This window comes from Pinus tabuliformis, chromosome 4_2, assembly GCF_031772625.1.
Source record: "Pinus tabuliformis cultivar Carrire ecotype Pingquan chromosome 4_2, CPIR1, whole genome shotgun sequence".
Taxonomy (NCBI): Eukaryota; Viridiplantae; Streptophyta; class Pinopsida; order Pinales; family Pinaceae; genus Pinus; species Pinus tabuliformis.
Window position 1 is genome coordinate 1,122,811,606 of NC_142304.1, and position 72,089 is coordinate 1,122,883,694.

A 72,089-nucleotide genomic window follows, 5' to 3' on the forward strand; every position below is an offset into this window, starting at 1 on the left:
CTCCACCTCTTAGAAGTTATCAACCAGGACAATCTCTAGTGGATTTATTATCCCTGTAAGGTTCAACCACTACTCAGTATTATTATATAGAAATCGGTTCGGTTTCCTCATCTAGACTATCATTTAAGATTATTTTATGATTATCAATAGGAAAGTGTAACATACCCCCTACCATCCCTAGTCCTTACTAATTGTAGAAGGAGACAATTAATTTGATGACCTGAGCTCCAAAGTCTAATCATGGAAATGGGTCTAATTTTTTCAATCTTTTTCAACTTTCTCAAAACTTATAATGGATAATGTTATTACGTTGGTCTCACCAAAAATTTCCAATGATAGAAAAATTGTCTCAATCTGACTCTTGGATCAAAAGATATGGCCATTCAAAGTGTGGCTTATCAGGTCTCACCATGTCATATGGCCTGGCATGTGGTGCCCACGTGTTTATCCATGCCATTGCCTATATGGTAGCTTCAAACCCAATCATTCTAGGTCACATCATATTAGCTTCTAGCCTATTCATGTCTGGGGTCACGACCTTCACTAACCATAGAGCATATTTATTATAAAACATGTGATGTGTGGTCCCCTTTAACTAATCGCATGGGTAATGGTCCCTCCATGGATCACTTCTCCTGTACAACTTCACCTCCGAGCAGGCCCGTCAATGACACATCACCTTGAGACTATGCCTTCATTCAATTTGCAAGGGTGACATCACCCATCATAAGTGCAAAGGTGATGTGGAAGTACACCTCCTACATCTTACATTGCCTTCCCCTTATAGGTGTGCATGTGGGCTCCACCACTACTACCTCATTCTAGGAATAAAATCATCGCGGGATTGCACCCAACACCATGAGAAATTACCAGGGTCAATGTTTTTAGGTAACATTAGTATATTTTATTGTCATGGTGACATCACCCTCCACGTGGAACCACTTTAGGCATGCCACATGTCACTCGTCTAGAGGCCACATAGCCCCACAAAAACCCCAAATATGATTGACACATGTCCTGCTCCCAAGTTTCCACGTCCCATTGTGGCCATGTCACTAGCCACCTAGGTCATGGGTCCCACTAGGTCCTTAACTGAGTGGTGAAACCAAATTTCATGTTATAAAATAGTTCAAGCTCCTTCACCTCGTCATAAACTCCAAGCATAATGAAAACATAGCGCCATTACATATCAACGATAAAATATCAATAGGGTTTGTCATAGTCTCCCTTCAAAACAATATATAGAATCTCTAGGGTCCATCCTCTGGTGGGTAGAGTATACATATTTCAAAGATTTAGATTTAATAGGTGTTTCCCTACCAATAGGCCTCACATTGCCACATTATTCCAATAACAACAAGGTTGAACATCCCTCCTCTTGAAACTTCGTGGGTGATCCGTCTAGGGTCTAGGGGTGACAATTATTTCCATTGGTTGAAGGTTATGTCTTCTCTCTAATGCCGGAACTTTATTCTACCTAGCCTTTGATCACTGCATTGGTTCTTTTGGTTAACATGGCTTAAACCTTTCCTCCCCAAAGTCCATTCCCCTAGGCTTAAGCATTTCAAACCCCATGCTTTGTTATATATATATATATATATATATATATATATATATATATATATATCCTTAGCTTCCCTTACACACAAAGACTAGTTCTTTGAATAGAAAAAATAAGGCTTGGGATGCAACCCAATCCAATGTTGAGACTTCGTTAATATAGGGATTTTCATTCTCCCTTCACAATTGGCTCAAACAAGGAATCCTAATATAATTCCCATAACTCCAATAACATTCGTAGAATAAGGACTTTAGCCTCCTTCATTTTCCTAAAGCATTTAAACCGCTTCATTATATTTACACAACATTACCATAAGTTTATCTACAAGTATCTATCTTAGCATCCAATGTGCATCACTACACAATTGATCGTATTAGGCTTAAACACAAAGATGCAAGTATTATATCCTTCTAGATCACACAGAAATATAGTGAAATATTCATGGCCATAATCTATATATCATGGTACCATTACCATTTTGAAACCCATCATAATATCACAATCCATTTGCAAAGTAAGTTACATTTTACACATTCAAAGGCATGTATATTTATACAACAAAATAAACACAAGAAGCACTTGCACATGTTAATAAAGAAAACACTTATCTAGTGTTATGAACTCTGCAACTAAGGCTGGGACTTTGACTCTTCACCCAACTATAGATACACTACAACTAAGCCTTTCTTGTAGTATTCATCAACAAGCGAGATTCCAGTGCTTGAGGAAGAGTGCCGGGGGGTAAATCAATACCACGACCGAAATAGAGTTTCCATAGGCTAAACGTCATTTATCCACTCTTGGCCCCCCAATGGCTCCCCTACATTTTGACTAAGAATGTAGGGGCCCCATTATAAATTTTGAAAGTTTCCCTTCTAAGTGTACATGATTGATCGATGGTTTCATCTATCATTATTATTTAGCTTTTGTGCTTCCTGCTTCTTCAAGGTTTGATCATGTTTTTTTTTCCTATCTTTGGAGTTGTCACTTTGGTTGCTTGACATTGGGTCATTTGGCACATTGATTTTGAGTGACCTAATGTCTTCACATCTCGGCCACATGAAATTTGCTTCAAAACAATATCAATGATTTGATTCGAGCATCTCTTCTTCTAGTCTATCCTTGTGAACTTTATTTTGTTTGGCTCTTGTGGAAGGATAACCTCACTCGTTTTGCTTGGCTCCCACGTGAAATTTTCGTAATCCATGTTCTTTCAATATATATATATATATATATATATATATATATATATATATATAGATATAGATATAGATATAGATATAGATATAGATAATTTTGCAACGAAAGTATTATAAACTTTATATATATTTATATATAATATAATGTATCATATCTATAATATCCACAGTTGGATCTCGGAGGTATGGAAGCCTATTATTTCTGATGAAATTAATATCTACCCTGTGCTAGGGGATTTTTTATAGTAGATTTTGAAAACCTTGAAAGCAGACAATGCATTCTAAATTTCGGCCCCTAGTTTTGGGAAAAATCAGGCCTATTCATGAAGCCATGGAACCCATCATTCGATCCCTCAACAATAGCCATAACCTCAGCACCAGTTTGGATAAGATTGCAAAACCTACCCTTGCATCTTTGGAATTTCTCCTCGCTAAAATCCATTGGAAATGCATTTGGGAAATTTTACTGCAGGTGCCCAGAAACAAAAGAATATGTCAGAACCACCTATGCACGCATCTGTGTGGAAATAGACTTCAGTGTCGGATTCCCAACTGAAATAAAACTAACAAGTAAAGACTATGTGTGGAAGCAAAAACTCGATTATGAGAGTGTCCTTTTCAGATGTCGATCTTGCTTTGAGACACGCGATCTAGCAAAAAATTGCCCAAAAGCCTCCCAGAAAAATTCTACTAGAAAGAATCACCACAGATCTACATGGTTGGAAAGAACACAAAAATAACACTACACTGTCATCAAGGAAGAATACTCTCGAGAAAACTCTGAATCACAAGAAATCAGGCAAGAAAGAAAAAACTCTCAAGATAAATAGGGGGAAAGCCCCACCCAATAGCAAAAAAGTGAACTTGACAACCCCTCAAGCATCAACAGTTATGAGGATTCAAATACCGCACAACATAAATCTTCATTTAACGGCAAAGCAGATCTCCTAGACCAAACTTCTTCTCCGATTAACTTCAAAAGGATGACCACAACAGATCGCGAAGCTAAGACACCAATGTCCCAAGAACCAGAAGAGATGAATGAGATGCAAGATAAAGGAAGTTGGAAGACCGTAGAGGAAACAAAAAAAAGAAAGCTACAACGCCAATCTCACCAAGAAAAACGAGAAGCCAGACAATTAAAAACTAAGAAAATTATAGGTCTGATAGACCAATTTGGTCTCAGTGGACGTTAACCACCACCATCATCATCATGAATAATCTCTTTTGTAAAAATAATTATTGTTTGAATATATATTACATAATCGTAAAAATGAATAAACCACATTCACTAATTAGAAACATCAACTAAATAATAGAAATGTGATTAATCCAAAAAACATACTTACTACATTATAAATTACAAAAACCTAAAATCTAACAAAATCCAAAAATCTTTTCAATCCATGATACTATAACAACTGTAATATATTGTAAATAGTGTATATATATATCGTTCAAAAGAATATCATGAAGGTATCTTGTCGATTTGATCGTAAAACAAAGTGAAGATTATACATGTGCATCATAAATTAATTTGATCTTCCAACAAACGGAAGATCAAATTAATTTGAAGCTTGCTCACCGCCGCGGTGACTTGTATTATATGCCGTCATCGACTACAGCTCTACTTTGCGCACAGGAGAAGCAGTTTGTTAACGCCAAAGATCGCGGAGATAATAACTCTAATATCACTTCTATATCTCGTGGTTACGAGATTGAGTTTCGATTCGATTCCATAATCTGCCAAACTTCAAATTCTTACGCGCGGAGATAATAACTCCAATATCACGGAGATTACGAGATTGAGTTTCGATTCGATTCCATTACCAAATTTTTGTTGGATTTCGTCACTTAAAATTTGTTGAGGATCATGATTTTTTTAAACAAAAATTTGTAGTTTTTTTAAGGGGAGGTAAACCCCAGGAAGAAGTATTATATTACCAAGGGTCTGATATTTACAATTGTTATGTCAATAAACAGCAAGGCATCATGCAACTCGTGGGTTGAATCTGGCTGGGGAGGTTAATAACATGCGATCTCAACCATGTGAGATATTCCCAAATACATAGTTAAAAATTACATTTTTGAAATGAGAATTCACCAGAAACAGATTACATTTTTGAAATAAAAATTCACCAGAAACAATTAGTTCATGTCGCGAAACACATATAAAAATTCACCAGAAACAATTAGTTCATGTCCCGAAACACATAGAAGCGAAACACATAGAAGCATTAATTATTAGTATTTTTTATTTTAATTCGATTTGTTTTTCATACATGTTTGTTTAGATTTTGTTGATAATTTTGGGTATTTTTTGACCGGGGCTTTATTGTAAACGACAATGGATTTGGTTTTGATTTGCAGCTCGGAGGGATCACAGTGTGATCAGGGAGATCTCAATATTTTGAACCAGATCTTTAACCACTGAACTCGTCAATAATTTGACCCATTAGTCATTGTTAGATTATTTGACATTTTAATTAGTTTTATATAAACATATTATATTTTTGTTTATTCAATATTTAATATTTTATTTTCAGCAGAGTATTGGTTTATTTAGTGTTCAACAATTGGTGTAGATAATTCATGTCATGAAACACGTGGGGAGTATTGGTTTATCCAATGTCTAATAGTCTTTCTCTCAAGGCAAGCCTAGTGGGTATCATGACCTGCACTTGATACCGTTTGTTGGGAATCACAATTGTGATTAGACCAAAACCCACAAGTGTTAGTTAACTCACCTCACAAGTGTTAATCGACTCACATCGCTAAAGATAAAGATCCATGACATATAGTTAATCCATGTTACCAAACACAAAATCCATGAGATGTAGTTAATCCATATTACCAAACACATAAGGAGTGTTAGTTTATCCGATGTCTAACACTAATATGTAATAATAATAAAAAATATAATTTCCAACATTAATTCAAAATATTTTTATGTTAATATAATTTTATAATTAATTAAAATTTATGAGGTAATTTAATGGGTGATTGTTATGTTATAACTTCTACATGAATTTTGTGAATTGTATTGCAATACTCTCGTGATTATTAATATTTAATAATTAAATAAAATAAAAGGATATAATTTCCAAAAAATTAAGGGATGTGAAATAAATTAGGCTTGAATGTGAAATGTTATTAAATATTTTATTTAATTAATAAGTTTTATTTGATTATTTTTATATTAATTTGTAATTATATTTATTTTAATATATATTTAAAAAATTTAAATATATTTATAATTTTTATTAATTAATATAAATAGCTAAAAAGTATAGTTTTATTTTAATATAAAAATAAAATTATTTATATTTTACATATTTTAAATTAAAAGTATATTTTACTAAACTAATGTAAAAAAAATATATTCAAATTAGACCAAAAAAAAATTATACACATTTCCATGAGAAATAAAAACCTTAAATTTGTAAATTGATAATTGTCTTGTAGTCATACATATGTAACTTTGATCGTCGACATATCCCTATGGTGCGATGGTTCTTAGGTCTTCAGTGGTTCACATTTGAACAAACTTCGCATCTAAATAGAGACTTTTGTTGTTGTCCCTGCGGTGTTGTGGATATTTTCTTTGCGATGGTCTACGTGCGTATATAACATACATAATGTGTATAGAAACTTCGTGCATACATTTGCATACGCATCATAATATTCATTATACTTTAATATGTGTTGAACAAACTATCTGAAACTTGATATCAGACGAGGCTCCTTTACCGAAAAAGAAGAGCGAAATATTAATCGGTTGCACACAACTTTAGGAAACATATCTCTATGGATTCGAATATATACAGATCTCTGTGCGTTCACATATATATAGTTCTATGCGGTTCAAATATATATAGTTCTTTGTGGGTTCGCATATTAATTCTCTGCGGTTCAAATATATACAGTTTTTGCGGGTTCGCATATATACAGATCTACAATTGAGTGAGGTCGATTCCTAAATTTGTGCCAAAAGTGAAGTGCAGAAACAGAAGAACCTGTATTCTACGGCATATCAGTGCTCTGCAATCCAATCCTATTTGCGGGCTACGGTTTGTCCAGGGCATGTATGGTTTGCGGTCCAGTTTGCTGATATCAGGTGCACACATTCCTTATCTTTTTTCTAATATATATCTGCTCATATATTTGTATGAATAATTCACCACAACTACCAAAGATTACCAAAGGTAGACCTAGCACAGTTACTCTACAGAGCCTTTATGAGTATATAGAGTCTTTAGAAAAACTTAAAGAAGAAATAGAAGTCAAGCTACAAAAAAAGTTAGAAGCTATGCTGGAAAATAAATTCACATCTCTTGAAGACAAGATCCAAAAACAAATAGAAAATAAAATAGAACTATTGGAGAATAAAATGGAGGCGATGGAGACTGGTTACATGTTATAGAAAAAAACCCAAGATATGAACCAAACATCCGAGCAAGGAGATGTTGATACTTTAGAGTCTTAAAATGAAGGACATTATTAAAGAATTATAAGAAAAAATTAATAGCCCCTTGACCTTAAATAGTATGGTAGGTAAATTAGATACCAAACCAATTAAAGATGAAATGAAAAAATTGATATAATTAGACCATGAGCTTAACAAAAGGGCTTTGAACTTTATAATCTTCGGTTTGAAAGAGGAGGTAGACGAGGATACTTTAGCCATAGCCCAAACATAATTACATAATAGACTACAAATTGAAACAAGGTGTCTCACAAAAGTAATAAGGAGTAATAAGGTTGGGCAAATTAACTGAGAATAAAGGAAGGTTGATCCGAATAAAGGTGAACTCTACTGACCATAAGTATGACATACTTAGTAAAACCTCAAGTCTAAAAGAAACGAAAATATTTATAAAATAAGATCTCATTCCGAAAGATCAAACGTAATTAAGAAAGGAGGTTCAAAAGGCAAAAGAAGCTAGGAAGGAAGGAAAATGATCAATAATCAAAAATAGAAAAGTCGTTATTCAATATAGAAACCAAAAAGATAGTAATAATAGAAATTCAACATGCTCCAGATTCTTTCTTGGAATTTTCGGGGCTTTCCATGGAACAAAGACCCCAAGCTAAGTTGGATCTCAGATGGTGTTGATATTATTTTGCTTGTTGAAACTTGGGAGCATGAAGAATCGAAGGTCCCTAACATAGATGGCTTTGCACTATGGTCTACCTAGAACAAGCGATCCTCCTATATAGGCATTGGGGTTATAGCTTGTTACATTAAGAAGAACATTTCCCCCCATGCTAAGATTTATAAAGATGACCCTTACAACCAATATAGTTGGATAGAGATTACTGACATTAATGATGAAAGACCTACATAGCAATTTGTTATTTTCCCCCATCAATTCTAACTTCTATAAGAAAAAGAATCTAGATAAAAATAGTCCTTACAATGGTTTAGATAATGATATTTCTAGCCTAAGGAATGTAGGTAATATCCTTTTAATGGGTGAATTTACTGCGCAAACTTCAAGCAATCAAGCTATTCTTCTAAGAAATCATTCCAACTCTAATCCTCTTTGGTTAAACAAAGACCTTACTCTGGCTAGCCGATACAAAAGGAGCTCTAAAGACCTCAGGGAGAATTTGTTTGGGTCGGAGCTAGTCAAGCTTTGTAGTGCCCATGATCTCAAAATTTGCAACGGTCTAAAGAAGTGGCCCAATTCTATCCAGATGACCTACATCCATGGGCTTGGTAGTAGTGTGGTAGACTATGTTATTTCCAATCTCCCTTTATAGAACGAAATAATAAATTTTGACATCTTAAACGACCACGAGCCTGACTCTGATCAAAAACCTTTACTTATAACTCTCAATTTTGTCATGCATAGAGATCCCATAGAAGATAATCTTTATAGTCAAAAGAAATTAATCTTTGATAGAAATAAAAACGATCTCTTTATAAATAAACTAAAAGCTAATTTTCTTCCTTTATCTAGTATAGACAACATAGAAGACCTCTATCATAATTTTACTACAACCCTCTCATATTCTATTAACAAGTTCTCAATTGATGTTTCAAGTAATAAAAGAAATAGAAAAACCAACCCATGGTATGACAAAGATTGTAAAAGTGCGAGGAGAGCAAATTAAGGAAGTTGTTGATGAATCTTTTAAAATTGGAAAGATAAAAATATACAAAGCCCTAACTAAAAGAATAAAAAGGTAGTATATTCGTAAAAGACAAGAGAATCTCTTACAACTCTCTGAGGTAGCTTCTAAGAAATTTTAGAGGTATATTATAACTAGGAAAACTAAAGAAAATAATAAAATTACTTTACACGACTGGTGCTCCTATCTTAAAAAGCTTTATGAATCTTCAAATGTCACGGATAACTTTGAAACCCTGCTCACAACGAAAGAAGCTTTCTCATTAGAAGACACTGATTTTGGAGTTAAATGCCTAGTAAATGGGAAAGCTAAGGATATTGAAGGTTACCAAGTGGAAATCTTAAAAATTGGAGGTCTTGGCCTCAACCCCCACATCCACAAGCTTTTCAATCAAGCGGTCAAGCAAGGGTTCCCTAAACCATGGACTCATATCCTTATTGTCCCTAGTTTTAAAAGAGGGGATACAAATAACCCTTATAATTATCGGACAATTATGATCAACCCTCTCTTAGCCAAGTTATATGGTATTATTTTGGAAAAGAAGTTAAGCATATGGCTTGAAAGTGAAGGTAAGTGGGCTAAAGGCCAAGTAGGTTTTAGAACATAGCACTCAGCAACAAACCACCTCATTATGTTTAGGATCATTGTGGAGGAATGCCGCAATGATAAATCCAATCTCTTTTATTGCTTTGTGGATTTTACAAAGGCTTTCGATATGGTTTATAGAAACAACCTATGGAATAGATTAGAAGAGCTAAAAGTTCCTTTTGAGTTGAGAGTTGCCGCTATAAGGTTATACGAAAATGTAATTTCCAAGTTAAAGAGCAATGAGGGGTGGTCGAAAGATATTAAGTGTAATATCAGAGTTAAACAAGGTTGTCCCCTCTCCCTTACCCTATTTTCCATTTACATTGACAAGCTAGAAGGTTGTTTAGAGGAAGCATGTTGTGCTGACATGATCTTTGATGGGATAATCATCATCCTTCTTCTCTATGCTGATGATATTGTTCTTCTTGCAAGGTGCCCATCTAATCTTGATAAGCAACTTAGACTTCTTAAGGATTTCTTCTCTACCATGAGTATGCCTGTTAACATTGGCAAAACAAAATTTATGGTTATCAAATCCAAGAAGGACACTTACGCTAATTTTATTTATGACAATAGTAACTTGGAGGAAGTGTTGTCTTACAAGTACCTAGGAATTGATATTCATCACAAGCTCAACTGGAACTATAGCATTGAGAAAATGATTAATGGGGGATGGAAAGCTTATTTTGGTCTTGAAAATAATAGTAAAACGACAAATCTCGTAATGTGGGATAGAAAGAAGTTCCTTGTTGAAACTTTAGTCACTCATGTTATCTTATATGGATGTGCGGTTTGGGCTTGCAACATCTCTAGAGAATCTTGGAGAAAGATTGAGAAAATCCATAAGCGTTTTATAATGTATAACCTCAAAATTAAAAGTAATACACCCTATCCTATTCTCCTTATAGAAGTGGGCCTTTCCCCTATCAAGAGCCTAGCTATGACTAGGCTTCTACTGTACAAGCACAAACTCAATAACATAGGAGACCATAGACTTCCTAAGCTAGCTTTAAATTCTAGCCAAAACCACCTAAGGCTCAAACGAAGTTGGTAGAAAGAAACCAGAGCCTGGTTAAACCATTGGGAGATTGACGAGAATGTTGCAGTACAAAACATTAAAAATAATAAAAATATTTTTACTTCTAAGTTCAAAGAAAAAATGTGGTGTGAGAAAGATTTAGCAACTAAAAGAAGATGAAGATATTTTAAGGAGGTCATCAACTGATCTGAAATCACTCATGAATGATCTGAGTTAATTAATGAAGGTATTATAGACCTATGTGCTAGGATGTGTCTATGTTATTTTAAGCAATGGATCGATAAGATTGCGAAATAAACAGACACTTGAAACAGTAAGAGAAACACAACAAGAAACTATAAAAACACAACAAATTTAATAAGGAGTTCACCCAATCCTCCTGGACTACATCTCCTGGTCCAACCTTCACTGGTGGCCTTTTCTATTGTATCTTAAAGCAGAGATTTTACAATAAGGAGCTCAATTTGAGTCTCACTTAACAGATGATGATCAGTAGGGTGGTACTTGGATTCCCCAAGCCTCTAGAGTACACAGACTCCCCCTTACTGGATCTCGACCTCAACTAGTCTCAATGGTATGAGCCTAATTTGGTACTCCATACCGGACAAGTATACACAGAGGAGTTGCTTGAACCTCCCAAGCCCTCTCTGGAGTTTACAGACTCTCAGACTCTCTTTGTCTTTGTCTGCTCGATGCTGCCTTTGCTCTGCAGGTTAGCTCGGATTCTCTGTTCTCTGCAATTTGCTTCTTTCTCTACTTTTGTTCCCCCTCTGTTATTTGTTTGTTCATGGCTAAAAGCCAATCTGCTCCCTAACTGTTCATTTCCTCTTCCCGCCTCTCTTGATCTCCTTCCTCTGTTCGCTGGAATTCCCCTGCTCTACGTTGTCATCGCTGTGTAACACTGCACAGAGAAGTGGCCACTTGTCGCCTTATGGATTGAGTGTCAGTTTTCTTTTGAACGGTCGTTATTTCTATTACTCCAGGATTTTCCCTCGAAATTGATCCTTCTACCGGCTCATCAGTCATGCTGGACCTCAAATATTTATGTGCCTAAGTCTATTTTCCCATCGAATCTGGTCATCCATTAGGTTAATTCTCCATCGTTGATCTGGAGCCTCCAGATCCTACGGTCTCCATCTATATCGCGCAAGTAAGTTGCTCGACCATTACTCAGGCAATGTAAGCGGTTTTCTCTCTCATCCGCTAGACACGTGTCGCCCAGTGTATGGCATCGCACTGAACTCGACCAAAACCGCTTATCGCTTGAAGTGCATGCGATATCCTGCCGGTTTTGGGCAGGGGACCCACCTTCTGACGTTTTTTGCATGGTTTCCCTGTTTTCCTCGTGACAGTGCTCGGGGATTTCCTTCTATGAGGGATTTGTCCTGCGATACGTGATTAGCGCTGCACTAATCGCGTATCAGAAACTGCCTCTGTTTCTGGATCTGGGCTTCCAATTTCCAATTTGTGTCCATGCGCGGTCTCCATGGGCCAACGGTCAGCATGCTTTGACCGAGGGTCCCCGTTGTTCCGTGCTGGCCACAATTTCCATTATCCAAAGGTCATTTCTGATAAGTTTGTTATTCATAAGATTTGATCTAACATAATTTTGAAACAGTCACGAGAAATGTTTAAGGATCCAATTCGGATCACGGACTTCCCACTGAAAAAGCTTTTGGACCACCAAAAGTTGGTTTTCAAGCATTGACTAAGTGAGGATATAAGTGTCTCACTTGTCCAATCTCTATCCATTTTTCACTGCTTGGCTTTGAACCCTTGAGTCCAATCCTGAGATACTCAACATCTCCCCTATGTGTCATCCTCAAATTTCTGTCCAGAACTGTGTTTCCCTGCAATTCATTGATATATTCAGGTAACAGATCATCAATAGAAGGCAATTGACTTTGCTCTTCGGGATCTTCAATTAATGAAGGTTCAAATAGTCTCAAGCTGTCTGCATTAACGACCGAGTAGATGTGCATGTAAGCTGGTAAATCAAGGCAAAAAACATTCTCACCAATTTTCTCAAGTATCTTGAAAGGTCCATACCTTATTGGCTTTAGATTTTTACCTTCACCTTGCATTCTATGTTTGTTGATATACAGCTAGACTTGATCACGAACTTGGAAAATATGCTCCATTCGATGCTTGTCATGCCTTGCCTTGTATTTGTCTTGGCTCTTTGCCAGCTGTTCTTGTACTACTTAGTGAATCTCTTGGATTTGTTTAATGAACTTAGTTGCCTTGTCCACATCACTGTGTCCATCAACTGCTATGTTTTTACCAAAGAAAAAATCCAAGGGAGTCCTTGGTGTGAAACCAAAACAGGTCTCAAAAGGAGATATCTATGTAGAAGAATGTTTTGCTCAGTTGTAAGCATGCTGCACATAACACAAATGTTCATCCCAAAGTTTGGGATGCTTGCTGCAATAGCCTCTAAGAAACTAGATCACTGTCCCGTTGACCACTTCTGTCTGGCCATCTATTTGTGGATGAAAGGCTATGCTTTTCTTCAGTCTGGTGTCCATCAGTTCCCACAAACTCGACCAAAACTTCCCAAAAAATCAGGTGTCTCGATCAGATACAATGGAAGTGGGTAATCCAAAATGAACTCATACATGCTGAAAGAATAACTTTGCAGTTTGTTTAGCTGTAATCTGTTTATTACAAGGTATCAAAATACACATTTTGTTGAACCTATCCACAACAACATATAAATAGTCATGACCTTTCCTAGATTTAGGCAATCCTCCAACAAAGTCCATGGAAATACTTTCCCAAGGATGAGAAGGAAATGGTAATGGAGTGTACAAACCTAGTTTTCTATTGCTGGGCTTGCTTTTAGCACACATGGTACACCCTCTTACATATTTAGAAACTATCTCATTCATTTTTGGCCAATAACAAAATCTTTGCAGCTATGCAACCATTTTACTTACACCAAAGTGACCTTATATTAGAGAAGTGTGTGCTTCTCGAATTATCTTTACTCTTTCAGTTTGCGGAATGCATAGCTTCCCACAATGATACAAGAGTTGGTCCTTAATGTGATAATCCAATTTTCTACTCGTTTGCCTTGACTTAAATTTGCATATATATCTTTGAAATCTATATCTTTAGCATATTGTTCAATGTAGCTCTCATGCAGTACTGAATTATGCTTAAGTATAGTGGATGCATTTATAATAGGTCTAGACAACATATATACAACTTTATTGTGTATGCCCTTTTTATATGCGATGTCTAAATGAAATTGTTGTAGAAAACCCATCCACCTATAGTGTCTTGACTGTTGCAACTTAGTTTGGGAGTGTAGATATTGAAGTGGTTGATGATCAGTATGTATGACTGTCTCTTTGCCCATTAAGTAATGTTTCCACTTTTTCACACTCTTTACTAATGCATACAATTCTTTATCATATGTTGGATAGTTAACTACTGCAGAATTAAATGTCTCAGAATGATAACATATGGGTTTACCATGTTGTATCAACACTGCTCCCATGGCATAGTTACTGGCATCTATTTGGATGTCAAATGGTCTTTGAAGATCTGGTAGTGCTAGGACTGGTGTTGTACTAATCTTTTCTTTCAAGGTGTCGAAGGCTTTTTGCTGTTTGCTTCCCCACTGAAACACCTTGTTCAATCCTATCAAAATATGTAAGGGAGCTGCAATTAAGGAAAAGTTAGAAATACAATTTCTCCAATATTGTGCTACTCCTAAGAAGCTTCTCACTTTTGTAGCAGATTTGGGTTTAGGCTAGTTTATAATGACTGCAACTTTAGAAGGATGTATCTTCAATTCACCACCCCCTACTATATGTCCCAAATAATTCAAAGATGTTTTTCCAAATTCACATTTTGAGAGTTTAACATAAAGTTTTTCTCTTTTCAAAACATCTAATGTCTGCTTAACATGCTTTAAATGTTCCTCCCATGTTTTTCTAAATATAAGAATGTCATCCATATATACAATAACAAAATCATCAAGAAAAGGTCTGAGTACATCATTCATTATTCTCATGAAAGTAGCAGGAGCATTAGTTGAGCCAAAAGGATAACCAGCAACTCATACAATCCTTGCTTTGTTTTGAAAGCAGTCTTCCATGCATCTTGTTCTACAACTCTGACCTGATGATATCCACTATGCAAGTCTAGCTTGGAAAAATAAACAACTTCCTTTAACTGATTTAATATATCATCTATGCGAAGAAGGGGATAACGATTTTTTATCGTTATCTTATTCAGTGCTCAAGAACCAATGCACATTCTCCATGAGCCATCTTTCTTTCTCACAAAAATGATTGGTGACCCACATGGTGATGTGTTAGGTCTGATGAACCCCTTCTCGAGCAACTGCTGCACCTGCTTCTTGATTTTTGCATTCCCTAAAGTGGACAACCTCTTATACCTATGGCTGCAATGGTTGTTTCAGCTCTTGAGTCCGACCCCAAATCTTTCTGAATAGATACAACAATATTCTTCTTCTTGCCCTCAAGCTTCTTAGGTCTCAACTCTGGATGCAGAATCCAACAGTGCTCATCATCATGCCCATCCTTTTTACAGTGAGTGCATGAAGACTTGCTTTTCTGTGCAGTGTTGGCCTTCCTCTCTTTCCATATATGTTTTCTTTTCTCCTTATTCTTGCTTGCAATGGGTTTGGATGATCCCCCAACTTCTGGGTTCCCATTCTTTCCTCTAGCTTCTAGATGCATAGCTTGAACAGATACCTCATCTATACTAGTGGGATTAAACATGAGGATAGTGTGCCTCATGTAGCTGTGTAGACCCCCCTATGTACTTCAGTAGAGTCTCAGGTGTGTCTAATGAAATTCCTAGAATCAAAGCTCTCTTCCTAAATTCTTGAGTGTAACCCTATACACTTTTCCCTTTCAATTGGCGAAGAGTTTGCCAGCTCATCATGGCTTGCTACATGAAAGCTAGTGGATAGAACTGTTTTTTGATTGTAGAAACAAATTCACTCCAGAAAAAAGAATCTTACCATGTTTCTTCATGTCAGTTTGTGTCCTGCCTTCCCACCATACCAAGGCAGTGCCTCCCAAGTGTAGGCTGGCCAGCTAAATCTTACTCTTATCTGAGTCAATACTCTGCACTCTGCAATACACATCAATTTCCCTGATCCAATTATCCAGCTTCTCTGCATTCAACTCTCAATCATATATTGGTAAAATCAAATTTAACATCTAATCTAATCAAAGATGCCTTCTTTTTATGTTCAGGGTTATTCGGAGGTGTGAGAAAGCTTTCCTCTTTCCCTTTGCCTTTTGAATGGTCATGGAGGAGAGATTCTTCTTCTCCTTTATCTTTTTTGGAGCCTGATGAATCCTCATATTTATGTTTCCTAAAGTCCTTATACATTTCCTCTAGCATGGACCTCATGGCCAGAAAACTATTTATAAATTGAGGGTCTCGCCCAAGGGACTTTCTTTTAACATTTTCTTTCGAGAATAGACTCTTCTAATCTTAGGTTAGTTTTGACCGGCTCTCCTTCTCCTAATATAAGCTTTGATCTAGTTAGCATTCAACAACAAAATCCAGCACAAGCTTGTCTAACCTTAAACAACTTGGGAGCTCTGATACTACTTGATCTGAAATCACTCGTGAATTATCTCAGTTAATTAATGAAGGTATTACAGACCTATGTGCTGGGGTGTGTCTATGTTATTTTAAGCAATGAATCGATAAGATTGTGAAATACATAGACACTTGAAACAGTAAGAGAAACACAGCAAGCAAATATAAAAACACAACAAATTTAATAAGGAGTTCACCCAATCCTCCTGGACTACGTCTCCTGGTCCAGCCTTCAGTGGTGGCCTTTTCTATTGTGTCTTAAAGCAAATATTTTACAATAAGGAGCTCAATTTGAGTCTCACTTAACAGATGATGATCAGTAGGGTGGTACTTGGATTCCCCAAGCCTCTAGAGTACACAGACTCCCCTTTACTGGATCTCGACCTCAACTAGTCTCAATGGTATAAGCCCAAATTGGTACTCAATATCGGGTAGGTATACACAAAGGAGTTGCTTGAACCTCTCAAGCCCTCTCTGGAGTTCACAGACTCTCGGGCTCTTTCTGTCTTTGTCTGCTCAATGCTGCCTTTGCTTTGTAGGTCAACCCGGTTTCTCTGTTCTTTGCAATTCGTTTCTTTCTCTACTTTTGTTCCCCCTTTGTTCTTTGTCTGTTCGTGGCTTAAAGCCAATCTGCTCCCTGACTGTTCATTTCCTCTTCTCAGCTCTCTGGATTTCCTGCCTCTGTCTGCTAGAATTCCCTTGCTCTGCGTTGTCATCGCTATGTAACGCTGCACAGAGAGGTGACCACTTGTCGCCTTACGGATTGACTGTCAAATTTCTTTTGAACGGTTGTTATTTCCGTTACTCCAAGATTTGCCTGTGAACTGATCCTTCTGCCAGCTCATCGGTCATGTCGAACCTCAAATATTTATGTGCCTTAATCTATTTTCCCATTGAATCCGATCATCCATTGGGTTAATTCTCCGCCTTTTCTATTGTGTCTTAAAGCAAAGATTTTACAATAAGGAGCTCAATTTGAGTCTCACTTAATAGATGATGATTAGTAGGGCGGTACTTGGATTCCCCAAGCCTCTAGAGTACACAGACTCCCCTTTACTGGATCTTGACCTCAACTAGTCTCAATGGTATAAGCCCAATTTGGTACTCAATATCGGGTAGGTATACACAGAGGAGTTGCTTGAACCTCTCAAGCCCTCTCTGGTGTTCACAGACTCCCGGGATCTTTCTGTCTTTGTCTGCTCGATGCTACCTTTGCTTTGCAGGTCAGCTTGGTTTCTCTGTTCTTTGCAATTCGCTTCTTTCTATACTTCTGTTCCCCCTTTGTTCTTTGTCTGTTCGTGGCTTAAAGCCAATCTGCTCCCTGACTGTTCATTTCCTCTTCCCAGCTCTCTGGATTGCCTGCCTCTGTCCGCTAGAATTCCCTTGCTCTGCGTTGTCATAGCTGTGTAACGCTGCACAGAGAGGTGACCACTTGTCGCCTTACGGATTGAGTGTCAATTTTCTTTTGAACGATTGTTATTTCCGTTACTCCAAGATTTGCCCACGAACTGATCCTTCTGCCGGCTCATCGGTCATGTCGAACCTCAAATCTTTATGTGCCTCAGTCTATTTTCCCATTGAATCCAATCATCCATCGGGTTAATTCTCCACCGTTGATTTGGAGCCTCCAGATCCTACAGTCTCCATCTATATCACGCGAGTAAGTTGCTCGACCGTTATCATGCGATGTAAGCAGTTTTCTCTCTCATTCGCTGGACACGTGTCACCTGGTGTATGGCATCGCGCTGAACTCGGCCAAACCCACTTATCGCTCGAAGTGCACACGATATCCTACCGATTTCGGGCATGAGATCCACCTTCTGATGTTTTCCACATGGTTTCCCTGTTTTCCTCGTGACCGAGCGCTCAGGGCTTTCCTTCTCTAATTGCATATCAAAAATTGCCTTTGTTTCTGGATTTGGGCTTCCGATTGTCAATTTGCATCCATGCACGGTCTCCATGGGCCAATGATTAGCGCACTTTGATCGAGGGTCCTCGTTGTTCCGTGCTGGCCACAATTGCCATTGTGCAGAGGTCATTTCTGATAAGCTTGTTATTCATAAGATTTGATCTGACATAATTTTGAAACAGTCATGAGAATTGTTTAAGGATCTAATTTGGATCATCAACCCCACCCTAGAAGATCAAAAGTGTCTCTCTGTTTTAACTAGCTCAAAGAAGAAAATTAATATAGATAAGATTAGAATGAACTCTCACGAGCTCCATAGTGAAATGGGTTGTGGGGCACTTCCTAAAACACCATGGATGGAAAGGATTTGCCATCTCTGTGACAATATGAACATTGATGATGAAAATCACTTCCTCTTAGAGGACCCCACGTACAACCGCATTAGATCTCAATTTCATAATCTTTGTTGCAATACTGAACTTTCTAGCATTTTACAATGTCAAAATTATAGTGAGCTCGAGAGGCTTCTCTCCAAGCTTTTTGAGCATAGGAATAAAATCTTAAATCAAACTAAATAATTCGTTTCTTTAGGTCCAATAGACCAAAGTTTGGTAGTGGACGTTAACCATCATCATCATTATCATCACATATATATTTATATATTCAAAAAAAAATTATGTTAATATAATTTTATAATTTATGGAAGCATTTTAATGGATGATTGTTGTGCTATAAAATATTATGTAAGTCATAAAATTTAATATTCAAATCTCATGGATTAAGTTGGTACAAATTATTTTTAAAATGATTAATAAAATGTATATCATAATTAATAAAAAAAAGGAGTTGTCTATGGAGGCTGAAGAATTGCATGGACAATCGAAAGTAGTTGGGGGCAAAAATATTTAAAAAATTCTTGTAGATGTAGTGTTGAATCATGTTTTTTTATGGTGGAAATAGATTCAACACCATCAAAAATGTTCAGGTCACATAAATTTAAAAATTTTAACAGTTTTTTTTGGATTTACAAAAATCCCTGCCAAATTTTTTCGAAATATAACCAGAATTTCCATAATTTTCATAGCTAAAAATTATAATTTTTAGACTACTACATAAAATAATAATAAAATTAAATTTACATAAATCAATCCATCAATAAAATAATTATAATATTTTTTTTTTTTGAAAATTATGATTAAAACCAATACAAAAGTACAGCAACAAAAAGAAACAAAGAAACGTTCCATTTATGGCTTCATTTCATCAAAACGGAAACTTCCATTTTATTGCTTTATTTCATCAATCTTTCACATGCGTGAAAAAAATCAATCGAACAATGGTGGGTTGGTTAGTGATTCAACGCGCGCTTGCCAGACACATCACCCACAACAATGGGACTTACCACTGAAAATCGACCATGATTCCAGGATAGGGACCCAAATACATAGTTACCTGCAAAATTATTTGGACTGAATGTTATAGTAAAAGATTTCTTCTCCCCTTTCTTGGAAAACTCAAGTTCTGTGGGATTCACTGACACCAAAACTCCAGGAAGACCCGTCACCTCCGCTGTATAAGTCGCATGTCCCTCTGCCACATTTTTCAGCGTTCTCTTCACAATCGCGGTTCCCCCTAGTTCTGCGACTGTAATGGAAGGATAGTTGAGGTTATGTATCTTAGGTGGGCGTGCTGGACATGAGAATTCCTTTCCTATTATGGCCCTGATCTGTGTTGAATTATACTTCAAGGTGCAGAAAAATTTGTAGTAATCTTCGAGTGATAGATCATAGACTAGCCCTGGATTTCCAGCCACATTCGGATTAAGATGACCTGCACCATAGTTAAAAGGGCCTGCTGTTTGCCTTGATGCATTCTGGATTGGCTCCTTCTTGTTGTCCAATTTCGTGGCTGTAATACACAAAGGAAAATAGAACAATTTTTTTTTCAAAAGGATGACAATTTAAATATTATAGAACATTGTTGGTTGTGATAGGGATATCTTATTTTGATGGTCTATTTGAGAATATTTTGAAATTTGTCTAAAAAAAGTTAGGCGAAATAATTGATTTGATTTTTGTTTATCGATTTTAGAATATTTCTAAAATCTAAATATATAGAGTTCTAATAAAATAAACCACCATCTTTATCTTATGGCGGATTCAAGATTGTTTTTAGAATATGATGAACAAAATGAAAGTAAATTATGTGACCCTACTCCACGTTATCAAATTCGGTAATATTCTCAAAATATATTCAGTTCTAATACCACCATAACCGCAGTGAAAATATGAATTTTCCAAATGAAAATGAAAAATCATTCCCATAATTAAGAAATTGATGATTTTGTGTGTATATCTGCAAACAGATGGAGAAAGGTATACACCTGTAGTCATAATGGCAGATCTGATAGCTGCTGGGCTCCAATCAGGATGTGCTCCCTTTAATAAAGCTGCAACACCAGCAACATGCGGGGACGACATAGATGTGCCGGATATTATATTGAAAGGTAGATGCGCATGATCGAATGAGAGACCAGTTGGTGAGGCTGCCATTGAATATGCTGCTAGGATGTTCAACCCTGGAGCTGTAATATCAGGCTGCAATGGAGAAACAGTACAGTTCAAAACTTCTATTTGTGAAAAATTGCAGTAACATACAATGGAATATCATTATTGTGTAAACACATTAAGTTCTGAGGATTGGATTCTGATTATGACCTTCAGGATGCCTGGATTAACACTATTTGGGCCCTGAGAGGAAAAGGCGGTCATCTCTGGAGCTGGTTTTGCCCGCCGTTGAGTTCTTGGAGGAGAAATGTAAGCAACAGGGGACCTGATTGAATACAATTTTATGCCAAGTTAGGATGCTTTCTATGAGGTCCTTCATTGACTAGAACCCTTTTTAATGTGGCGTTAATATAATATAAAACCTACGCTGTAGATTTGATGTATTTAAAGACTTTTGCTCCATCAGTTGCAGTCAAGTGTGTAGCAGGAAGAATGTGAGCATCTGCAGAGACGTCGTTGGCCTCTGCAGGATCATTGGCGAGAATCATGCCTAACCCCCCGGCCTCACGAACGGTTTCACCTTTCTCAACTCTTGCATTGACACCACGAAGGCAAGCAACAATCTTTCCTTTAGCTTTCCGGGGATCCAGAGATCCAGGGAAGCAAAGTTGTCTGCAGCATTATTCCCTAAGAACTGTTAAAACTTATCGTCATAGAGAAGCGTAGCTTTTCTTTTCTCAAAGTCGTACTAGTTTCCTCTTTGAAAATAAAATATTATGAAAACTACTAAAATTGTTAGTAATGTAACATACGCAGATCGTTTATCGCTCTTTGGAGCTGTAATATCAATTGAAGATACCAGAGGATAGAATTTTTTCTCTGGTAACCGGAACTTCGTTATGCTTTGTCCCTGGTATCAAACAAAAACAAAGAGTGTAAGAAGTTTTTTTTACTTTTAAAAGAATAATGCATAAGGCAAGTAGGAGTTAATAATTCTAAAGGTTCAACAAAAATTCCATTAAACTTCAAAAGTACAATACATCAATTTTTAACTTTTGTACAAGAACGTAATGAGAAGGTCCATAATCACGATTTCCCTTGAAAATGTCAATGTTGGAAATTACCTTCTAGGAAGTACTTTGTTTCTTTTCACCATTGAAAATGGAATGGAATGGGTGTAATTTTATTAGTTTATTCGTTATAGGGGTAATGTAGAGAAATGGGAAAGTAGATATAGTTATTTAGATATTGGAAATATGTTTAATTGTTTATTTAAAATATGTAATAGTGCACATATAGAGTGAATAATTAGATTTAACAACTTTTTAGAACTTAGAAGCAAATGAGATCGACTTTATCTTATAATGACCAATCCAATAACAATCATAACCTTATTATATGTTCGAGCATTACATAATAATGCATAAGGTAAGTAGGAGTTAATAATTCCAACATCCCTTATTAATGACTAATTTGTGTCAATCTCTATTAGGTTAGGTCTTTATCATCATATACCCCTCTACAACACTTGCTTCACCATGAATAAGAGACGTTTTTATTAATATAGTCTATCTCTATATCTTGTATCTTATACCTTCATCATGTACACATCTCTAAAATTTCAATCAAAATACATGGGCACCTTATTACTATAATTGCTAGCATACTAGGATGTCCTTTAGGGACATGGTTCATTCAACTTCCTAATGGTCTCTGCCTAAAAGTCAAGAAAACTTGAGGTTTTTCTACTGATACCTCTCCAATTTTTCAACCAACACAATACACTAGTAAATAATTCTAAGTGACACATGGACCACTCTTTCAAGTGTTACAAACTCCACAATAAAGGCTTTGCACTATACTATACAAATTTATTTAAATCATCAAGGAAACATGGGAAACAAGCATGCACGACTATCCAAGGCTTATAATAACATGTTTTTTACATGTCACATAGATAGATACAGATGGATAGAATTAGAACACTATGTCATGCAAATACTTGGTAGAAGATTTTATAGTATCTCCTAGGTACCACACAATACTTATCCTATGTACAAGCTCTACGAAAAATACAAACTCAAAATTTTCAAGAACATGTACCATCATACATCTATTTTAGTTACAAGGTCTTTTATTGAAGACAACACATAAACTTTACCTTGTTTTTCCATCACCTTTTATTCCCATTGTTGACACAAGAACTATCATCAAAATCCTTTGGACCAAACTATAAAAGAAAACTCTTTGCTACATCTCAAACATCATTTTCATTCTTGTTGCAATCTTACCCATTGGGAGCAAAATGTACATTCAAGCCAAACATTGATACCACACAATTTGACAATGAACATGTCGTACTCCATGCCCTAACATAAGCCTTCAACGAAAGTATATACTACACACAAAATAGTGATCCATGTATGATTATATTAAATTCTTTCTTTTGTCACTCAACCCAGTTGTACATTTGCATTGATATCATCCCTCATGTTTGAACCCAATTGTAGAGATGTCAATTTATTTTTTGACACCCCAATGCAAGCATAAATGATGCATTCCTCCTATGTCTAGGTTATGCTAAGCCTAGATGCTTCTCTACATTCATTTATTGGTTTTACATCTTTTTCCATCCCCAACCAATTAGTCTATCAATTTTGTTTACCATTACTTAGACATACATAGAAATGAAAACCATATTTGTATGACTTATCTTCAACTAACATTAGCTTCTCATGTAGCATGTTGAATCTACTATAAAATGCACCTGAATATTGAAGACCAAAAAAGTTGTCCACAACAAAGTTATAGTTCCTTGCGAGCACTAAATGAGTTCCCTAAACTCAAACACAAGGCTACATGCTAACTTTTATGGATTTTACTAACTTAATGACAATTCCAAGAATATCTTGCCAATAGAGAGCCAAACGATCACCGTTTTGCAAGTAAATTGCCATTATGAAGGTTATCTCAATAATTGCAAAGAAACAAGAGGAAATGTTTGGCATTGGATACATCAGGTTACACTCACCATGTAACCAATTGATATAGCTGATTCCACATAAATACGTGTGCATGGTAGTAACATGCTTACGATGATAGTTTCTCACCAGTTTCTTTTAAGCTTCAATGCATGAATGACACCTTCATTCATTGTCAACATAGCTATGTTGATACCCATCCACTCTCAAAATTAAGGTGCACTCACACAATGGAGATCTTCTTTAATGGTAGGACCAATTATGGATCTCTACCTTTGGTGAGTGTTGGTTTTGGTGTCAATGATATCATAATGGAAAGTCCACATAGTAAAATGGATGTCATGAATTTTCAACCTCCACAATTCAAAGAACCATACTCACAAAAATATATTAATGCAAGTTTGGAATCCCAAAAGCCTAATTCTTTGGATCTTTCTATACACCAAATCCTCTTTCCATGCATTTTCATGTAAATGAAACTCAAAACCTTATGTCACAACCAAGACTTCCATACCATCTCCAAAACCTGATTTTCTTTGAGCAATCATTTGATGATAACCATGCAGAATAGCTCCATCATGGTTAATGCAATGTCGAATCAATTCTTACGAAAATACTTTGCTAACCCTCTTGCCATCTTAGTCGCTGATTTTTGGAGATCATAGCATTACAAACAAATCATAACAACTGCTTGTTGAAGATCATAAAATTACAAACAAATCCTAATAGAATGTTATAAACAAATCTGATTCAGATTTAAACAGGAACATAATAAATTACAGAGACAACCATAAATACAGATATGCAACGGAAATAATAGCTCATTTCATTATTATAAAATACTGAATATTCTTACAAACAGAAATGGAAAGAAACCAGCTAGGGCGATGGTAGCTTATCTGTGAGAAGAGATGTGATGGCTACATGCCTCTGAACTGTGTTACAATGAGGTTCGAAGGCCTATTTATTGTTGAGAAACAATGGAAAACCCTTAACATCCCAAAACCTGACCCTAGAAGATGCAACACCAAATTGTGGGCCCCGTTTGGGTAAATCGGTGCATCAATTTCCCGGGGTCGTAACTTTGGCACTCGATCTTCGTTTGATGCGTACAATAGCTCATTAGAAATATCTATCCGAGAACTATAACTTTTGGAAGACTGATATTGTTCCTAGATTTCCCAAAAAACGTCGTTTAGGGCCTCAAAACGGCTTCAGATGTTCAGGACCCAAAAAACTGCTAAAAATAGTAAATTATGCTACAATTACGGAAACTGAAAAATTGAAAGAGAGAGTTCTGGGGGTCCAAATAGGATAGTGGGTGGCCATCAACATACACCTAGATCATTCATACCCCCTTAGGAAGCAATGGTCCCCATTGCGTTGAGTTCCTCCATCTGCTGAACTTGGTCCTTGGTGTGCTATTCTATAGTCTCGGATGTGTTCAGTAATGGTGGGAAGCATGGTCGACGATGGTCCACATTGAACACTTGGTGCAGGCGAAGGAATGGAGGAATGTTGTGTTCCAAAGCATTGTTCCCCACAGCCTTGGTACTACTGTAAGGACCATGTCGGAGTGGTCTGAACTTCTGATGGAATCTTGTAATGCATTCTTTATGTAGACGTAACCAAAATTTGTCGCCCACCTGAAACTTGTGTGGTACCTCTGTGGGTGAGGAGAAGTTGTTCCTATGTTTTTTCATGACCGTACCCCTTTGTTACTGCTGCTACATGGAGGAACCCTTTGTGGGGGTCATGGATGTAACAACGATCTTCCCTTTACTTTGGGAGTGAACCAGACAAAAAATAAATTTCCTAGTCTGTGAGATGAGCTTGCTGCCTTTCTTAGTAGTGATCAAAGAGGTGGTCATAGGTGGGGCTACCTCCGATATCCTGTATAATGAATTACCTAAAGAAATAATGACAACACGAGGCCTTGACTCATACACAGCATGTCGCCTCCACAAGTATGGATGGCCTAATAGTACATCACAAACATCCAGAGGTGTAACATCACACTATACCTCGTCTGTGAAGGGCTTGATGCTTTAAGGAAGGCGGCACTGCTGGCAAATTTTGAGATCTTGTCCTTCATGAAGCCACTCGATATTGTACGGCTGCGGGTGTGGTGTAGTCGGTAGGTCCAACTACTTCATGACCTCTGCTGAAATGAGGTTCTTTTGGCTACCACTGTTGACAATGAATTGCAGCGACGAACCCTTCACCCACATCTATGAGTGGAAAAGATGCCCCCCCCTTCTAGATCTTTAGGTTCATTCTTCTGGATCTTAGCAGTGGCAACAGTGATGCTGGGCTCCACATCAATGATCTGCTTCCCTTTTCCATTACCCTTGTCAAGTTCTGGCTCAGGGTTGGAACATGCATTTGATTCTGAAGCCTTCAACTTGGCCACCAACGACTGCTTGGTCTGACACTCACTTGTGTTATGAGTGGGACTCTTGTGGAACTCACACCACTTTCCTCTGTCCTTCTTCGACTTCTTGGTGTTGTTATTTTCTTGTGGCTTCGATGGGTTGTCTTGGGTCATCCCGCCTTGGCTTTGTCCTTTGGTCTTCAGATTTGCAGATCCAATGTCTCACTTCTTCTGTTTGAACTTTTGATCGATTTTGACAACGTATCGGTACGTCATGTTGAGCAAGGAGATGTTCAGGAACTCCATATCTTCCTAGATGTATCTATGTAGGTAGCCACGATATTTGAGTACCAAATGTAGCTTAGAGTCCTTAATACCCAACTATGTGCGAATGGTATGAAAAATGTTTGTGAATTCTGGTACATCTTGGTCTCTTCCTTACCATAGTGTGGTTCATTTGATTTATTTGTCCTCATAGCTTTTGACAGGGTAGTATTGCTCCTTGATGGCATCTCGAAATGAATCCCAAGTGGGTGCGGCTAAAAATAGTGAGCTCGTATTTTCATCCTTCTGCTTGCAGTAGGTTTCCCACTAGTCCTTGATGTGGGGGGTTGCTTTCAGAAGAGCAAAAAAAATCTTTTCCTAACTCGAAAATTCATGAATAGAAATACCATCTAGTAGATCTAACCATTTATCTATGGCATCTGCATCTATTTTACCCTCGAATATGGGGATTTAAAAATTAACTTGTACCTTAAACGATGTGGCGTTTTCAGAGTAGTTGTTGGAAGCCAATGTGTCGCCTCTGAGTAGCCACTGAAGAATTTGGGTAAAGTTGTCCATCATCGCGTTCCATTGTCGCTCGAGGGATTCTTCAAGCAAGATTTTGATAGGATCTCCTGCCTCCTTGTCTTTCTTTTCATCTGCCATGGGAGGCCATCGAGATTTACGAGGCTAGCCTTGCAAAGATTCGACTAGTTCAAGCCCTAAATCCTTATATCCTGACCTCGTTGGGGACATGCAAAAAAAAAAAAAACAGACTGTTCTGATACCACTGATCCGAATTTAAACAGGAACGCAATAAATTACAGAGATAACCATAAATATAGATATGTAGTGGAAATAATACTTCATTTCATGACTGTAAAATACTGAAATATTCTTACAAACAGAAATGGAAAGAAACCAGCTAGGGCGATGGTAGCTTATCTCTGAGAAGAGATGTGGCGGCTACATGTCTCTGAAGTGTGTTACAATGAGGCTCAAAGGCCTATTTATTGTTGAGAAATAGTGGAAAACCCTTAACATCCCAAAACGTAACTCTAGAAGATGAAATGCCAAACTGTGAACCTCGTTTAGGTAAATTGGTGCATCAATTACTCGGGGTCGTAACTTTGGCACTCGATCTTCGTTTGATGCATACAATAGCTCGTAAGATCTACCCAAGAACTATAACTTTGGGAAGAGCAACATCGGTCCATGGATTCATATTGCTCCCGGATTTCCCAAAAAAACGTCGTTTAGGGCCTCAAAACGACTCGAGAAGTTTAGGACCCGAAAAACTGCTAAAAATAGTAAATTGTATTACAATTACGAAAACTGAAAAACTAAAAGAGACAGTTGTGAGGGTCTAAATGAGATAGTGGCTGGCCACCAACATCCACTTGGATCAAAATCATATCAACGTTCATAAAACAATTTACATTCATTTACCTTATTTCCAATTACTAAAAAGGATTAAAAATACAACAATACCACAATCATAGATCGTTTTGTGAGACAGTTTGGTCTATATTGGCTCTAATCCTATGTAAAAGATGTCAGATATACCTGATTTTCAAATAAAAGAGTTGCGTTAAATATTTTATTTAATAGATATAATACAACACATATAGACATATTTTTATTATATTATCAGATTATTGAAAGAATATCTCAATGAGACACCTAAATATAAACTCATTAGTTTAAAAACCTTCTGAAACTTTAAAAAAACTTTTCACATATAAACACGCTTAACCAATCCAATAATAATGATAAGATATAGTACAACGTATAAAATAGCTAGGACTTAATAATTCTCTCATGGGAGGATTTTGTATATAGATTTCAGATGATGAATTAAATATGCATTCGCATTTACCCAAAACAGAAATGAACTTTCAGAAAAGGGTATACTCACTACGTATGTCCTGTTGTTTCCAAGAGCAGCACCTGAAGGAAATTGTCTGTTAAGGCTGCTTGCTCCCACGGTTATGATCCATGGTGCCACATTTTCAACTGACCCCGGATCTGGACCAGAATTTCCAGCAGAACAGACAACTACCCTTCCTCTTTGGACTGCATGGAACGCTCCAATTGCAAGTGCATCCTCAAAATAATCAGCACGAGGGTCGGATCCAATAGAAACAGAGAACACATCAACTCCATCATGTATCCCTGCATCGAAACCTGCAAGAATATCTGCATCGTAGCAAGAACCCCAACAAACTTTGTAGGTTGCAACTCTAGCATGAGGAGCTCCTCCTTTTGCAATCCCTTTTGCATATCCATTTACACTTGCATTTTTCACAAAATTCCCACCCATAGTAGACAAAGTATGAGTACCATGTCCGTCTGCATCTCGTGGAGAAAGAAAATCGCCGGTTATATTAAAAGGCCCATTTTGAGCCTCATATCCCTTGATGAAGTATCTGGCTCCAATCAATTTCCTGTTGCAAACAACACATTGGATAATGAAACTTTGATTCTATAAAGAAATGCTCAGGAGAGTTGCCTCACTATCGAATCCCTATAAAGTACGGGTCCTGATTCTTTAAAAAGGTTTTCTCTCCTACAATGGAGGAGTTGGATTCTAGAAGACAACATTAAAGTAACAATCTGTAAAGCACAAAAATGCAGTTGATTGTTTTTTCCCTTAGAAATAGAATGTAACAATAAGCAAAAAATAACGACATTAGGCTGTAAGGAATATAGCAAGAACAAAGAAGAAAACATAAGTGTGTGCAAGAAGCATGTTTTATTGGTTTTGCTTTTAACAGTACATTACAAAAATAAGTGACACAAAGAAAAAAATCATCACCTAGAAAACACATCAAAAATAAGTAACACGAAGAAAAAATTCATCACCTAGAAAACACATCAATAGATGTACACGACTTGGAAGCTTTGTTACCCTTTAAACTCGCTTATTCAGTGAAAGCAACATATATTTCAAAACTTGCTTACTCTGTTGCAAAAGTATGTGAAAGTCAGAGTCTTGTGTAATCTTTAAGCATACTTAAACTTTTGAAGTTGTAATATTAGTTAATGTGGTCAATTTTCAAAGGTGCGATGGTCAATTTAACATTTGTTTTCAACATTACTTAAAAAATCTAGTTTTGGGCCAAGACTTGATATTGTAAAAAAACCAATAGTCATTAGTAAACTTTGAAACAGTTAACATTACTTTGAGTGGGCAGTTAGTCCATGTTCCCAAAGTGATGGTTGTTAATCTACTTAATCGATTTCAAATACAGCTGTTATTGCCTATCCTCATAAAAGGATCTGGAATCTATTAATGTGAACAACTTTGATAAATTCCATGGCATTGGCCTATAAGAAAAAACGATAAATAAAAAACAACAACTTTATCCAAAGTGTGTAAAAAAAGATCAGCTGTTAGGCAATACTGTACTCCTTGTTAAAGTTATAAACATAAAAGAACATGGGTTTCTTTAACATTCAATCAAGATTCTTCTGAGAAGCCATAAAACTGACATGTAGACCCCCAAAAAATGAAGATTTATAAACAAGAGGATTACTACAATTGGGTAAAACGCTGATTGATGAAAGGGATTTTAATGGAGGCACCTGTTGCATTGTGCTGCAGTGAAACTTGTGCCTGCTTGGCAGATCCCCTTCCATCGAGAAGGAACATGCCCATAACCGGTGTCATCGAAGCTTTTAGATTCAGGCCATGCCCCTTTAGCAAGAACAGAAACATAAACCAAAAAAATCAAATGAGCTCATTTTAGTATTGTCTGATTAGGAGAATATACAGAGAGAGAGAATGAGCTATTTCTATGGATATCATAGAGGGTCACCTGTATCTAAGTGAGCAACGATAACATTCCTCCCAAATTTAGACTCTCTCCACAGAGAGTGGCGAGAAACTACTTCAGTTTCAGACTCTCCACCACCATTTTCATCTAAGCCGAGAAATCCCCATGAATTAGTTGTGTGCAGACTTCTTCCTCTGTTAACAAACACAGACAGTACCTGTGGGAGCTCTGAATAAAATGCATACATATAGTTAGAAATCCTAAATTCATTGGATCTCGTAGCTTGAACATCCATTTATTCATTCATTCACTGAAACAGAGAGAGAGAAAATATGGTTTAATGATGCTAAACAATTCACCTGAGAGAGCGTGGGCGTGTTTTTCTTCAAGAGTAGCAGCAAAACCATTGATGGATCTTGTATAAGAGTAAAATATTGCCTCCTTGGCTGTCTCTTTACTGTGATTTTTCATATGATGTTCTCAAAAATATAAGAAACATATTGATATATCATGATTAAAATATAATATCTATACTCATACAGAAATAGCATAAAATTATTAGACATTTTATAATATATATGACGTCTTCGGAATCCATCCATATATAACATTTAAATATTACCTTCCTAGTATTGATCCCAAAAGTTCATGATGAGAATCAGCTACCAGTTCGTGTTCCAGACTCTCATCGTGCTGTCCTCCCAAGTACACCACATAAGACTGCAACAGCCAAAGCAATAACATAACAAATTGAAATGTCAATTAAGATACATTACAGGTTGAAGACTACTTTACATTGTTGATACAGCAGAATAATTTGCATTCATTTTTCAGAAATCACAGCACATGGTAGATTTCAGGAATCTCCTTGAATATGATAGAGAAGGGAGAGGTCAATTGTTAATTTTTTTTTTTTCTTCAGATTTTAGGAATATGCAATTATTTCGAAGGGAAATATATATATCTAAAATAATCTAAAATAGTAAAGCTTCATTGATCATCCACGGTCAGAACGAAAACTGACACAGTAAGCAAGCTATTACTTCTTGCCTGTTTAGCCCCTAAGGTTGAGTGAATGAATGGCGATAACAACACAACAAGTACAAGCAAAGCCGCTCTGTAGGCCATGGCTGCTTCCGCCTCGCCTGGTCACGCAGAACTCTTACGAATATATATGGATAGAGGACGAAAATTCTGTTTTCGCCTCAATCCCTAAGGATATGGCAATTTCATGCCGGATTACAAGTAATTTTCATGCCGGATTACAAGTATATGATCGAATCATATTTTGGATTACAAGTATCTGATCGAATCATATTTTGGATTACAGGTATCTGATCGAATCTAATTTCCATGCCGGATTACAAGTATCGGATTTGAAAGCTGTATATTTCGAATTACATGGAGAAGTGACCATTTCTTTACGGGTAGGGAATTTCTTTCATCACAATTCTTTGCACAGAGGAGGGGATTCACCACCTAACGACCAGGATTCTAAGCATACGCGGAAGCTGGGAGAGGGAATCCGATGAAACGAAGACTGTAAAGGTTGACTTTGAATTTTAATCCATTCGAGTCTCCATTTATATTCTCTAAAAACACGCGTACCATTAGATTTACATAATACATTTTATGGCGATTTGTATAATATATTTTATGATGCTTTATAGTAGGTTCTATTTTGTATTTTTACTCTTTCATGGGTTTGTATGATGCTTTAGAGTAGGTTCTATTTTTGTTTTAGATTTGTATGATGCTATATAGTCGGTTTTATTTTTCAATTTTTTTTTATGTATATAGTTTTTTTAATAATTAGTTATTTTTTATTAAAGTTAAAAATAAATATACTTATATGAATTAAATGGTTGGTAAATGTTTATAATTGGGGTGATTGACAATATGGCATTGGAGGTTGGGGAGGGTGTCGGCTACCTTACCACCTCTCATTGCATTTGAGAAGTAGGGTGGTGATGGGGCTAGCCCATGTGGTCCCGCCTTGCCTCAGCTGATGTGGACTTACGCTATTGAACTGGTTGGAATATGTGCTAATTGGGAATTGATTATGGTTTAATTTACAATCAACACGACTGTACTTTGTATTAACCCTCCGTTGGACACATGTTCTCCTCGAACTTGGAAAACCCTACCTTGTTTTTGTTACCCGGTTCGCGCCTCTGCGGTCATTTTTGCCTTCGATGCTTGGTCTCGGTGGTCTCTGTGTTGTTTTGGCTCCGCCTCTGGTTATTTGTCTGTCATGAAACCCTTTGGGTTTCTACCTGTTCCGTGGTGATATGATGATGCCTCAACTATACCCTGTCGTTACTGTGTGGGTTTGTCTATCCGCCACTTGGTTTCGTTGGTAAGTTGCTATGGTTCCATCGCATGTTCATTTCGTTTTCATGGCTGTAAGAACTATCCTTTGTTTGATTTCGTGGTTACTGTCTGGTCTGGCCTACTTGACAATTCTTTGGTTAAGGACTATGGCGTAATGATGCTCGGTCCGCTCAGCTCGACAGTTGCATAGGTCGATGGAATTCCGATTTCGTTCCTCTCTGGCGCTCGGCTATTTGGACAAGGTATGACACAGTTCTATGCTAGAATTTCTTTTCCTCTATTTGCCCCGAGACTAACGTTCTTCAGCCCCTCTGTGGACAGGGGTCTCTGTTTCAGGGTTCTGTTGGCCTACTGTTCCGGCACACTGTCAGGTATGATTACTCTCCTGTCTCCATACTCAGGGTTTTCATTTACAGGCGTTATGGCTTCAATTCTCATGCAAGGGTTTTATTGGAAAGAAACCCTGACCTTCCACCTTCTATGTCTTTTGCAGGTGTGGCCGTCTTCCGTGTCGTAGCAATGGCTTCCGTCGACTCCTTCCGGGTAGTCCTGTTCTTGTTTTGCTTTCTTGTAATGGGTCTTGGTCCTGATCACGGATTATGGTCGCTTGTTATGTGAAATGCCTGTTTATTTGTTGTGTTTGGAATTTCTGGGTTTGTCAAACCCTTGGCTGTAACTTAGGAGGGTTTGTGGGTCGGTTGCAACGCTGTTCGGTTGCACCACGATGCACAGTTCTATGTAATTTTATGCAAAAGAAATAAATTGTAAAATTAAGTGATAGATAGACTCATTCGCTGCCAGTTCTAGTTTCTTACCCGGTTATTGTGGTTGTTTGGTCTGAACCCTTAGTGGGTGCTGGTTCTTTCCGCCTCTTGTTCGCTTTCTTCTCTGCCAGTTCGTAGCTCTTTGAATACTGTAAAACACTGTTGATAGATTTAAATAAAAAATGAAATATTTACGCAACACTGTACATATAGGCTTTTGTTACTGAGGACACATATATGAACAATTTGTTTGCTTGTGCACTGAAATAAGATGAAGGAAAATGTATATTTATTATTCTCTTGTATATGCTCCGTTGCTGAACCCCTCTGGGTTTGCTTGCTTGTCTTTTTATACAATGTTTTCAGGCAGTTTGATAACTGTTGGTAGTTATTCAATTACAGTTTTAGCAGTTACTATAGGCATGACTTTCTTTGACTATCAATAGTTTACTTAGTCTGCCTTTTTTTACCATAGGAATTCGTTGTTAACCACCTACTGACCCTAACCTACTATTATCGTTTCTAACTAGAACCTATTACAATATTTCAAACATAATGAACAGAAATTAAAATAACAACAGTTAACAATGTAGCTGACCACGAAAGAAAGAAAACAAAAACATAGGAACTTGACAGACTTGATGTCTGTTCAGTGAAATGTTTCTCATCCCCAATCTTTTTCAGAAACTTTGTTCGCCCTCCCTCGGTCTTCACCCTGTTGACCAAATGCTCCTGCATCAGGCTGCCGGGGTAAAAGAGAACTCATGGCTCCGTCCCATGAGCTCCTCCACCGAGTAGCCAGCCTTCTGAATCTGTGCCTCATCGAGCCATGAGCTGTCCTCCATTGGACGGTCCTTCCACTTGACGAGGTAACGCAGATACTCCTTCCTGCGCGTCTTCTTGGCTACCTGGGTGCTGAGGATTCCTTCAATTTCATGGGTCCGGACCGAAGGCAACTGTTTCTTCCAAAGACTGCTCTCTAATTGGGTGTCCCGTTGTGGCTGTACCATCCTGTCATCTTCCGCCTGGGCATGATATGGGAACAGGTCTGCCACGTTGAATATAGGTGATATACCTATATCAGGTGGCAACTGAATTTCATATGCATTAGCTGAAAATTTCCGCAGAATTTTGCATGGACCGATTTTCTTGAATTTCAACTTGTTATATGTACCCTTAGGAAACCGTTCCCGGCGCAGATGCGCAAGGACTTCGTCTCCAACATCAAAATGTACCTCTCGTCGCTTTATGTCTGCGTGTTGTTTGTATTTCTGCGTGCTGTCCTGCAACCTTAATTTGACCTTTTCATGAAGTTCGCTCATTGCTTCAGCAAAATCTTCCCCATCTGCACTTCTCCGTTCTAGCTGTCCCAAATCTCGTAGTTCATGTACCCCTCGAGGATGCATACCATACAAAACCTGAAATGGGCTAAATCCGGTGCTCCGATTGGGCGAATCGTTATAAGCGAATTCTGCCTGGGCAAGAGCTCGATCCCATAATCGTGAGTTTTCTCCTGTCAAACTTCGTAATAAGTTGCCCAAACTCCTGTTCACCACCTCTGTCTGTCCATCAGTCTGCGGGTGATACGCAGAACTGAAATTTAACTGCGTGCCCAACTTTTTCCACAGGGTGCGCCAAAAATGTCCCGTGAACTTCACATCCCTGTCTGAAACAATAGTTCTAGGTAAGCCATGTAATCGAACTACTTCTGTAAAAAACAGGTGTGCCACGTTTGTGGCGTCGCTAGTTTTCCGGCAAGGAATGAAATGAGCCATTTTCGAGAACCTATCCACCACCACCATCACTGAATCATATCCCCGCTGCGTTCTAGGCAATCCTAGGACAAAATCAATGCTGACCGAATCCCACGGCCTGCTCGGAACAGGTAGGGGTGTGTACAGTCCAGTGTTCTGGCTGTGTCCCTTCGCCAGTTGGCAGATTTTACACCTGGTTACATACCTCTGCACGTCCCGGCTCATTTTTGGCCAATAATAAAAATGCCCGAGCTGCTCCAACATTTTATCGATGCCAAAATGTCCCGCTAGTCCGCCACTGTGTTTCTCTCTTACTAAATTTTCCCTCATCGAATAGTCCAGAATACATAGCTGTCCACCTCGAAACAATAATCCTTCCTGTAAATTGAAATCTAGCCATGGGCTCGTATTCCTTAATACGAGATTTTGGCATGCTTCAAAAGCTTCCTTGAAATCCGCGTCCATCTGGTACAAATCCTTCAAGTACTCAAATCCCATCACCTGTGTGCCACTTTCTTGTAAGAGCAAGGCTCTTCTGCTTAAAGCATCCGCCACTTTGTTGGCTTGCCCACTTATGTGCTTTAACACAAAAGTAAAACTCTGCAAGTATTCCACCCACTTGGCATGTTTATGGTTCAGTTTGTGCTGCTGCGTTACATATTGTAATGCTGAATTATCAGAGAACAAGACGAACTCATTGCCCAGTAAGTAGTGCCTCCAATGTTTCAAAGCTTGGACCATTGCATAGAACTCTTTGTCATATGACGAATACTTCTACTGACTCTCATTTAGTTTTTCACTAAAAAACGCCACCGGTCTGTCCTCTTGACTGAGCACAGCGCCAATAGCTGTCCCGCTTGCATCACAACGAACCTGAAAAGGTTTACTAAAATCGGGCAGTCTTAAGAGCGGCCTCTCCGTTATTTTCTGTTTCAGAAGTTGGAAACTGTTTTCTGCTGCCTTGGTCCAACAAAAAGGTTGGATGGCCTTTCTGATGGTCTCTAGCATTGTTGCGCAGATCTCACTAAAATTCTTAATGAATTTTCGATAAAAACTTGCTAAACCGTGAAAGCTACGTACCTCAAACAAATTCTTAGGTGACGACCAACTTATGATTGTTGCAATCTTTTCTGGGTCCATCTTTAACTCGTTCTCTGCAACTACAAATCCCAGATAGATCAACTCCTTCCGCAAGAAAGTGCATTTCTTCAAATTTATCAGCAGTTTGTTCTGCTGCAGCTTCTCGAATACCCTTCGAATATGCTGAAGGTGTTCTCTTTTTGTCCTGCTGAAAATTAAAATATCGTCCAGATAGACTATCACGAATTTCCCAATAAATTCCTTTAACATTTCATTCATCAGTCTCATAAAAGTACTTGGAGCGTTACTCAACCCAAATGGCATGACCAGCCATTCGTACAGTCCTTCGTTGGTCTTGAAGGCTGTCTTCCATTCGTCTCCCTCTCTAATTCTGATCTGATGGTACCCACTCTTCAGATCTATTTTTGTAAAGTAAGCTGCCCCACTAAGACAGTCCATCATGTCATCCATTCTAGGCAAGGGAAACCTATATCGAATCGTAATTTTGTTTATAGCCCGCGAATCCATGCACATTCGCCATTCTCCACCTTTCTTGGGTGCAAGGACTGTTGGTACTGCACAGGGGCTCAGACTTTCTCTGATCAGTCCCTTATCCAACAACTCCTGCACTTGTTTGCGTACTTCTTCATTGTCCTTTGGACTCATCCTGTACGCTGCCTTGTTCGGCAAGCTTGCTCTTGGTATAAAATCAATGTGATGGTTGATACTCCTTTTGGGAGGCAATTTATCAGGTAACTCATCAGCCGCAATGTCTTGAAATTCTTCCAACAGCTCCTGTATTTCTTTGGGCAGTTCTGATTTTTCCAAGTTCAGCAATAATGGCTTCATCCTCCTCACAACTGCAAAATTAACTTCATTTTCCTCAACCTTTTTTACAAAATGTTTTCCTCCAATTAACAGCGCCTTTGTTCCGCTTGATTCTGCTGTGTCTTCCTCTTTGATGGGTACAAGTGTGTGTTTGACCCCATCCTTTGTAAATTTATAACAATTGGTCTTTCCATCGTGTGTCACCTTCCTATCATATTGCCATGGTCTTCCAAGCAGTATATGGCACACGTCCATTGGCCTAATATCGCAGACCACTGTGTTGTGGTACTTGCCAATGTGAAACTCTACCTCGCATTGTTCATCAACCAACAGCTGGTGGCCTTTCTGTAGCCACGACACCTTGTAAGGTGTGGGGTGCTTCAGCCGCTTCAACCCCAGCTTTTCCACCATCTCAGTGGCAACCAAGTTATCCGTACTCCCACTATCTATTATCACTTTGCAGCACTTTCCATGCGATTTACAGACTGTCCGGAACAGTGCTTTCCACTGTGTTGGTTCATCCACCTCCTTGGCTAGTTTTAACAGCACTTTATTCAAAATCAAAGCTTCTCCTGTTTCCGCCATGTCTTCCACCTCCCGGGGTTGTGCTTCAGATTTTTCAGGCTGTGCCATAAGTGTTCCCCTCTGACCTGCCTGTTCAACTTCTGGACATTCAAAGGATCTGTGCCCCAATTTATGGCCCCTGTAGCACTGGACACTCGTCCCTCTTCCGCGGCCATTCCCTCGTCCTCGCTGATATGATCGACCTCCTCTGGTGCTTTCTCCTTTCTCTGTTGTCCCTGAAGTTTTAGAACTGCTGCCTTCTTCGCTGTTCGCAACAGTCCTTCCTCTGCCGTAGGACTGTCCCCGTCCTCTTCCATTCCCTCTCCCTCTCCTGTTGTTCTGTTTTCTGTTGATTTTCTCCTCAGCCTTTACAACACTCTGAAAGGCTTCTTCAATATTCCGGGGAGAAAGAATACTGATTTCATCCAATATCTCCATCCTCAATCCATTTACGTACCTTGCTGTTTTTTCTGGGTTATCATCTGTATAACCAGCACGTAAATTCACTCGATAAAACTCTTCCGTGTACTCCTTGACAGTCATACCTTTCTGCCTTAAATTCTGTACTCACCGATATAATTCCACCTGGTAGTCTTTTGGTAGAAATCTGCCCTTCAATTTTGCCACCATCCTTGACCATTGTCGTATCGGCAACTTATTCATTCGTTTTCTGTCCGCTTGGACACTGTCCCACCACAAGAGTGCGTGTCCCTTTAACTTAGTGGCAGCGAACCTAACTCTTCTATCCTCACTGATTTCCTCATTTTCGAAATATTTATCTAGTTCGCTTATCCAGTCGAACAGGACATCTGCGGAAAGACTGCCATCGTAATTAGAAATCTTTGTTTTGGGTTTGCTGCTGGCCAATAGAACTGAACGCAGCAGTCTCAATTCCGGAGCTTCTTCGTCTGACCCGTCTGTAGCAGTTACCGCTTCCTCCTCACTGTTATCTCCAAGTTCCGGGTCTCTTCGCCTACCCGCCTCCACTGCTTCCAAACGAGCTGTAAGAACTCTAATCTGCTCCCTCAATCCTTCATCTGCTCCCCTACGTGCACCTCTTCCACGTCCTCGTCTTGGTGCTTCCATCCTCTTCTATTTAAAAAAAAAACTGCTCTGATACCACTTGATGGGGCCAGCCCACGTGGTCCCGCCTTGCCTCAGCTGATGTGGACTTACGTTATTGAACTGGTTGGAATATGCGGTAATTGGGAATTGATTATGGTTTAATTTACAATCAACACGGTTGTACTTTGTATTAACCCTCCGTTGGACACCTGTTCTCCTCGAACTTGGCAAACCCTACCTTGTTTTTGTTACCCGGTTCGCGCCTTTGCGGTCATTTTTGCCTTCGATGCTTGGTCTCGGTGGTCTCTGTGTTGTTTTGGCTCCGCCTCTGGTTATTTGTCTGTGATGAAACCCTTTGGGTTTCCGCCTGTTCCGTGGTGATATGATGATGCCTCAACTATACCCTGTCGTTACTGTGTGGGTTTGTCTATCCGGCACTTGGTTTCGTTGGTAAGTTGCTATGGTTCCATCGCATGTTCATTTCGTTTTCATGGCTGTAAGAACTATCCTTTGTTTGATTTCGTGGTTACTGTCTGGTCTGGCCTTCTTGACAATTCTTTGGTTAAGGACTATGGCGTAATGATGCTCGGTCCGCTCAGCTTGACAGTTGCACAGGTCGATGGAATTCCGGTTTCGTTCCTCTCCGGCGCTCGGCTATTTGGACAAGGTATGACACAGTTCTATGCTAGAATTTCTTTTCCTCTGTTTGCATCGAGACTAACGTTCTTCGGCCCCTCTGTGGACAGGGGTCTCTGTTTCAGGATTCTGTTGGCCTACTGTTCCGGCACACTGTCAGGTATGATTACTCTCCTGTCTCCATACTCAGGGTTTTCATTTACAGGCGTTATGGCTTCAATTCTCATGCAAGGGTTTTATTGGAAAGAAACCCTGACCTTCCACCTTCTATGTCTTTTGCAGGTGTGGCCGTCTTCCGTGTCGTAGCAATGGCTTCCGTCGACTCCTTCCCAGTAGTCCTGTTCTTGTTTTGCTTTCTTGTAATGGGTCTTGGTCCTGATCACGGATTATGGTCGCTTGTTATGTGAAATGCCTGTTTATTTGTTGTGTTTGGAATTTCTGGGTTTGTCAAACCCTTGGCTGTAACTTAGGAGGGTTTGTGGGTCGGTTGCAACGCTGTTCGGTTGCACCATGATGCACAGTTCTATGTAATTTTTATGCAGAAGAAATACATTGTAAAATTAAGTGATAGATAGACTCATTCGCTGCCAGTTCTGGTTGCTTACCCGGTTATTGTGGTTGTTTGGTCTGAACCCTTAGTGGGTGCTGGTTCTTTCCGCCTCTTGTTCGCTTTCTTCTCTGCGAGTTCGTAGCTCTTTGAATACTGTAAAACACTGTTGATAGATTTAAATAAAAAATGAAATATTTACGCAACACTGTACATACAGGCTTTTGTTACTGAGGACACATATATGAACAATTTGTTTGCTTGTGCACTGAAATAAGATGAAGGAAAATGTATATTTATTATTCTCTTGTATATGCTCCGCTGCTGAACCCCTCTGGGTTTGCTTGCTTGTCTTTTTATACAATGTTTTCAGGCAGTTTGATAACTGCTGGTAGTTATTCAATTACAGTTTTAGCAGTTACTATAGGCATGACTTTCTTTGACTATCAATAGTTTACTTAGTCTGCCTTTTTTACCATAGGAATTCGTTGTTAACCACCTACTGACCCTAAACTACTATTATCGTTTCTAACTAGAACCTATTACAATATTTCAAACATAATGAACAGAAATTAAAATAAAAACAGTTAACAATGTAGCTGACCACGAAAGAAAGAAAACAAAAACATAGGAACTTGACAGACTTGCTGTCCGTTCAGTGAAATGTTTCTCATCCCCAATCTTTTTCAGAAACTTTGTTCGCCCTCCCTTGGTCTTCACCCTGTTGACCAAATGCTCCTGCATCAGGTGGCATATTCAAGTTGTGCCATGCACATCGCATGTGAGTTTATTATCTATTCAACAAGATGTTAAACCTTCTAGAATTCTTTAGTCCTCTGATTAGTATTAGTTGCCTACAATTTCTGCAATGCTAGGTCTTCTCCCCTGCTCCTAGTGGGATTATTCCTTCGTCGGTCTAAAGGTGTTGAGCTTGCACTTGGTGTAAAATATGCAAAGCTATGACACGATTATTGGCCTTTCTATGAAAATGTGTTTCCTTTATCCAAGGAAGCAAGGGAAATGTTTTGGGATTGCATTCTCGACATTCCAATTTCAAAGTTTTGTGGCCTAAGTTGTTTGTTCGGTTTTCTGGTTCATGGACTTGTTAGGATTCCAAGAAACTCTCCTAGGTTGTAGCTTGGAGATGCCTAGTAACATATAAATTCAACTTATTGTTGCAAATGGATGAATGGAAGGAATGATGCTTGTCCAAGCCAGATAACCACTTCTACTTTGTTTCACTCCAGACATGCATGAACACCCTTAGACTACAAGGCTTTAGACCACCAACTACTCACAGTTTAAGATTGGGTGAATATGGAGAATACTGACCACACTAGCAGATGCACAAGACCATGTGATGGCCGGCTACAACCAGTAAAGAAGTCTGCAAATATAATCTACTAATGCACAGTCAGGATGACAGCTCTCTGGCACCAGATGAAGAGAAACCTGAATAACTCATTTAATGATACATACAAGATTTTAACACAGAGATAGGATGACAAATACTCTAGTGCTAAACATTAAGAGTTCAAGCATACAGCATATCAGGCACAACTTGGAAGAGAAGAGAAATGGAAAGTGAGCAATTAACTACAAAAGAAGCTTGTATTATCTAAAAATGAAGACAAGACGCTGCAAGTGTCAAAAAAGTTACAGTTTGCAGAAGTTAAACCTTACATCAAAACGTCAACCATCAACCCTAATTACATATTGTTTTCAGGTATATATAGAGTTTCATTACAAAGGCACTTGGCCATTTTAAGTATCGTCTCATAATTGACCACCAACTGCATTTAACTGCCTGATGGCGTCTCTGAGTTCATTTGCTTGTTCCAATGGATGAATCTGATCTTTCAGGTGCTCTGCTGTCCTCTTGGGCAGCTGGAGTGCTCGTATCAATGAAGTTCCATAACTACTAAATGTAGTTACCTGCTCATGCTTTTTCCTTTTCCTCCTCAGCCATATTGTTTGTTAAATATGGTTGTTGAGGAGCAACTGCAACTGGTACTGGTGAGCTAGTTGCCTTCTTTCTTCAGGTACTCGGAACGGTCCAGGGACGTGGACTACATGGCAAGTGGACGATTCGAGAGGGGGGAGAAATATCAACCGTCAGATCGGGAAAATAGACGGAGGAGATGGTCTGACAAAAGGTATCAGAAGAGGCGGGAGCGGGATGAACATGGACCGTTGGATCTCAGGCAGACAGATCTAATGGTGATTAGGAGGCGAAGGCATGCGACGGTTATCAGGCAGGGACAGAGGGTTAAGAGGTTAGCGGTATCGATCACACCATCTTTGGGCGTCATACAGTAAAAGGATGAAGGCGTGTGATTCCACTCGGCGCATGACACGTAGCGGTGGAGGAGAGAGGAAAACCACTCTCCATCGCATGCTAATGTCCCATCGGTTTGTGGGCGCGAAATGTGTGACGACCATCCGATCTTGGCAAAACTGATCGAACGGTGGAGTAATGATCGGGCACATCACACTATCGGGCGCGATGGGAGCCGTTGGATTGGCGGGAGGAAATTGACGGTTATGATTAAAGGTGACGACTTTGTGAGGGCGCGAAGTCATATCGGCAGGGTTTTATGGGGTTTTGGCTTTTGCGCTTGGGGCTGGCGACCAAATGGGTTTTGTTGTTTTTTTTTCAGAGGAAATGGAGGTAACGAAGGATAAGCGGAGTGAGGGAAAGAAGGGAGAATGACCACCACGAGCCTCCTTTAAGCACCACCAAGTGGACCAGGTTCACTTCCAACCTTCAGAAATCACAGATATGTAGCAAAGCTAACACTGGCTCCTTCTGGGGATGAGATCCTCCCTGTGAGGTCTCAAGAACTGTAGACCATGGCCTTTCCTGTGAAAACTAAATTAGCAAAATTTCCTAATGTTCCATTGGGCATGGAGTCTAATTAAGCTTACACTAAAACTGGTAAAACAACCAATTTACAACTTTAAGGCTTGAAGACCTTAAACAACATAAATTTTCAAAAATCGCCCATTAATTAGGCCATCAAAAATTGTCTCTCCTTCCATACTTTGCAGCATGAAAGTATTGTTCCCTTGGATCTAGTGATGAAAAAAGGTCTCGTCCATAGAGCATCAAACTTCCCATGGTTGCCTTTCTTCTCTTTCATTACATCCCAATTAAGAACCAAGTCTCCAACCTGAAAATTGTCTGTTTTTGCCTTCCTGTCAAAGGATTCCTTGATTCTCTTTTGATTTGTTGTAGACTTCTCAACCAGATGATCCCGGATTTGATGTGCTTCTGCCAAATCACAAATTCTTTTTTCCATGTCCTCTTCCTCATTCCGCTCTTCTTGCAAGAACTTTGCCATATGGAGGTTTAATTGAATTGGGAATACAACCACAGTGCCATATACCAGCTTGAATGGAGAATTCCCTGTGGATTTCTTGGTGGTCACTTTGTCAGCCCACAGTGCATACTTGAGCTTAGAATCCCAATTCTTTTTGTTGTCTTCCAACAACTTTTTAATTATCCTCATCAGGCCTTGAGGGTAGTATGAGGTGGAATGAACTAGCTTAATGCCCATTGAGCTACACATGTCCACCAACTCTTTTGCTCTGAAGGCTGCTGCATTGTCTGTAACTAGTTTATGTGGACAGCCAAACCTGGTGAAGATATTCTCTGTCAAGAACCTCATGACCACATGGTGATCAACCTTTCTGGTAGGTATGGCCTCAATCCATTTAGTGAAGTAAGCAGTGGCTACTAAGATCCATCTATGCTGGCCACTAGAATGTGGATTAATTTCCCCTGTGAAATCTAAGCTGAACTCTTGAAAAAGGCCACCAGCATGTATTGGCTTTAAGGGTAGGGACTTCAGTTGCTATTTTCCTTCAAATCTTTGGCACCTGTCACAATATTTAACAAATGAAAAGACATCAAAAAATAAGGTGGGCCAATAGTACCCAGCTCTTAGGATCTTGTGGGCAGTGGTTTTCCAATAGTGATGTCCTCCACATATGTTGGAACGAAACTGCTGCATAACTTCTGTGGATTGTTATTTGTCCAGACATTTGAGAAGGATTCCAGATGGGTCTCTCCAATAGAGCAAGTCTTCATGAATGCAGTACTTGGCTGCTCTAAGCTTAAGGGTTCTCGCTTGGCTTGAGCTTAGGCCTGGAGGCACTTCTAGCTTCAGCAAAAATCGAATCATTGTAGAATACCATTCACAAGAGGCTAGATTTTCAGCCAATGACTGATTTTTCCCTGGTTCAACTGTCTCTTCTTCTGTCTGATCATCCTCTGAATTCGTGCTTATCAAATTCATGTCCAAAATTCTACAATTTTCTTTAGCCATTAATCTAGCAAGGTCCTGACCTCTGACAAGCTTGGTAGGCTTCAATTCTATGTTGAATTTAATAAGATTTGGAATCCATTTAGACCTTCTTCCATTAGCATCTGGCTGCGTTAGGACATCTTTTAGTGAAGCATAGGGCACATATGCAATTACCTTGGAATGCAAAATGTAAATTTTGAAAGCTTTAAAAGATTTGATAAGAGCATATGCTTGTTTTTAAATGATATCATACCTCAGCTCAGCATCCCTTCAGGTTTTGCTGAAAATTCCACTGGATGCTCTGAACCTTCCTCATCTGTTTGCAATAAAACTGCTGCAAGGGTGTCATTAGAGGCAAATCAAAATATATGGAACTCCTTGTTGTAATCTAGGATGATCAAAGTAGGAGCTTCCATAATAGCTCTTTTGATGGGTTCAAAAGATCTTCTTGCTGCATCAGTCCATTTGCTTTCTGACCCCTTTTTCAACATGGAGGTGATGTGTTTTACAAGTTCTGCAAAATTTGGGATAAACCTCCTTACAAAATTTATCTTTCCCAGAAAGGACTGGATATCCTTCTTTGATCTTGGGACAGACAATGTTTTTATTTCTCTTACTCTTTCTGGGTCAATTCTGACACCTGTAGCAGAAACAATGTCTCCTAACAACCTGCCCTCTTCTAAAGAAAAATGTGACTTTTTAGGATTGACTGAAATCCCAAACCTCCTTCACTTCAAGAACACTTTCTTCAAATGTTGCAAATGGTCTTGATGGTTGCTGGAGTATACTATTATATCATCTAGGTAGATGAGGACAAACTTATCCTTCTCTCCTACAAATGATATATCCATAGCTCTTTGAAAGGTCACTCCAGCATTCATCAACCCAAAAGGCATCTTGGAATACATAAAAGTACCCCAGGGGGTGGTGAATGAGGTCTTTTCTTGGTCATATGGATGTACAACAACCTGGCTATACCTTGAAAATCCATCTAGGAAAGACATCACTTTGGCTCCTGAGACCTTCTGCAGCAAATGCTCCATCTTGGGCAGAGGATAATTGTCTTTTTTGGAAAACTTGTTGAGGTTTTTGAAGTCAACATAGAGCCTAATTTCTCCACTCTTCTTCCTCACCGCAACCAAGTTGGCTACCCACTTTGAGTATCTCAGAGGAACTATGATTTTGCAGCCAACAATTTCTTGATTTCTTTTTCAATTAGAGGGAGGAGCAAAGGATTTATTGGTCTCAGATTTTGCTTGAAAGGGATGGTATCTTTCTCTAAGGGAATTTTATGCTAGATGATCTTTTTGTCGTAAGTTTTCAAGTCTGCTTCATTAAATTGTAGTACTCAGAACTTTGGGCAGCAGATAGATGGGTGGACAGATTTATATATCTTGGATGCTCTGGACTCCCTATGTTATGCTTATGGATTGTAGATTGATATTCTTTTTTGGCAGCTTTATAAGGCACATCATTTTGATCAAAAAGCTTCTCTAGTGGCACAAGTCCTCTAGGTATATGATTGCTAGGCAGTTGCACAATGTTGTCTTTGCCAATTTTGTTTCTAAGCTGGGGCTGGGGCCTTTTCTCCAAGGCTTCATTCTCTTGATCAATTTTCATTTAAGAGAATTCATCAATGACTTGCAAAAACCTATTTACCTCATCATCATCCTCAAAAAATTTCCAATGTTGGACATTATGAGGCAAGGATGGTCTATATTTTACTTCGACTTCATAAACCAGTTTAGGGGGTATGGGAGGGACAAACATGCTAGCAGATACAACAAGGGAATCAACGAGCTGATTTTTGACTCTAGGGATATATGAGATACAAAAATTATCAAAAGAATCTTTGAATCTCCATACCTCATCTCGATATGCTTTCAGCCTTGGGTGCTTTGCTTGAAATGTTTTGTTCACTTGTTGAATGATGAGATCAACATTTCCAAACACCTTTATGTTTCCGATTCCTTTGTATTTGGCAGCGCTTAAGCCCAATATCAGAGCCTCATACTCTGCTATATTATTGGTGACCTAAAAATTCAACTTGAAAGACAAATCTATGTTTTCTTATATTGGAGATACCAACACCACTCCTGCTCCTGCAGTTTCCCTTAAGCAGGCTCCATCAAAGAACATATCACGAGCTTGTGCTCCCTCTTCTTCCATAACATGCCCTACTAGTTTCCTGATCTGCATTGAGGCCTTATGAGATTCTTCAACGTGGAGAATGCATGCCCCAAAGTCAGTGTCCACAGCATAAATAGGATGATTAGAAGGATTCTTCTGATCGCTGATGACATAGGCTAGATGTGCTTCTCTGTACAATCTCCTGCTCTCCCCTCCAAAAACTGGGACAGTGGCATAAGATAAATAATTCTGTAATGTTCCACCCAACCTCTTAATCCACCCTCTAGAAAGTAGCATACCAAATTTAGGGGGAACATCTACCACCACAATATCCATCATCATGCTCTTCATGGGTAGCTGAGTTAGGGTAATGGCCAGGTCTTTGATTAATCCCAAAATTTTTACCTTTCTCGAATCAAAGGAGAATAGATCATGATAAGGTCGGGTAATATCAAGGCCTGACTCTTCCATGATAGCTTTGGGCATCAGATTATGGCTAGCATTGGTGTCTAGCAGGTAGTTATGGAGGGTTTTGTCATGAATGGTCAAGGAGACTAGAATGATGGGGAGCTATTGCCAGAGGGTTCAGTGATTGGGCTAAGAACAACCGCAGGCTTATCATCTTGCAAATTTACATAGTCATGAGATGCTTGTGAGGCTTTTAGCTCAAGGGCATTAAGGATAGGCTTTCTAAATACCTCACCTTTGCGAGTTCTATCAGAGGCACATATATTTTTAACTTCTAGACTTTTGATTCAAAACTAAAAGGGGAAGGGGACTTGTCAGGACCTCTTACCTCTTGAGCTGGTGCTTTGAGGGTGACTGGATCAGCTGCTGGTATTTTCTGTTTGATGGTCTGATGCTCCATGGGGACAACAGCTCTTTGGACAGGATTCTCCTTGAAATTGCTTGTTCTTGACCTCAGATTATATCTTTGTCGTTTGTCAGTCTGCAGAACAACTTCTTTGTCCCACTCTTGACTCGTTTGGTCCTGGAGTAATGATTCTTCATGGGCAACCAATTTCAAGAATGTAGCACTACCCTTATCTTCCATGCAATGAATTTCATCCTCTTCTTCAAACTGCTCCTCCTCCATGACTACGTTTTGGAAAGGAGCCTTAACCCTTTGTTCTTCACCGACTTCTTTACCCCTCTGAATGATATGCAATTGTTCATTTTCTCTTTTGAATGGATTTGGATTTCATGGAGAAAATGTGTTTGGAAGCCTTTCTTTTCCAGAGCTCTGCTCAACCTTCAGCTTAGATATTTCAGCAGCCAATGACTCTATCATTTTAGTCATTTTGTCTAATTTAGGTTCTGAAGATGAAGCAGAGGAAGAAGAAGCCTCACCTCTCTACCTTCTTCGATCAGCATGACCCTTGAGTTTTTATGTAGCCGTGATATTAGATTCCACCTCTAAAGCTGCATCTTGCATCTCAGCTAGAGTGGCACATGTTCTTTCTCTCAATAGCAGATAGAAATCAGAGTCAAAAGCATTGGCATAGGTGAGTTTGGTAGAGGTGGGGGTAGGCTTTACCTCAGCTGGTATCTTACTATACATACGATTGAATATTTTATTAAAATCAGACAACGATTCCCCATTTTCCCTCTTGAGATTTCCAAACTCAGTATGGCAATATAGCAAGTCTTTTTTGTCTCCCCAATGCTTCAAAAATACATCATATAATGCTTCAATGTCTGCTATAGACCTAGGGGCCAGTTCTCTGAACCGTTTTCTAGCCTCTCCATCAAGGCTTTGGACAAATACTCTCATCCACACATCATCTTCAATAATATCAAGGTTATCAACATAGCTATAAAAATATTCAAGGTGTTCTTCAGCTATTACTCCCTCTGTACCAGTGAAATTAGGCATGTATTTCTGGTACTCTCACGCAGGCATGGCATTCAAAGGAATAGGTAGGACCAGGGGTCCATATCGAGTAGCTATGATTCTTTCCATATTTGTGGGTGCTTGTTGGCCTGCCATGATTGGGGTAGATGGAAGAGTACTGGTTGTTTGGATGACAGGAGACTGAGGAATGAATGATAGAGATAAAGGAAAATGATGGACTGTATGGGAGGCTTTCTTTGGACTGAGATCCAAAGGGGAACTTATTGAACAAGGAACTTCATGAATCTCTAGGAAATTCTCTTCACTAATAGTACTAGGCTTTATATTTTCAACATGAACATGCTTAGTTACAACCCTCTCTGGCAGAGATACATAAGATTGCTTAGGCTTACCTAATCCTGATGCTCCATTTTGTGATGTCTTTCTCTACTTGACAATCTTCTCAGGGTCAGGCACTGGGTTAGCTGGTGATTTCTGAGGATTTCTCCGAGTATGCCTCACAAACTAAGCTAGAACTATGATGTCGAGTTGCCAAAATTTGGTCCTCCAGTAGAGTCGCCAGATAGATGATTACAACCAGAAATGTGTCTAGACTTTGTCTATCATCAAAGTTGGAACTGTGTCGTTCTCCTCGAGAAGCTGAGCTTCAATCTCCTCTGCTCGACAATGACACGAATTATGTTAGGATTCCAAGAAAATCTCCTAGGTTGTAGCTCGGAGATGCCTGGTAACATATAAATTCAACTTATTGTTACAAATGGATGAATGGAAGGAATGATGCTTGTCCAAGCCAGATAACCACTTCTACTTTGTTTCACTCCAGACATGCATGAACACCCTCAGACTACAAGGCTTTAGACCACCAACTACTCATAGTTTAATATTGGGTGAATATGGAGAATACTGACCACACCAGCAGATGCACAAGACCATGTGATGGTCAGCTACAACCAGTAAAGAAGTCTGCAAATCTAATCTACTAATGCACAGTCGGGATGACAGCTCTCTGGCAGCAGATGAAGAGAAACCTGAATAACTCATTCAATGATACATACAAGATTTTAACACAGAGATAGGATGGCAGTGACTCTAGTGCTAAACATTCAGATTTCAAGCATACAACATATCAGGCACAACTTGGAAGAGAAGAGAAATGGAAAGTGAGCAATTAAAAACAAAAGAAGCCTATATTAGCTGAAAATGAAGATGAGATGCTGCAAGTGTAAAAAAAGTTGCGGTCTCCAGAAATTGAACCTTACATCAAAACATCAACCATCAACCTTGATTACATCTTGTTTTCGGGTATATATAGAGTTTCATTACAAAGGCACTTGGCCATTTTAGGTATAGAGGGGTCATAATTGACTACCAACTGCATTTAACTGCCTAATGGCATCTTTGAGTGCATTTGCTTTCTTTAGTGGATGAATATTATCTTTCAGGTGCTCTGCTATCCTCTTGGGCAGCTGGAGTGCTCGTATCAATGAAGTTCCATAACTGCTAAATCCAGTTACTTGCTCACGCTCTTTTCTTTTCCTCCTTGACCATATTGATTGTTAAATATAGTTTTTGAGGAGAAACTACAACTGGTACTGGTGAGCCGGTCGCCTTCATCCTTCAGGTACTCGGAACGGTCTAGGGACGTGGACTACATGGCGAGTGGATGATTTAGGAGGGGGGAGAAAGATTAGCCATCAGATCGGGAAAATAGACGGTGGAGATGGCTTGATGGAAGGTATCAGAAGAGGCGGGAGTGGGATGAACGTGGACCGTTGGATCTCAGGTAGACAAATCTAATGGTGATCGGGAGGCAAAGGCATGTGATGGTTATCGGGCAGGGACAGAGGGTTAAGCAGTAAGCGGTATCGATCACACCGCCTTTGGGCATCGGGCGATAAAAGGACAAAGGTGCGCCCACTCGGCGCATGACACGTAGAAGTGGAGGAGAGAGGAAAACTGCTCTCCATCGTGCGCTAACGTCCCATCGATTTGTGGGCGCGAAATGTGCAACGACTGTCCAATATTGGCGAAATTGATCGGATGGTGGAGGAATGATCGGGCACATTGATTTATCGGGTGCGACGGGAGCCATTGGATCGGCGGGCGGAAATTGATGGCTGTGATTAAAGGTGATGGCTTCATGAGGGCACGAAGTCATATGGGCGGGGTTTTATGGGGTTTTGGCTTTTGCGCTCAGGGCTGGCGACCAAAGGGGTTTTGTTGTTTTTTTAGAGGAAATGGAGGTAACGGAGTATAAGCGGAGTGAGGGAAAGAAGGGATAATGACCGCCATGAGCTTCCTTTAAGCACCACCAAGTGGACCAGGTTCACTTTCGACCTTCAAAAATCACAGATATGCAACAGAGCTAATAGGATCAAAGCCTAAGGCTGGGTTTCCAGTTAGTTCAAGCCACGTAATTTTGTAAAGTTGGGTAGCACTAGAAGTGGAGGTAGTCAGTGTCGCCATCCTATACATAATGCTTGCATTCTCATCTACTCTTGCATATTGCGTAGTGTCTTATGGGCATCAAATTTTCTATTAAATCATGTTATTCACTTCCTCTTCTCTATTTTTGTGTGGTTCTTGTTTGTTGTTTTTATTTTGATTCCGTTAGGAGTCCTTTGCATCTTGTGCTTTGGGGTATTTTGGTGAGTAGGTGATTTTTTCTAGTGGGTGATTTTGGGCGTGTGTTGTATTGGCCTTTGTTGGTGGGTTGGCCTAGACTGCCTTGAACTCCTTCCCTTTCTTTGCTTGTCCTTCATCTCATTATGTCTAGTCTTTTCTCCTATCTCAACTTGGTGAGTACCTTCATTCTTGTCCATCTTTGGTTTTCTTAGTCGATAATGCCTAGGCATGCATGCTTAGCTATAGAGGTGGTGGTGGAAGGGGTGGAGGTGGTCATGGTTTGCAAGTCTGGCCACATACCCAGGTGGTTGTTGTTATTTTCCACCTTACAACTCCTCAAGGAATCATTGAAGAAATCCTTCAACTTGAAACTTGGATCACTAATGATCATGAGGTTTATTCAAACTCTGAGATTCTAGAAGAGGTGTCCAATTGGGTTCGTAACCCTAATGATGTAGGAGCATCTAACTGAAGGGGATGATCATGCTAGAGGGTCACTTGATCTCTTGAGGATCGAGGAAAAAAATTCAAGTGAACATTTTAGTTTTCATTTTCATTTTAATTTCTTAGTGATGTAGAATTTAGGAAGGTAAATTCAATTTAAAAGAACTCTTGTAGCTAATTGTTTTTTTATTATTATGTTAGCTTTTACAAGTTACAACGTAGGAAAAAAAAGAAGTTATAGAAACTGAGAAAATCATCAAATGTAACTAACAGTAGTTAAGAGAAAACTGTTTTTCGAAATCATTCAAAAGACAACAGAATGTATTGTAACGGGTTCAATTTTTGAAAAAGAAAGAAAGAAATAGAAATCTCTACAAAAACAGAAGTTTACATTTGAATTCCCATAGTAGTCCATTCACAGTCCTTTAATCTCTGTTACCTAATATAGTGAAAGAATGTTTATTTTTTATTCTACAAAGCATATACATTTCTCTATCTACATGAATTTAACAGTCTTATAGATAACCAAACTTCTCAAGTGTCAAAGCAGGAGAACCTATAGAAGCCTCGCAAACATTGGAGCTCCAGATAAATCAAGCAAGTAGAGCGAAAGGAAGCCTTAACAATACACAGTTCCAGACAACAAAATAGAATGAAATAACACAGATAATTCTTGAGCAACAAAATCCTTTTCTTTTATTTACAAAGAAGAACGATAGAGTCTCTGTCAATACAAATTACAACCCATACAGAATTTAAACGATGTCCAAGTTCAACAAAGTTCAAAACGAGAAAACGGTTTGAGAAACCCTAAACTATAAACCCTATAGTCACAAACATAATCTATGATAGAGCAAGACCGGAGGCCTACAACAACACCATGCAGTTCACTAAAGGCAAAGTTCTCTAAGCCCAAAACCTAACTAGGCGATCATTAAGCCAACAACAACAAAACAAACTAAATAGACAAAGTTATCAAGGAGTGATGCTACCGGGTCTTGCCAGCACGCATAAGAGTGGGAAATAGGGTTTCCAGAGCCGATTCCACCTGTAAGCATTAACCAAAACAGGGTACGAGAACCACCACAAAGTAAACTGAAGAAACGAAATGACAAAGAGTTCCAGGGTTCGAAACTTACCAAAGATGACATGGTGTTCCAAGGTCGTAGCCACCAGAGGGTTCTCTGTCCATAAGGAGCAGTTGTGTCACTTAATGGAGGAAAAATCAAGGGTTGATGATAGCTTAGAGCAAGAACTTACCTTGCTGTTAGTGGACGGAACCGAAGCCACAAACCCCCGAGATCACAACCTGCAAACAAAATCGAATAACATAAACAGATAAATCTCCAGAGTAGCTGAGTGGAAGAAATAGAGAAGAAGGCACGGGCCATTAACAGTTAGAAAAAATGACTTGCAAAGAATGTATATAGAGGAGCTGAAAGCCTCCACAATGAGCACACTTTCCACTGATTAAAAGACGTCACCAATATGGATACAAAGGAATAAACAAGCATAGAATGGCAAACCGACGAAGCAGAGAAAACAACCAGGCCAAGGCCGAGAAATAACATCAGTAGCAACAAAATCATACAGAGAAGCCAGCGATAGAGAACAACAATGGAAACCCTTAAGCCACCACAAAATCGACAAAAAAATGACCAAGTGAATAGGGTTTGAGAGCATTAACCAAGGTGGGAGGGTGTTTTACGAGGCAGGGACACATGTCCATCACACATTGTCATAGGTACAAGTAATAAAATCCAGAACCAAAAATATCTACGTGATTATTGTAATCACCAGTTGATTATGCGTGAATCACATAATTAATAATTACCAAAATAATTACATTAATCATCATCCATTTTATATAGTTGTTAAGGGTAAGGAGGGGGCTGGACCCATCAAGTGGTATCACAGCAGGAAATTAAAATTGCTATGATAGAAATGGAAGTTGGAAGATAAGGTCATGGGAGAGGTGTGCGCAGAGCAATAGATGAAGGAATGAGAGAGGAATTTAGGATCTTTACTGCCTGTTTGGAGGTAGTTGAAGTAGGAAGGAGAAGGGACCCGGCGGTAGGAGATGATAGCAAAGAAGAAGCCATAGTTGCAACAGATGGATCGGATGAAGAAGGGCCGGAAATGAGATTGTTGAGGTCGGTCCTACTAGCTAGCAACAAGCCTAAGATGAAGATTCCAAATTACGATGGCAGCTTGTCCACAAAAGTTCTGTTGGACTGGATCAGCAAATTGGACAAATATTTCGAATGTGAAGAGGTCAGTGAAGATCAGAGAATTAAGTTCACAGCAACAACGCTGAAAGGACATGCAACCTTGTGGTGGGACAGTGTCCAAGCAGAAAGAAGAAGGATGCAAAAGTTTACAATAAAGAAATGGCTAAGAATGGTGGCAAAGCTAAAGGGAAATTTTTTTCCCAAATATTACCAGATTGCACTGCATCGACAAGTGTAGAATCTGAGGCAAAAAGGGATGATAGTGAGAGAGTATACTGAAGAATTCTACTGGGTAAATTTAAGAGCTGGTATGGAGAACACCCCGAAAAAATATCAAGGTATGTAAATGATTTGAGATTGGAAATATTGGATGAGATAAGCATTCTTTCCCCCAAAAAATATAGAGGAAGCCTACTAGAGTGTCATGAAGGCAGAGGAAAAGATCACCAGAAAAAAAAATGCTAGGAGAGGACGGGGAACCGGGAGAGGAAGAGGACAGTCCTGTGGCAGAGGGCGAACTGCAATAATAGTGAAGAGGGCAGCAGTCCCAAGACTTCAGGAACACTAGAAAAAGGGGGCAACACTAGAGGCAAAAGGCCATATCAAAGAGGAAGAGGAAATGGCTGAAGTAGAGGAGCTATCTATTAGTGCTATAGGTGCTGCAAGTGGGATCACAAATATTTTGAGTGTCCCAAAGTGGAACAAGCTGGACAAAGAGGAGCGTTTGTTGCATAGTTGGAGGAAGCAGAGGCACCACCCCAGGAAGTAGAAAATGTTCCAGAAACAGGGGAAGCCTTAGTTCTAAATAGAGTGTTGTTGAAACCAGCCAAAGAAACAACTGAACAAACTTAAAGGAAGGCATTATTCCGGACAGTTTGTAAGTCGCACGGAAAATGCTACAAGTTGATTATCAACAGTGGGAGCACAGATAATCTGGTTACCACAGAGATGGTAGAGAAGTTGGGTTTGAAGCAGATGAAGCACCCCACTCCTTACAAGGTATCCTGGCTGCAGAAAGTCCATCAACTGTTGGTGGACGAATAGTGTGAAGTTGAGTTCCATATTGGTAGGTATAAAGACAAGGTTATTTGTGATATTACGCCAATGGACATATGTCATGTACTTCTAGGAAGGCCATGGTAGTATGATTGGAAGGTAGTGCATGATGGGAAGAAAATTTTTTACAAGTCTGTCAAAGATGGGATCAAGCACACACTTGTGCTCATCAAGGAGGTGGATACAATATAAAAAAGCTGGACGAAAGTGTTACTAATGGGTGGAAATCAGTTTTTGAAGCAGATTGAAAATAGTGAAGTGAACTATATTGTTGTGAGGAGGGAAAAGACAGTGTTGTTGCACACAGAAATGCCTGATTTACCTGCTAAAATTCAGAAAATTCTGCAGGAATTCAGTGATATTGTAGTGGACGATTTACCAGATAAGTTGCCTCCTAAGAGAAGTATCAGTCATCATATTGAATTTATACTTGGAGCAAGTCTACTGAACAAGGAAGCATACTCGATGAGCCCTAAAGACAATGAGGAAATTAGAAAACAGGTGCAAGAATTGTTGGATAAAGGGATGATAAGGGAGAGTTTGAGCCCTTGCATAGTACCGAAAGTTCTCGTTCCCAAGAAAGGAGGAGAATGGCGAAATTGCATGGATTTGAGGGCCATCAATAAGATTACCATTAGGTACAAATTTCCACTACCATGGATGGATGACATGATCGATTTCCTGAGCGGGGCAGCATACTTCTCGAAGATTGATCTAAAGAATGGGTATCATTAGATTCGAATCAGGGAAGGGGATGAGTGGAAGACAACCTTCAAGACCAATGAAGGGTTGTACGAGTGGCTAGTAATGCCATTCGGATTAAGTAATGCCTCTAGTACCTTTATGTGACTGATGAACGACATCATGAAAGCGTTTTTTGGAAAGTTTGTGATAGCGTATCTTGATGATATATTAATTCTTAGCAAGATTAAAGAGGAACACTTTCGACATGTTCGAAGTGTTCTGGAAAAATTGCAGCAAAATAAGTTATTGATAAATATGAAAAAATGTACTTTTCTTCAAAGAGAACTGGTTTATCCAGGTTTTGTGATTGCAGAGAACGAGTTGAAGATGGACCCAGAGAAGATTACAACGATCATTAACTGGCCATCCCAAAAATGTATGTTCGAGGTATGTAGTTTTCATGGGTTGGCAAGTTTTTATTGCAAAGTTATAAGGAATTTCAGTGAGATCTTCGCACCTATGTTGGAAATTATAAAAAAGGCATGTTGGCCTTTTCGTTGGACCAAGGCAGCAGAGAAAAGCTTTTATCTACTAAAGAAGAAGATTATAAGAAGACCAATTATGAGATTTCCAGATTTTAATAAGCTTTTCCAGGTTCGCTCTGATGCAAGTGGTACATCCATTAGAGTTGTACTTAGCCAAGAATACAAAACTATTGCATTTTTCAGTGAGAATTTGAATGAGAGCAGGCAGAAATATTCAACTTATGACAAAGAATTCTATGTTGTCGTCCAAGCATTGAAGCATTGGAGACACTACCTGCTAGGGAGTGAGTTTGTTTTATTTTCTGATAATTCTGCACTGCAATACGTAATGCAACAGCATAAGTTGAACCACAAGCATTCTAAGTGGGTCAAAATTTGCAGAGTTTCAGCTTTGTGTTGAAACACATTAGCGGGACGGACAAGAAGGTGGCATATGCGTTGAGCAGAAGAGCCTTGCTCTTGTAGGAGAGTACGATACAAGTGCTAGGTTTTGAGCATTTGAAAGACTTGTATCAGATTGACGTGGATTTCAAAGAGGCTTATGAAGCCTGTCAGAATCCTTTGCTGAGAAACAATAGTCCATGGTTGGACTATAATTTACAGGAGAAGCTATTGTTTAAAGGGGGACAGTTATGCATTCTCGATTGTTCGATGAGAGAGAATATCATTCAGGAGAAGCACAGTGGATGTCTAGTCGGACATTTCGGCATAGACAAAAATTTAGATTAGCTCGGACACTTTTATTATTGGCCAAGAATGCGAAAGGATGTGCAGCGATATGTGAGCAGGTGTAAAGTCTGCCAAATGGTGAAAGGACACAGTCAAAATATAGGACTTTACACACCACTGCCTATTCCAAGTAGACCATGGGACTTGGTCAGCATTGACTCTGTCTTGGGTCTTCTGAGAACGTAGTGAAGTTTTGACTCGGTGATTGTGGTGGTAGACCGGTTTTCTAAAATGGCACGTTTCATCCCTTGTAGGAAAACCAATGATGCCACTCACGTAGCTCACTTGTTTTTCAGTGAGATTGTTAGATTGCACGGCCTACCTAGATCTATTGTTTCTGACAGGGATGTGAAATTTACAAGACACTTTTGGCACACCCTGTGGAAGAAATTGGACACATAGCTAAATTTCAACTCCGCATATCACCCATAGACTGACGGGCAAATGGAAGTGTTGAACATGAGTTTGGGAAACCTGCTATGGAGCTTGACTTTATAGAAATTTTGAATAATATGACACTTATTCACAAAGATTATCCTGATTATACACTATTGCGGAATACATGCATAATACATAACCTCCTCTACGTTGATCATCAATTTAGCAGCATCAAAAACAATGAAACATCAATCGCGTGCACACATTAACAAAGTATGTAAACTGAGGAAAGCTTACAGCTGAAAACCCCACACTATTTGTATATTAATGATTGAGAACATGTAACAATACATAGTACAATACTCCTCACAAGTACTCAGTACTATCTACACCTGTTACACACAAAACTAGCTCAGATCCGAAAAAGTCACAGGTTCAAATCTCCTTCGCTACTTTGCTTGCCTCCACTGCACACTGCTTCAAGGGAATCACTCACCTGAAAATCACGTGAGCACAGGCTATAATGCTTGTATTGGCCCACATTGCGTAGTCTTCATTGGCATAACTCAATCCCACTGATTGTACAAGATCTCATGCACAACTATAGTCACGATTGATAGCAATCTCAACCTCTAATGCCTGTCTCCACTGAATTGTACATGCACTGACATGCAACTGAGTTAACTGATGTATTCTTTAGTTGCTTTATGAGTTAATAATTAATTCATACAACTCATTACTAGTCTATTTTCAGTTGGACTAATTACAACTAGTTTAACCAAGTCAAACTGAACACAACTCCATCAACTCCACATTCAACTCCACCAAACTCAACTGCTTGAGTTCTAACTAAAGTCCTGCATGCAATAGCTCAACTGACCCATAAAGAAAGTTTATTTCCTTTTGACAGCTACATGTGCCACATCTATAGCTCAAACTGAAGTGCTCCAAGAGGATAATATAATGTTTATAGTCTAAATATTATTATGAGACAATAATATTTGACTTTTCTATTTTTAGCCTGGTAGTCTAAAAATAGACTCCGATCACTCTGCTGTGAACCAAAAATATAATTCCATCTATTTTTCCCAACATGACCAATCATCTATAAACAACTTCCTGCAATTCATAGACCATGATCCATATGTCTAAAATTAGATATAGTCTAAAAATAGACTTTGCGCCATAATTTGCCTGCGGGCCCACTTAGTGAAGGTGACTCCTTTCCACTAAGCTCCATCATCTTGCTGCATTCTCAACAAACTGGAGAAAATTCACGGTTGTGGTATCGTGCAATTGCTTAGGCAGAATTCACTTATAACGATTCACCGAACCGTAGCACAGCGTACATTCCATTTTAGATCTTGTATGGCATGCACGCTCGTGGAGTGTATGAGTTGTGGGATCTGGGAAGATTGGAAAAAAGAAGTGCTAATGGGGAAGATTTTGCCAAAGCAAGTAAGTAAAATCAAAGTTGCAGGACAGCAGTCAGAGATATAAACAACAGGCAAATTTAAAGCGGCAAGAAGTGTAGTTTAATGTGGGGGATGAAGTCCTTGCACACTTATGCAAAGAATAGTTTCCTAAGGGTGCATATAATAAGTTGAAATTTAAGAAGATTGGCCCTGTAAAATTCTGTGTAAATTCTCAGCCAATGCTTATGAATTGCAGTTGCCATCGGGTATAGGCATATCACCTATTTCAATGTGGAAGATATGTTCCCATATACTGCCAATCCTAAAGATGACAGTGTGGTATGGCCATAATGGGACACCCAGGTTGAAAGTGATTCTTGGATGAGGCAAATGCCTTCGGCTCAACCCCGTGAGATTGAGAAAATTCTCAACACACAGGTGGCCAGGTGAACTTGCAAAAAGGAGTATCTATGGTATCTTGTCAAGTGGAATAATCGTCCCATTGAGGTCAGTTCGTGGCTTGATGCGGCACAGATACAACAAACATGTTATTATGTGGAGGAGCTCATGGAACGGAGCCATGAATTTTTATTACCTGGAAGCTTGATGCAAGAGCATCTAGGTGAAGGGGATCATCATGATAGAGGGCCATTTGGTCTCTGTGAGGACCAAGGAAAAAATCAAGTGAAAATTTTAGTTTTCATTTTTATTTTAATTTCTTAGTGATGTAGCATTTAGGAAGGTAAATATCGATTTAAAAGAACTGTTGTAGTTAATTGTTTTTTATTATTATGTTAGCTTTTACAAATTACAGTGTAGGAAAAACAAGAAGTTATAGAAACTGAGAAAATCATCAAATGTAACTAACAGCAGTTAAGAGAAAATTGTTTCTCAAATCATTCAAAAGACAACAAAATGTATTGTAACGGGTTCGATTTTTGAAAAGAAAGAAAGAAATAGAAATCTCTGCAAACACGGAAGTTTATATTTGAATTCCCATAGGAGTCCATTCACAATCCTTTAATCTGTTTTACCTAATACAATGAAAGCAAGTTTTTTTTTATTCTACAGAGCATATACATTTCTCTATCTACATGAATTTAATAGTCTTATAGACAGCCAAACTTCTCAAGTGTCAAAGCAGGAGAACCTACAGAAACCCAGACAAACATTGGAGCTCCACATAAATCAAGCAAGTAGAGCGAAAGGAAGCCTTAACAATGCACAGCTCCAGACAGTGAAATAGAACGAAACAAAACAGGTAATTCTTGAGCAACAAAATCCTTTTCTTTTATTTACAAAGAAGAACAATATAGTCTCTCTCATTACAAATTACTGCCCATACAGAATTTGAATGCTGTCCAAGTTCAACAAAGTTCAAAACGGGAAAACAGGTTGAGAAACCCTAAACTATAAACCCTATAGCCACAAGCATAAGCTATGATAGAGCAAGATCGAAGACCTACAACAACACCATGTAGAAGTAAAGGCAAAGTTCTCTAAGCCTAAAATCTAACCAGGCCATCATTAAGCCAGCGACAATAGAATAAACTAAATAGATAGAGTTATCAAGGAGCAACCCTACCGGGTCTTGCCAGCACTCATAAGAATGGAAAACAGGGTCTCCAGAGCCGATTCCACATGCAAGAATTCACCAAAATATGGCATGAGAACCATTGCAAAGTAAACAGAAGAAATGAAATGACAGAGAGTTCCAGGGTTCGAAACTTACCAAATAGGAGACGATGTTCCAAGGTCGCAACCACTAGAGGGTTCTCTGCTCACAAGGAGCAGTTGTGTCACTTAACGGAGGAAAAATAAAGGGTTGATGATAGCTTAGAGCAAGAAATTACCTTGTCGTTGGTGTACAGAGATGAAGCCACAAACCCCTGAGACCACAACCTGCAAAAAAAATCGAATAACATAAACTGATAAATATCCAGAGTAGCTGAGTGGAAGAAATAGAGAAGAAGGCACCCATTAATAGTTATAAAAACGACTTGTAGAGAATGTATACAGAGGAGCTAAAAGCCTCCACAATGAGCACACTTTTCATGGATTGACAGACCTCACCAACGTGGATACGTAGGATTAAACAAGCATAAAATGGGAAACCAACTTACCAATCGGTCAAGCAGAGAATGCGACCAGGCCGGGGCCGAGCAATAACATCAGTAGCAGCAAAATCATACAAAGAAGCCAGAACTGGAAAACAACAGTGGAAACCCTCGAGCCACCATAGAATTGACAAACAAATGACCAAATGAATAGGGTTTCAAAGCATTAACCGAGGCGGGAGGGTGTTTTACGAGGTAGGGACACATGTCCATCACACACGGGCATAGGTACAAGTAATAAAAGCTAGAACCAAAGATATCTATAGGATTATTGTAATCACCAGTTCATTAAGCGTTAATCACACAATTAATCATTACCAAAATAACTACATTAATCATCATCCATTTTATATAGTTGTTAAGGGTAAAGAGGGGGTTGGACCCATCACCTAATCACACTAGATGAAGACAAAACCAGTACCTAAGTTCCATCACTCTCCATTGGCAATTGAAAACTCTTTTAGGTCGCATCTTGAAAGAGAAGCATGAAGATTGTAATGATATTGTTCCCTCTGTGAACAAGATTCAATGAGTGTAGTGATATCATCGTTCATGCTTGGCTAACATGGATGCTCACCTGTATCCTTTAGAAAGCCACCATTAATGTGAGATCAAACCTTTTGCTCCAGTGAGCACCAGTGTATAGAATCCTACTCCGATGAATTCTTATGATTCCTGGTTTCATATTGTGTCTTTATGTAGTTTACTTGTTTTTCTATGTAGCGCAACATCAGTTAAATCTTGCAGTTTTTAGAACCAAAGACTTTATCTTTCTATCCTTATATTTAAATTAGCGACAACATATCTGATTCGCCTTAAGGGGGATTGAGACCAGTAATATTTTGAATGATAATGAGCAAGACGTAATCTAATTTTTGAGGCAACAAAAACTTAAATTAGAAAAAAAATGGTTGGTAAATGGTGATAAACATCAATCCATGATAAATATCAAACAATTATTTCATAATACATCTCACATTGCAAAAATTTAGAAAAATATAAAATTAACTAAATTATATTTTATTTTAAATTATTATTGTTATTATTAATGATAAAAGGATTTAATATATAAGTTAAAGATACATGCTTCTAAAAAGTATGTATCAAGATTCTTAACCATGGAGATTCACCTCCACTTTATCATGAAGCCCAAAAAACCATACCTAATTTCATATGGCACTTGTTCAAATGATATTTTTTTTTAATTAATCAAATGAATTAAAAAGGAAAAGGGTTAAATGTTAAGCTTATATTTGTGAATACTACCAAAAATATTCTAAAATATTTTGTGAAGGTTAAATACCTACCATCCACCTAATAATTATTAACAATTCTATTAAAATTTGAAACCCTATTTCAAAACGGACATATCTATTGACATAATAATAAAATACATACCATAATATAAGTAGTGAACAGAGGTAAAGGGGTTTTCCAAAAAAAAAATTATGTGACATAGTTCAATGTTGAAGTCTTGTCATCTCTCATGGTTAAAAATCTAGGGAATTCCTATTTCCACATGTCTATATAGTGTAAAAAATGGAAATTCATTTATTTGGCTAATTGCAGAATGCTTATTACAAACATATCAACATCGAAGAATATTACATCCATTTGTACAACAATGTGGCATTAATATGTCAAAAATGAATAATATTATATTTATTTGTATGAAAAGATAGAAATGTTAAAGAATACAACACCCAACCAGGTGTGGCAAGATTGGAAACAATTATGAGTAGTCAATGTAGAAGTGTGAAAGGTAGGTGGAAAACATATATGATAGAAAAATATAATTAACTAAATAGTCAATGAAATGAATAAATTTTAAATGTAGAAAAACTCACTCTTTGAATAATTTGAAGAATACTATATCCATTTGTATGACAAAGAAGTGTTAATATGTCAATGATGGAGAATATTACATCCATTGGCATGACAAGGTAGAATAATTATAGATGATGACAAGAAATTATGTGTCAAGTCCTCCTACTCACAATTGTAGGTAGTCAATCCATACAAAAACATGGTTCTAGAAAACCCCTCGATACTTAAATTCAAAAGAGTGAAGGGAACTCTACTTGAATGGTTCATGAGGAATAATACTTGCTAAGGTTTTGGAAATGGCTTAGCAAGATAAATGGATCGATTGTGGGGAAAAATCCATAGTTAAGCATGCTTGAGCCAAAAGAGATCTGGGATGGGTGACCTCCTTGGAAGTCATGATTACTGGGTGCATGTCTTGGAAGTGATTATTGATGTTATGAGATTCATTTCACTGGTTCCAATCCCATTTCTTCACCCCTCTGAGCATCACCCAATGTAATGACTGCTCAGTGCAATGGTCATAGATGAATAAATTACCAAACATAGTTGAATCCCAAAAAAAACGTATATAATATAATGCACTGTGAAAACCACTCAATACTTAAATTTAGAAGAGTGAAGGGAATTGTACTTGAATGGTTCATGAAGTACAGTACTCGCTAAGGTTTTGCAAATGGGGTAGTAAGATAAGTGGGTGTGATTGTGGGGAAAACTCCATAGTTAAGAGTGTTTGAGCCATAGGTGATCTGGGATGGGTGACATTCTGAGAAGTCCTAGGTACTGGGCAAAAGCGTGGGAAATGATGATTGACGCTATGTGATTCATTTCACTAGTTTCAATCCCACTTCTTCACCCCTTTGAGAATCACTCGATGCAATGAGTGCTAAGTGGGCTATTCAAAAATCATGAGAAATTAGTCAGTTACAACTATCTCTCATGGAAATGGTCATAGATGAAAATAGGGTAACATGCTAAGTGGGTATGATTGTGGGGAAAAAACCACAATTAAGCGCATTTGAGCCATACGTGAACTGGGATGGGTGACCTCCCGAGAATTCTTGGTTACTTGGTGCAAGCCTCGGAAGTGATGATTGACACTATGTGATTCATTTCACTAGTTTCAATCCCACTTCTTCACACATGTGAGCATCACCAAATGCAATGAGTGCTAAGTGGACTATTCAAAAATCATGAGAAATTAGTGAGTTATGACTATCTCTCACGGAAATGGTCAGAGATGAATGACTTACTTAACGCAGTTGAATCCAAAAAATGATATCTAATATAATGCACTACAAAAACCACTCAACACTTAAAAAAAGAAGAGGATATAATTAACTAAACTGACAATGAAATGAATAAAATATGACTCAAATACAAAATTTAATTGTCACATAATGATGACATGTTATGATTACATGAAAAAAAATTGTATAATTGAATTGAGTACCTAGTTTTATTTATTGTTAAAAAATCCCATGAAAAAAAATGAAATATTAATCTTCTCCATGATATAATGATGCACTACCTTCTTTATTACATTATCTTTTTCAATCAAATAATGTAGCTGACATTTGAGAATTGATATTAAATATTATAAAGAAACAATTACTTTTAACTTAAACATGAAAAGATGGAATATGTTTGTGGTTGTGTGAATTATTCTTATTAATGGAATGATATATATGATAAAGATATATGGCTACCAATAATTGGGAGCCTCAAGGAAGTGGTGCAAGTGATCAGGAGCTCAGGACCAAGTGTCGTAAAATGGTCAAAAAATAAAGTTCTTAGAACTAGTTTGAACCTAAATGACCGGGTAGAGCTCGTCTTCCTAATTCCTGCGCCGTAAACGGTTCGAAAAATGGTCACCGTATTAGAAAGTTATGCCAAAAAAAAAATCGCCCAATAACCCTTAATTTTTGAATATTTTTCAAAAAAAATATTAAAAGAAGAATATTCTGCAGAATATTCTTTGGAATATTCCATCTGGGCAGCCAATCACAAGTTGCCACATGGCAGGCCCGGAGGCCTCCACGTGGCTTGGGTGACATTAGCAAAGGTATGCGGGCGCATATTAAAATTTATTTGGTTGAGCACATGGTTTGAACACACGACCTCCTAACTAACACTACAACACCTTACCAAAGCGGATATGAATTGTTATGTGGGTGGCATAAACATATTTTAAAGTTTGATTTTGTGTTGGGCGGGGCCCGAAGGGGGCCAGCCCCCATACACGTGACATCCTCCATTGAACTCGAGGCTCTAAACCCTTAACCGCTGGCATGCTATTCAATGCATAACAGCCGACACTCCAACACGTTCACATGCACACTAACTACAACCCGTAATAGGTGGCTAGATTGGCGGAGGAATTGACAGAGTGCCAAAATTTGCGGGCCCACCATATTTGGCAGGCCTAACTGGCTCCAACTAAAGTTATTTGGAGTTTTTTTAGGACTAGCTGGCAGTTGGGAGTAAATGGCCATAACTTTGGTTAGGAAAGTCCGTTTTGGACGATTTTTTTTTTTTGATTTTGGGTCTCTTCGACCTTCTGAAGCCATTGGCATAGGTTTCACAGGCATCTGAGGTTGTTTTCAGCTTTTTTAGCTTCGTGGAAGTTCCAGGAGCCACCAGGGCCAAATCAGTTTGGGAGCTGCATTGGGAATTGTGCAGCCAGTGAATGTGGAACGAAGGTTATTCCTGAAGGTTTTCAGCATTCTAAATCCAATTATACAACTCATTTTTCCTGTTGAGACATTTTTCTCACTGTTTAGCTTCAGGGAAGCTTTCACGGCCACCAGGGCCATTTCAGTGCTTGAGCTGTTTGGGGGCTATGTTCATCCATTTTTGGTGATTCAAAAGCCTATGTCTACTATTTTTGACCTTATGAGTCTAATGGAAAAGGTTTTAGAACCAATTGAGGTCATCTTCACCTCGAAATTCTCCATGCAAGTTAAAAGGGCCATCAGGGCCAACTGGGGAAAGTACTGTATAAGGTACAATTTCACTGTTTAGTGTTTGGGAAAGAGCATGTTTAGCTAATTCCTAGCTTCTGATTTTGTATTTACAGTCATATCTGTCTTTTGAGACACTCATATTCTTGTATTAGCCTTTGTAGCATTTTTAATACAAGAGGACAAGCCTAGTTTGAGAGGCTTGGTCCAACAGATGTAGCCAAGAAGGGGTGAACTTCTTTATAATTTTGATGTCTTCATTTGCTGAAGATGATATGCTAAACAAAACTGATATAAAGTGTTAAACAAAAAATATACATAACTTGCATACACACATAATCACCTATTCAGTGACAGAAAGTTATTTGTCTTACTCTGAAAGACATCAAACTTCAATTATGTGTATGTCAAAGACTTCTAAGTGTTTACTTCGTTATTTCTTTAGGCAGAGCCTGTAGAGGGCTAGGTAGCCTCTGGAACTCATCCTCTCTTTAGAGGTGACATGTCAGGTGAGTGCCCCTACAGTCTATCTCTGTATAAGAAATAAGAAGTTTACACATTTTCAGAGGTCACTTGGAGTGTATAGCTCACATTTGAAATTATGGGAAATGGATACCTTGCAACCTTAAAAAAGTACATTCATTTTTCAGATCAGATGGTATCAGAGCACCATGTTTTCTTGACTGACATCACTAGCTTGATTGTGTAGCTTGAAAGGTGTCTTAAGCAGTGTTGAAGATTGACTGCTTTATTATCCTACAAACTACTTGTTGTTTGAGTTTGCTGAAACTCTTTTGTTCATTTTTATAATGACAACTTCCATAAGTGAGTTCTCAAAATCATCCTCCTTCACAAGATTTTTTGATGAAGGCTTGAAGCAAGAATTTTTCATCATGATGAATATGGTGAGAGAAATGTATGAGGATGAAAGAAAGAGCTCTAGATTTCAAGAGCAGTTGAATTCCACAAGGGAAGAGAAGCAGTTGCTTTCTTACCAATTGCAGGAAATGGAAGGCCAACTTCATATTGAAAACATGAATTTGGAAAGGATGCATGAGTTGGAGACACGACTCCTTGTTGCCAAAGAAGCCTTAGCCAAGTATCAGCTTGAAGAAGAGGCAAGCAATTCTAGTTTGTCTTCAAATTATTATAAGAATGTTTATGTTGGTTCTTTTGAGAAACATACCAGAGGCATAGGGTCCAAGTTGATGTCCAAAATGGGATATGAAGGAAAAGGATTGGGAAAACATGCACAGGGTATAGTTGAGCCAATAATGGTTGAGGTAAGGCCTAAGAATTTGGGTCTTGGCTATGGACAATCTTATGGAGAAAGTTCCAAAGCAGCCATGAAGGCAATTGAAATAGTTCCTAGAAGGAGTTTCATTTCAGGTTCTATATCTCAAGGTTGTAAAGATTGTATCCTTGAGGAATGCAATAGTTTGAAACATGCTTTGGAGGAAGAAGGTGTGCATAAGCATGCACTTGAACAAGAGAATTGTGAAAGCTCTAAAACCATTGAATAGATTGATGGTGTTCCAAAAGGAGCTTCTTCTTCATTTGATTCAACTCCTCATGAAGGTAATGAAGGTGAAAGAAAAAGGTATAAATCTGATTTCCATCATACTTCCTTTGATCATGTAAAGCATGGAAAATTTCCACATAAGCATTGGAAAAGAATTGCATGTTCTTTTTGTAGTTTGGTTAACCATAGTGTTTCTAGATGTTGGAAAAGAATGGCTGCAAACAAGAAACTTTTGAAGGAAAGGAGGCAAGAAGCCAAAGTTCCATTGAACAATGCAAATCATGTTGTCAAGAAGATGAACATGTGTTGCACTTATTGCCATAAGCATGGAAATACTACTGAAAGGTGTTGGACTCTGAATCCAACAATGCTTCCACGAAAATCGCAGAAAGTGGAGAAAGAGTATGGCAAGAATGGGAAGGAAGTTTCTGTCTAGTCAATTTAATGTCTTAAATTGCTCTACATAAATTATCAATCCGGGTATCGTAAACTGATGAAGTGTGGTGCACTATATGTGCTTAGTTAACCTTTCTCTTACTTCGTTGTTTTATAGTTTATTTTGTTTTTAGGGTTTTGTTCTTGTTTGTTTTCTAAGGTCTTAAGAATACTTTTAAAGGACAAGTATGGATAAAGATTTCAAGACAAGGCCTATGTACTTAATGGTAACTTCAAAAACTTAGCACTTCAAAAGAACTTAAAACATGTTATTGATGGAGTTAGTATTTAAACAAAAGTGTAAATATACAACTAGTTCAATCAAAATAAAATGCAATAATCAAATAATGAGAGAATGATTATGAGACCCAGTATCCTTGCTGTTTTAGCAAAAGGACAAGATGATTCTATCACGTCATTAGTTCATTAAAAGGCTATGTGCATCACTAATCTACAATCAACTTGAAAGCAATTTTATGTACAATAATATACATGTTGAAAAAAAAAAAAATGCAGTAATTCAAACTGTACATTAATATACATGAAAATCAGAAAAAGAAATACAAGAAATTAAAGTGACAACTATACAAGGCAGGGGCCCCCTACTACCTATGAAATCAAATGCTTAAAGGAAAATAAAGACATCAAATAAAGGACTAATGACATTGGCCCAATATCTCTGTTGCTGATTTAAAATGAAAATGAAATGTGAAATCTAAATGACACTACATAAAGGAGACAAATCACACTACTTTAACCTTTTCTTAACCTTTTTGCCTTTCAGCTAGATTTATCATGTGAGAACAATTATGAACAAGTCAGCAATGTGAGTCTTAAAGCAAACTAAACCAAGCTGTACTAAGAGATATTTTGGCTCCAATAAAGTTATTTGATTATGGAGAAAGAATCATCAATAGATGAACAACTTGATATCTAAGAGCAAAAATTGAAGTGCAAGTTAAAGAAATGATACTAATGAAAATCAAACTACAGAAAAATAAAGGTCAACAACATAGACAAGATGATCACACATGCCACTAGTCATGAAATCAAAGTAAAATTAAACACACTTGCATGAATTAAAATTGCATGAATGAAAAAATCTAATCTACCTTACATTCTACAAAGCAATATTTACAAAATGAAATCTACTCTACTTACATCCTAATATGCTTCATGACATCTACTTCACATCTCCTTCCATGTTGAGAACATCAAAGCTTTAATTAAATTTCTTCAAAAGTACAAAGTACAAAAGCTTTCAAAATCCATGGGACTAACAAGCTAAAAGGACTAAGAAAGACTAAAGGAAAGACTAACAAATGAAGGAGAGAGATCTCCTATTTATACAAAAAGATGAGAGCCATCTCATTAATGAGAGTCCATGAATCTCTCCCTCTACCTCTAGAGTCCTAATCAAAATAGGAACTGATAAGACACATGTCTTCTTAGAGTTACAATACAATTAGGAGATGTGACACATATCCTCATGATCCCATGATTCTTTCCAACCAAATTCGAATTTGGCCTTGGGGTGCCACATAAGGGTCTTCTAGAAGTCTCCTTTCAACCTACACATGTCAACAACCTCAACCCATTTGTTAGGTATAAGCATATGCACATTATTTTCTAATGTTTAACCACAAATTCACTTAAAAGGCTTAGAAATAATAAATATTGGAAAAACATAATGGTGGCCCAATGATAATGAAAGTGGGATGAATGTGGTGACATAGTAGTGAAATGGAGGTGAAATGGAGGTGATATAATGGACATAATAGTGAAAGTGTAATGGAAATGAATGACATTTTTAGGACTCAACATACCCCCCAACTGAAGCTATTGCATGTCCTCATGCAATATATATTACATTAACTCTTTTGATCCTAGAGCTTTGGCTTCACTTTGCATGATATCATTTGATAACTTCATATTTTTGCAAAGTGTTTCACTTGAATTGCAACATGGTTGGTTCTTGTGTGACAACCATGATTTTGTTTGTATCCAATTTATCCTTTAAGCACTTTTTCAAAAGCCATTGTATGCTCATAATAGCAATGTAATAATTAATATATGTTGGGCGTATGTGAGCTCTTGAATATGATATGGACATGGCAAGATATGAATATGAATGTATTCCCCCCCCCCCAACTGATGGTATTGGCAATTTTATGAAATGAGGAAGATAAATGTTTTTCCAACAATTATCATTCTAGCTTTTTATGGAATTCTATGGTTAAAAGTTAGAAAATTCTGTACCTTCACTTACCCTTTGGAATGGATGATTTGTATGTGTGGTGCCTGAAAACTTCTGATCATTTTCTTCTTCAAGTGGCTGATCAAGAGGAGTCATGGATAGAGAGATAAGATGACTTTTTATTGCTTCTACTAAAACTTGCTGAATCTGCTCCAAAATGCTGAAAATAATAGTCTTCATGTCTTCAAAACTCATTGGCACAATTCCTACTATGTGAAAAGATGTTCTGATGTCGAACATAGTAGGAAATTGTTGGCTTAGTGGCCATTAATGGATGCCACTAGTCAACACGAGAACTCTCACCATTGATGACAATGAGAGTCAAGATGCCCAAACACATCTTGCTAGGTACGAATGAATTTGTTGATGTCGAGTCACCTAGAAGATCTAACGAAAAAGGGACATTAATGTATTCCCATTGTTTGTCAGCATGAGGACTTGCCATTAAGGCATGCAAGCCTCAAGGTGTTTTTACAAAGAACTTAGACTCAAAGGACTATGGACTCAATAATTTGCATTGAAGCAGGGCTTATTTGCGGAACGAAAATGACAAGGAATGGAAAATGGAAATGGAAAATGGCAATGGAGAACAGAAATGGCAATGGCAATAAGCATGTGAATGAGCCTCTTGCTTTTATTTGTGGGTTATGAATGGACAAAAAGAGAAGGAAAGTGTATGTGAATGAAAATGGAAAATATGGAGGAAAATGAGGTGAATGGTTTATTGTGAAGTATGGCTGTGATGGATGGATGTGATGGAGACAATAGTATCTGAAGGTTTTTCAAGTTTTTTGGATTTGATTTTGCATCAACATATTTCCTCTTTGTTGCTGATCATCCTCTTATGAAACAAATTGGTCTCTTAGAGAGACACCATTCTCTTGTAGTCATTTGTCCTTCCTCCTGGAACCTGCAAAAAAACTAATACTTCTTCTGCAATGGAATGTAATATTATCAAAGGAGAGAGGTGATCAATCTCTCTAGTTATGATATTTACACACAAAGCTAAGAATTTGTATTAATGAAACAAGTTCTCAAAGGAAAAATCAAAAGAATTTATACCTGCTTTGGAATTAGTGCCTCAAGTTGATGTTGCTTCTTTTCAGCAATTTATTTCATTATTTTCCATTTCAAACTCTAATGATATATTTTTCATTGTATAGATCTTGTTGAGATCTTTCCAATGGTACTTAAATCATCAAAATCTGATTTTGTATGAGAAAGATAGGCTGATTTGAACAATGAGGTTTTTCTGGCTGCGGAATTGGGGAACAACTCTGTAGCTAAAAATCTTGAATAAAAAGTTAGCCATTCATCTTTCATTATTAGTCCAAAATTAATCAATACCTTCAGAAAAGTGAGAAAATAACTTGTTCATTTCATTGATTCAAAATTATTATTTTTTCTTGACATGCAGCGACTTAGTGTGGCGACTTTGTGATAACACACAATTTGACTTCCCTTTGACCGGGGTCTTTTTCATCAAATTTGATCGAATGAATAGGACACCATCCATGTAATGACATTTCCCTGGCTACCCATGTGACTTGTTTTGCTTGATGACACCTGCAACCTAGAGTTTAACAAAACAACTGCAGAATCTGGGATTGGCTGCGGAAACGCTGTATTGGCTCCGGAAATGCTGTATTGGCTGCGGAAAGTGGCTAAAACAGTTTATCATCAATTTTGAATTTTTTTTTTCATTGTCTGCAAGTAAGAACTTTGTGAATGGATCAAAACAGTTTTAAAGATGGAAATAGATCAGAGTAATTCCTATGCATGCTGTAACAGAAACACCCAAATCAATCTCAAAATAATTGGGAAGTTTAACATGCATGTGCATATTACAGGCGTGATTCAAAATTTTTAGCAGCAACGGGTGCACTCAGGGGAATGCCTCTTACAACTCATTCTTCCAAATAAGCAAATGGTTTGAAAATTCCACCATAGGATTCAGACCACTTCTTAAGACTAGAGTATATATGCCTTGCACCAACAGAATCTCCCCAAAAAAAAAATATCCCGCCTCTGTACGCAGGGAAACCCATTCCTAGGACAGATGAAACATCAAGATTGATGCTTTAATCATAATCCCTTCATCCAGGATCCGACATGTTCCTTTCTTTACACGACTTTCAGGTTTGTTGAAATTCTATTGATACCTTGCTGAAGAAAACCAGCATTTACCTCCTTCAGAACGACTGGAATATTAATGAGAACAAGAGATATAACTATTGCTGAACCCATTAATCCTCCACCAAATATAACAAAGTTATTTAAAAAGGTAATAAATGGTTTGATTTTCCAAGTCTTCTCTTTACTTTGGCCGTATATCTCATCACAATAAACACCACTGTCGTAAAAAAAAAAAATTGGACACGTCTTGCTGTGAGTCGTGAAATTGAGCACAGTGACGCGTTGCATGAGACTATCAGTCATTAAAGATGTGTAATTAAGCTTGAATACCAGCACATAATTGATTCCTAATTAGGTTTCTCTTCTTCAGGCACGCGGAATTATATCAGCATTCAAACTACCAGTTAATTAACTCAATTTCTTCACGCGGCGGCAAAAAAGAGGCTCCAAAGAACCGAAGATTTCTCCCAGACCGCCACGAATTTTCTCAAACGGTTTCTGGGTTATCTAATTAACCCACCTGGCAAAAAAAACCCATGTTTTAGTTTTTCAAAATTCGTCTCCATTTGGTCAAATCGAACATTTGAAGTTTGACGTTTTTTTCTGTGTTTACATTTTTCTGAGTTTTACTGTTCTCACTGTTCTGCCTTTTATGAATTTGCATTCGTTTTTCTTGTTTGATCTACTGTTTTGCAGGTGTATGCCAAACGTGTTAGAACCTCTGTAATATGTTCCCTTTTTGTTTCCTTTGGCAAAACCCTTGTCTAGACTCTACATGTTCTGATACTGATCGAGGGAAGTAACTTACTTAGCAGACCCAGTCCATGGTTTGGTGCCTAAGCAAGCCCGGATGAAGAAATCTATTGAGTCACTCTTGCTGCTGCCCCGTAGAGCAAGTGTGTGCGGCTGTGCATGCTGTACTAAAAT

General features: G+C 38.3%; 1 protein-coding gene across 1 annotated transcript; it reads right to left on the bottom strand.

Moving 5' to 3' along the window:
* Positions 1 to 19,377: 19,377 nt before the first annotated feature.
* On the bottom strand, positions 19,378 to 37,575 carry LOC149173606 (subtilisin-like protease SBT5.3). The gene is made up of 11 exons (XM_089426748.1): positions 37,345 to 37,575; positions 30,557 to 30,654; positions 30,294 to 30,391; positions 29,977 to 30,162; positions 29,744 to 29,855; positions 28,074 to 28,602; positions 21,349 to 21,446; positions 20,963 to 21,208; positions 20,747 to 20,861; positions 20,413 to 20,626; positions 19,378 to 19,937 (listed from the first exon to the last, which is right to left on the bottom strand). The coding sequence occupies exons 1-11, from the start codon at positions 37,573 to 37,575 to the stop codon at positions 19,378 to 19,380; spliced, it is 2,487 nt and encodes an 828-aa protein (XP_089282874.1).
* Positions 37,576 to 72,089: the final 34,514 nt, after the last annotated feature.

What these genes read in the sequence shown, in the direction of transcription:
- LOC149173606 (XM_089426748.1), bottom strand. Translation starts at nt 37,575, where the DNA reads ATGGAAGAGGACGGGGACAGTCCTACGGCAGAGGAAGGACTGTTGCGA. An exon ending in AAATACATCAAATCTACAGC is followed by an intron (nt 20,862 to 20,962) that starts GTAGGTTTTATA and finishes GTATTCAATCAG; the next exon opens with GTCCCCTGTTGCTTACATTT. An exon ending in TTAATCCAGGCATCCTGAAG is followed by an intron (nt 20,627 to 20,746) that starts GTCATAATCAGA and finishes TCTCCATTGCAG; the next exon opens with CCTGATATTACAGCTCCAGG.